Source organism: Hyalella azteca, unplaced genomic scaffold (assembly GCF_000764305.2).
Source record: "Hyalella azteca isolate HAZT.00-mixed unplaced genomic scaffold, Hazt_2.0.2 contig6852, whole genome shotgun sequence".
In the NCBI taxonomy this organism is placed as follows: Eukaryota; Metazoa; Arthropoda; class Malacostraca; order Amphipoda; family Hyalellidae; genus Hyalella; species Hyalella azteca.
In genome coordinates this window covers 170,133-242,221 of record NW_025936994.1, presented here as the reverse complement: position 1 = coordinate 242,221, position 72,089 = coordinate 170,133, and the positions used below count along the sequence as shown (strand labels likewise).

The following is a 72,089-nucleotide window of genomic DNA, read 5'->3' as shown; positions in this document are numbered from 1 at the left end:
AAGCGGCTTTTTTTCTGACAATATAATATGCATAAGCCGATAATGGAAATCCCACCTATGCAGGAGCCCACTGATATAATCAGTAGTACAGTTTTATCATTGATGAAACTTCTCGTAGCATTCTCCGTCGCTCTTGATTCCTCTTGATTCCTTGTAGCATCCTCCGTCGCTCTTGATTTCTCTTGTTTCCTCGTAGCATCTTCAATCGCTCTTGATTCCTCTTCATTTCTCGTAGCATCCTCCGTCGCTCTTGATTCCTCTTGACTTCTCGTAGCATCCTCCGTCTTAAAAATACCAGATATGTCCGTCCCAATTTTCGCGTCATTCGTGTAAGCCTGCTTGGTAAATTGGCTGGTTAGTTTTCATGATATGGAATTAGCGAGGAAATTCATCTGCTAGTATATTATATTGGAATTTTTTTTATACATTTCCTAAATAGCCAGTATATAGGAAATTCTGGCCAGCATATTCTTCTGGAATGAACGTTTTGAATGTAAATTCAATCAAGATCCTGGAACTAGTACTTTCTAATGATGCTTGCTCGTAAAAACATTTTCGTTTGAGAAATAACAGAAAATCATTTGATGTGAGAATTTAGAAAAATTATGGATACCTTAAAATATCAACAAGGATTCAAGGAAGCACATCTATATATATACAATGATCCCGCACAATGGTTCACCAGGTTTAACTTCATTCATATCTATATACGGTGAGTGCATTAATATCACATACAATTCACTTAGCAATTATTTCAGTTCAATGAGTGAAAGTGACGGAGAATAACAGTATTTACAGTAACCACGACGCGATAGTCTTGACCGGGTTGAAGATTGTGTATGTTGAAGACGCATCGGCTGCTGGTGTTCCGACCAGCAACATGTGATACTCCCGGCTGCTGGTCGAAACAGTCAGAAGAATTCATGAAGGCGATGTTGCTGGCATTTTGTGGTGCATTACGAAGCGTAGCATTGATACCGTAGCGTGTTACGCGATCTGGACACTCAATAGGAGGAGTCCAACTGATTGAGAGCGAGTTTTGGCCAGCTGTTATCTTCTCTAGTTCATGCGAAGCAGTGAATCCTACTCAGAAAAATTCGAAATTTTGAGTCAATTTGAGTCTTATACAAAAGCCTATACATATGTTATAGCGTAAGTTGCAAGCATTATACTGCATAATGCAATTTACATAAAATTGAAGGTGTAGAATTCATGTATTCTACGTTCATTAAAGCTAAAATTCTCCTCCCAAATGCTACCAGAATTTTTAGTAAGTCTTAGACTTACCGAGAAATAATTTGAGTTAATTTTTCTCACCTAAATTACCCGTGGTAGTTTGGATACAAGTCGAGGTACTGAACCCTGAAGTATATTCGGCCACAACACAAACATTGTAAACGCTGAGGCTGTGGGTGTCACTAATGGTGTAGCTATGACTGGATGGGTCAATGCTGATGTTTCGCTGCACATCTTGCAGCGGTGAGTGTCCTCCTTGTGCCAGGTGAGTGGAGTAATAAGATAGGAGGTATCGCGTCACCTTGCAGAGGGGCACCGGCCGTGTTTTCCAGTTCAATGTTATTCCGTGACAGTCAAGAGACTTCATGATCAGCGACTGTAACGGAAGGCGCAACGGCATTCGTCCAAAACGTTTTTCTGAAAATTCACGGGAAATTATTTTTAAGTTACAATTTAATTTTCTCACAGATACGAGTTGATCGCAATTTACTCAGCCTAAACAGCTGTAAATCTGAACTGTGCAAAAGTAACATCAACATTTTTAGCGCATTTTCTCATTTATGAAAGAAAGGAGCTATTCACGCCTTTTTTTCCGTGACTTCACGTTTTCGTCGATGAGAAAATGCGCTCTCTGTCACTCACTGCAGTGAGTACTGAGTTATATTTTTTAGAATTATTCTTCTCTTCACTCTAGTGTTATACCTTTCATGACTGACATCTCTTTTTGGGCTCAATTGAATTTATTCCATTAGTGTGATAAGAATGTAGGAAGATTTATTCCAAATCGCTGTTATAAATAGACAGAAGAAGCACACGTATTCCACTCACCCACGGGATTGAATAACAATTCCAGACAACTTTCGTTTCCGTAAGAAGAGTTGAAAGCTGGTGCAATGCAAATACTGACGTTTTTCAAGTAAACATTTTCATATACTGTGACTGTGTAATTTTCATACAATGTTTTAACTGTGACGTTGTCATGCAAGGTATTATTGTTAGCCGCAAAGACGGAGTATCGCACTCCGTATCCTTCGAATACTTCGTTTGATTTTGGCTTGTTCCACGTGACAGTCACTGACGAGTCGGACATATTCAGAATTTTCAAATCATCCACGCTCACAAATTTTGAATCTGTCATCAAGAAAATGGAAAAATTGTACTTGACGCTCAGGCTTATATGGGTTTTCTTGAATAACCTATGCACAACTAACTAGGTGTAACATCAGAGTGATCTCAGTAAGAGGTCATAAAAACAGGCTTTACCTTAATACATCTTAGTTTACTTTTGGAATCTAATAAAAACCTGAGAAAGTTTCATGGATATTCGATGTATTTTTACTGCACACTCTATTTAATGTATTCCCTTGCTACTGTTCCGAAAAGCAAAGAGTATGAAATGTGCAATTTTAAACCCACCTGTTCTGTTCCCATATTTGAATGTTGTCAGAAATTTCATGAGCTTAAAAGAATATGCAACACAGGGAGGCAGAGAATTTTCCACACACTCGAGTTCACTCAGAGTGCTGGAAAATATTTCGAAATATTTCAGAGTGCTGGATATTTCGTTTTCGGTTGAAGTCCCATTTCTTTTGCGCAGGAAATATCCGCACCATTGCCTGTTCTTGTCCATGAACACCATGTGTTGGAATAAATTCGTGAATGGGGCTAATTCTGAAAATGGTCATTGTGAGTGAATAAGCCATCATCTAAATCTGACTAAATTTCAATGACACTTTATCAATATTTCTTGATAAAAGGTGAAATCATACATCAGTTTCACTAGTTTTACGAACAAATATCAAATGGTGTTAAGCGTTTCTATATATCAATATCAAATTCGATCCAGTTAATACAATGGGATCACTGTATACTATAAGTATGTTTTCCGTTACAACATTTTTTTATAAATGTATTAAAATGTATGATTATGGTGAGCAATGCAAATTTCAATGCATATTTTCATCAAATGTGACAACAACAAATGTGAAGAAATAACGAACCAAGAAATAAATTATTTGAATCTTAACCTTGTTTGTATTATAATTAATTGAATCACACATCACATTACCTGGAATCCCCCAATTGGCGCAGGAAAGAGATGTATCAACTAAGCAATGCGATGTGAGGTTTGTGATGAATTCTTGTCTCTGAGCTTCCGTCTTGTCAGCCTGGCAGCTCTGTGAAAATTTTTAATATGTTCGTGTACAAAGAACTAGTTAACATCAACCTGATACATATTTATTTTCAGTTTTTTTCGTAACATTTACTGTTTTTATACAGAACTTAACTAGTAAGTATTTTAACACGTGCTTCACGAGTCCTCATACAATATAATTTATTATTTAATCGACCTTTTAGAACAGAGTTTTCATATTAAAAGTTCTCAAACACCTTCCTTTATTATTTTTCCATGCTGCTGATGGAATGCGATGTCAAATTTAACCAAATTCGAGTGGTTAAACCTTGCAATTTTTCTCCCAATATTCTCTGCGCAACGGTCGAAATTATTTCCGCCATAACAGTCCTTCAGCATTCACAGGTTACTATTCAGCGCAAAAATATTAACATTTGAAATGAAATATTGAACACAAATCAACTAGGTCCTGGCTGATTCTAGCCCTGTTATCAGTTAATGAATGTACATAGTCTTTTATCTATGATTAAATGCAGACAAGGTAATTTAAAGTGTTGCTATGCTAGGTCATTGTTTAAATAAACGATGCAATAAGATCAAAAGCGTTTAAGTAATGCGATACGCATCAAGGTACTCACCGTTAATAGAAAAAATATTGTGCAACTCAAAATTAAAAACAGGGAACCTGCTTCAGGCATGTTGAAAAGGTAAAAAATATATTCTTTTTTGACTTCGAGTGCGCTAAACAAACTACGTGATTTTTGGACGAGAGCTCATCACGTGCAACGCTTTCACGAACACTGTATACTGACAGCGAGGCTCAAAGTGATTTTTTCACAGAGATTTAGATTACAGAGGTCATTCCTGACCGTTGGAGCCTCTGTACACAGATAACGCTAATTCAGCAGGATAACCATTATACGTGTTAAAGCTCACTGATAAAAAAATGGCCTTTAGGTCATGATGAACTCAATTTTCAATTATTATCATTCGGAAAAGAACGTAAGTTGAATATACATTATAATTATATCATAAGATTGTCACTCACGGCATTAGGCAAATTTTATTGAGAAGGTGCAGAAATTGAGGGCAATATTGAAATATAATTTGGTACATGCAAATTTAATTGTGATTGCATTTCATTGCTCAAGATAATAAGGGGTTAGCATTCAAAGCTACCACACAGTTAAAATTTTAGGCCGTGGCGCGCGTGTTTATCGGCGTGGAGGGCGATTATAAGCGCAGAGCGGCAGATTGGCCGTTTTTCCCATATCTCGGCTACATAGCGCTCGTGGGCTGCGAGGTGATGGACGGGCCGCACGGCGACCATCGGCGACAATTCGCGTGGTACTTCAAGGTTGTTTACAAACGAGGGGCCGCCTGCTACCCACAACCATATTTCGGCTGCTATATATATATAATCGATTCCTCAATCGATCACGTGCGTGCGTAAGTTGGTGATCGAACCTAAACCTAAAATTTGACATACACTCCTATTGAACAAAAGACAGTTGCTGATATCGTATACCGATATTTACACAGAGATATTGCATTTTTACGCATCTCAGAACACTGACACTTACTCGTTAAATGGAATACTTCTATCTTACAAAAATAATGTGAGCTCAGTTCATAATCAATTTAAATGATTTGACTGCTTACAGTTTGACAAAAAGCTCGTTCTATGTATGATTATTTTATAGAGGTTCGCTCTGAAACAGTTAGCTGTAATCTGAGATTCATTTAGAAATAACTTTCTCATAATTTGATTCGAGAATATTCTTAAAGTTTGATGAAATTATATGTATAAAAAATTAATGTCTTTAGAATTTAATCAGATTTTAGATGCTTTAAACTCCAAATACAACTCCATTTAGCAGTCAAATCATTCAAAGTAATAACTTTTGCTGATTTAATTTATTGGAAAGTATGTCTTCACCGAGAAAATCCCCATTTCGATTTTTATAAAAGTTTTACATTTAATTTTCGCTAGTATGGGTGCTAGTATGTTCCTTTCTCCATCATGCATTGCTCAAACTATCCTGCCGGGATGCACGTTGAATAGCTAAATGCTCATATATTCTGGAATTTTTCATTATATTCACCTTTTCCTTATATTAAATTTCATTATAAACGGATGTTGTTTACACATTTTGAGCACGAGCGTGCTTATTATCAAACTTTATGTTCTTATTCAGTATCTGGCTGGGATGTGCTTTTATACAACAAATATTTGAACCAATTACAAGAATAGAAACGTAATCAGTTTATTATGGCAACATTCCTTGCATCGTTGGCTTCGTTGCGCATGTTACGGATAACGCTTCTTGTTCTTGCCATGTGAATCGGACAGTCTTGGTTGTTCAGAGTTTTTTAGACGTCACAGTGGACATGAGTGATTGCTGAACTATTATCTTCATCTATTAGAATTTGATCCTAGTATTTCCTTCATAATGTAATAAATTCAGCCTCTTTGTACCGACGTTCAAGTTACCGCTGCAACTTCACTTCTTGAGAGCCTGGAGCCGTAGCCTCGCCATTGGCATTACTCCTTAGTCCTTGCGTCGCAGAACTGCAACACCAGTGACCTATGGTCCGTGAACACTGGACAGTGCTAATGTGCATAGTAGCAATACAGAGTTAGTTAGGCTCATCCTCGAGTTCATTTTTGAATCCTATAAGTAGACCTGTAAAGTGTCATGGATACCAGCAGTCCAGCATTATTATACATAAAAAATAGTTGCTTACATATTGAGTAGATGAGGAACTTAAAAATTAGCTACTGATTCTAGAAAATCTGGTTTATCACTATGGGGCTGACCTGTGGTTATCTACTAGGCTACCAGGAATGGTAGATATTAAATTACAGAGTTCATACCTTATTTTAGTTTCAACCTGGTACCTAAATGTGAATGAGAATAATTGTTGATAATTGATAGGTAGCCTATAAATTTTTCTGTACTTTCATGAAAGCCAGACAAGTATATTTCAGAATATTTCATCTGGTGATCTGGCATCTGCTGGAAAAATAGTGAACTTGGGATTTAGGAATTTGCCTTGAGTACCTTGGTGGCGGGCCAAGATAGAATTGTAGTAATTGTGGATTTTACTCATGTACTATTTAAGATTAATCCAGCCTGGTTTCTTGGTCAGTTGTTCAGTTCCACTTTTCAAAAATATCTGCTGAGAGTCTAAGTAGGTATGAAATTGAAAAATTAGGTTTATTATTATTGGATCCAATGTCATATGTGCGCCTGTTCATTACTTAAGAAATATAAGTTATATGTTATGCCTCCTGATTCCTGAATCCACCTTGTTGAATAAATTAATAATAATTTTCATGTAGTAATTGATGATTTGATTATTGATATTATTGAGTTGTAACTTGTAACTGTAAGCAAAACAGGATTTTGCTTATTCAATATTCATTAGATTTTCATTAGAAATAATAACTAGGAACTTTGTTCTATCAACTTTATGAAGTACCAAATTCATTCATCTTCAGCATGTCAGACCGTCAGAATGTCAGATCACTCAGATGACCTACAAAATTTGATGTGATGATGACAAAACACCAAATTTTGACCTGTAGATACATGGCTGCAATAATACTGGAAAAAGCATTCATCAACTGGTTGTCTAATGTCTAGTATATCATTGCAGATGAATTAAAATGTAAAACTAAAAGGAAGTGATTTTGAAAATTTTAACTCCTTCATCTCCAAAGTGGAAAATTGCGCTAAAACTTCTCAAAATTTTTAAACTTCTTAAAATTTTTGATATCCTAGTATGAAATCTCATTAATGGCGATTTTTCACTAGTCACTTTTCTGAAAACTTTCCAATTAAATCAGAGTTCAAGCAAATTCCCCATTATGATACAGAATGTTGTCTATTCATGCAATTTTTCTAAAAATTTGATTTTAATAAGTAGCAATTACAGTATAGATATGAAACGCTGTTATTTTTTCCATTAGGCACCAACAAATTGTTGTTTTATTGATATTTTTAATGAACTTCATTGGATTTTTCTAATCCATTTAAACAATATAATAATTCACCTTTTCTCTTAGTAATATTTTTCTTATCTCTCAAATAAAATATAGTCACAGTTATAATAAAATATAGTCATGCTCTAGAGTCTAGCCAGATTGATGCATATATCTTCTAGTTATTGATGAATAGTTTGAATTATATATGAAAAGTAGCCTCCTGGTCACAATTTCTCAGTAAGTAAGCAGGTACAAATATGTGCTGCTTAGAAAAGGACATACCTGGCATGGCTTTGAAATGCCATGAAGAATTGTCTGCTCACATATATACATTATGACAGTTGCTACTCATTGGTGAATCATTCAAAATATGTTGGTCAACTTCCAAGATAACACCAATAATAATGACAGGTCCATAATATTTAAAGTCCATATTATTGAATTGTGATTTAAAATTACTTTCCTGTCCATACTTGATTGTATGATTCATTTTTAATTTGCTAGAATATGCACCTGTTTTCTCATTTATTTCTATTCCAGACTGCTTCTCAATGACAGATAATAACAGTAAGCCATATCCTGACATTAGAAGCGCTGTCGTCATGATGCCTTAATGTAAGCTGTAGCTCCTGTTGCTGCTACTTTAGGGTCTGTTTATTTTTCATCTGTTAATGGTGATACTTCAGCACCTTATAGCACCTTATATTCTGCAGCTCATGATATGGGCGTTAGAGCTCAGCTGCTCCTGTTATTGAAGGTGACAGTTCTTCAGTTATGCCACGAGCCTCAAACTCAAGCTCACTCATGGGGACAGAAGATTTGTCAGACGAGGATGGCAAGACTCCATGACAATTGACAAGAGACAGCCAACCGAGATCAAATTCGAGAACTTGCCTGCGTGCTCCTTGATAGAGCGTGAGTAATGAAAGAACTTAATTGCAATGAGTTTACTGTATTACGTCAGTCTGTCACTGAAATATTAGCAATATTTGATACCCTTATTGAAAAGAAAGCATTAACGTAAATTCTTTCCTCTCAATCAACCTGCCCGAAAAACATGCAAGTATGGTTTGTGAAAAAATTTTGTTAATTGATTATAAATAATTGATCATGATTAGCAAGCCAGAAAGCTTTAAGAGGTACTTGATGCATCAATATATAATTTCTATTTGAGTCGTGCATATAAAGTTACTAGCGCGGTAAAACGCAAAATTATAGCAAAATTTCCACTTAATGCTTTTTTGAATGATTATTGTCTCTGGGGTATGCATAAAATTAAGTACTTTGTCCAATTCGTTACATTACCCAAAATTTTCCTTAGATGAGCTTGGTCTAATTTGTGACATTCCTTAAAAGTTATCAGCCGTTAGCTCAGCAATGAATTGCCAGATGTTGCTCATCACAGGTCACTTGATGCCAACTAATCGTGTAGGTTTTCCACTATCTGATACAAGTGAGAATAGTCTTCTAACATTGTTCCTTACAACAGGTGCTACAGATTGAGAGGGTCTACGTGGCAGAAAGCTAACTGCAGATCTCGGGGGGTTTCATCTAATTTGCTCGCTGCCACTCTTGTCTGCACGCTACAACTCCTGTCTGCACGCTACAACTCCTGTCTGCACGCTACAACTCTTGTCTGCACGCTACAACTCTTGTCTGCACGCTACAACTCCTGTCTGCACGCTACAACTCCTGTCTGCACGCTACAACTCCTGTCTGCACGCTACAACTCCTGTCGGTACGCTACCACTCCTGTCGGTACGCTACCACTCCTGTCGGTACGCTACCACTCCTGTCGGTACGCTACCACTCCTTTCGGTACGCTACCACTCTTGTCGGTACGCTAACACTCCTGTCGGTATGCTACCACTCTTGTCGGTACGCTAACACTCCTGTCGGTACGCTACCACTCATGTCTGCATATTCCTCTTTGTCATCAAGTTCCCTCACTTGTCGCAATGTGCAGTCACCTTCAACACCGCACCTATCACCATTTGACACGTTCACACACCCGACAACATTACTTGATGGTCAATTCCCGCCAAGTGTTGATTAGTCCCCGTAAATCTGAGACCTGAGAGCTAGTTTAAATAAAACTTTGGCATGGCGGTTACCACTTAGATGCTGTGACCTTCATTAAATGTTTTTTTTTCAATATATTTTTCCAGTTGCCAATCGTTTCATTGTATTCAAAACCTTAATATTGTTGATTTTCTAGGAGAATTAGTATTCGATAATTGTAATACGTCCTCGGCTGTATATCCCGAGATTCTTTGCTTGTACTGTCATGCTGGAAATGCATGCACGTTCACATGAATGTGTATGCATATCCAGTATGGTAGTGCAGAGGCAATAATCTCGGCGATATACCGCCGAGGTTTTTTTTTTAAATAAATAGTTGGAGGCGGCCATGTAAGTTGCGCCGGAGTTTCATGCACGTTGCGCCTATGATAGAGGCGCTGCCGCGCTCGGTCAGTCTATGAAACGCGCCGCGGCCGCGTGCCGTTTAAGAACGAACCGTCACGCATAAAAAGTGGACATTTCACCGATGATGCGGAGATGTTACTCGGGCGCCCCAACCGAGCGTCTCCACCTTAATCTACCCAAACACGCCGGCGATACGCCTTGGATTTTTAACTGGGGCATGACTCATTTATTGAACTATAGATAAGATATAACTCAATCTTTTTTGTATGAACATTGTATAAATTACTATGAGTATATAATCGGTTATCATATTTCTTACACGCATTAATGAAACATAAAATCGTCGGTATATTTTTTTGATAATCATTTCAAAATTTAATCATGGGAGCAAAGAAAACTGAGCTACGAGCTCGTAACTTCATTTTTCTTAAAAAATCACAAACGATTTACCACGAGTTTGCTCCTAACCTTAAAACGAACCCACCTTATCTATTCATGATTGCGTGGTCATATGATTATCGGACACAAGGTGATGAATGAGATAGTTCAATAAAACGACTCGTGACGCATCAGATGAATTAATATCAGTGTAATGAAGTCTGATGCAAAATTCCACTACTTGCTGTGAGACCACACAGATTAAGTAGGACCGGCTCTGATGTGGACGCTGAATTTGTTACAGCCATCATATACGATACCGATCCCGACCTGCATACTGGTTCCTTTCTTACAGGATTTTGTCTCAGATGCCAGGGTGAGTTGAGTGCGATAGTGGTGAAATTTAAATATGATTACTTGGTGAAATATCGTGATTTGTGTGATTATATTGATTTGTTATTTGTAGGTATTTACTTTTGGTTTCTGTTGTAGGATCGTGCGTTATTCTCAGATCTCCATGCTCTAGCTCTCTCTTCGCATCGCACTTTAGCATCCTCCGCATTTAATTTGTTAGTTCGCTTAATCCATATGCCGCACCTCTGTAAAAATCGTTAGTTGTGATTTGCATAGTTTTTAATGTGCCGTTTATTTCTAATAATTTAAGAAATCTTGTTTGAGTTATCTATCCGCTCTGTCCAAACTGTTGTTTATCAGGACAATAGGGAAGTTGCATTTAATTTCCGGTCATTGATGGACGTGGCAATTAGACCATCCGAACTTTTGAGGTGACGCGTTTGGCTGTTCGGGGATTCAAGATCAGTTCGTCACAATCAGCTTGCGTTAATTGTTGCAGGAGAGCGCGTATCAATCAATTCTTTTTTAAAAAGCGGCCTAGTTATCCACTTATTGTCCGCAGGTGGAAAGGCGTCGTTATAATAATAGGATAAAGGGAATGAAATTAACGTTTATTTGGTCTATACCAATTGAATAATATTGATAAGTAAAAGATGAATATTAACGAAAAATGCCAGCACACGCAGAGTAACTTTGACTAACGCGATAAGTTTGGACCTACGGATGAACGGGGAAGGCAAACTAGCCCCAGCCGGCATTAGCGGTGGCTGATGGTCATCTGTTTAGGTCTAAGCACTTTCCAATCGAAATGCAGATTCTATTTGGGCCACGCCATTTTCGACATACTCGGCTTTGGGTCTTGGACCCTGTCTCTTTTAGAATACTTTTTAGATGCTGGATTAGGCCACTGCAATCGGTCTAGAGGTGAATCGGACGTGAATTTGTCAGCTAATGTCTTCAGCTGACTTAGATTCAGGGGTCATATCTTCAGATATGACCCTGGCCAGACGCTTGTATTGGAGCGAAGCATGATCATCTCCCGGCCATGAAATAGCATCGATGTATGTGCACGCGTACGATTGGAAGTCATACGATTTAACAAGACTTGAAATGACTCATCAAATTTTTTACCCAAAGTGGTAGTTAGATCGTTATTCATTACGTTTTAGTACAAAGATAGTCTTGATTTTTTAATTTACTCTTTGAAGAAGCAGCGGCTGCTTGAAGGCAGGGAAACATTATTATAGGATGCAATAGGAGAAAATACTTGATAAAGAGTACGTGAATGCAAACAAATCAATGTCTATAGGTCCATGTGATAATTTCAAATCCTCATCATGATATGATTGATCGATATGTAATTAAAATAAAGAGCAGCAGATGAACATTCTGTTTTGCATTCAGTGCTTACAAGATTCAATAAAATGTTCAATGGCACTGCTTGATATCGTTATGGCGGCACATGGCCTGATGATAGGCATTGTACAATGTACTTTCGGTTAAACAATCAAGGTCTATAAATTGAATACCTTCAGGTCAATGTGATATTGTGGTGAGGTTCACAAAATAAGTCTATAGTCAGACTTAAAATTATAAAATAACACGATGAATAACAATAACTCCGGCGCAACATGCATGGCCGCCTCTCAATATTTATTAAAAAAACCTCGGCCGTATATCGCCGAGATCATTGCCTTAGCACTCCATACTGGATATGCATACACATCCATGTGAACGTGCATGCATTTCCAGCATGACAGTACAAGCAAAGAATTTCGGGATATACAGCAGAGGACATATTAAAATGATCAAATACTAATTTACATAAAACATAAACATAAGTAGGTTTTGAATACAATGAAACGATTGGCAGCTGAAAAAATGTATTGAAAAAACATTTAAAGGTCACAGCATCGAAGTGATAACCGCCATGCCAACGCTTTATTTGAACTAGACTCTCAGGTCTCAGTTTAATGAAAGACTAATCAACACTTGGCGAGAATTGACCATCTAGTAACAAGTTGTCGGGAGTGTGAAACTGTGAACTTGTCAAATGGTGACAGGAGCGGTGTTGAAGATGACTGCACATTGCGACAAGTGGAGGAACTGGATGCCAAAAGAGGAACATTCAAACGTGAGTGGTAGCGTGCAGTTAATTATGCATGTGCGAAACATTCTAACACATTCAGCCGTACCAATTGGTCTATCGAACTGATTTCCAAGAGTCTATAAAATTCTTTCTATACAGTGGTTGTGAAGAATAGATCAAATGCTATCGTCGAAATTTTAGTAGGAACTTGTGACCTTCCTAACATTGCCATATTCAATGGAAAGTTCGGAAATTTATGCTCTAATAAAATGCAATTCTTCGAAAATCGCCCAATTCACATTACTTCGATTTCACTCTGGTACCAAACCCAACGATACAACGAAAAACAAGCAAACAATTACAATGAACCAGTAACTTGATTACTTACGGAGTTGAACTTGAGACTATAGGATTTCTATCTATTTTTGTACGTGTTTCTCTTGCAGCGACATGGTGACTGTTTGACTGGTGAAGACTAAGCCTAACCATGCAGTTGAACGTGAGTGACATGGCATTTCCACACATGGATCCAGCTTTCTCGATGAGATAGAAATTAAAACCTGAAGTATATGGACACGAGCAGCTAAAATAACATGATCATGTCAGCATATACCTGGAGTTAAAAATTTCATTTACTGACAGTTCCGGAATCTTCTAAGCGAAGTAGAATGCCGGCATTATGGCGACACTAGGTTCCCGTAATGCCGGTAGCGCTGGCGTGTTTCTCAATAAACTCCACTTGCAGAACCATTGTACAGAAAAACGAATACATTTCTAGTAAAGTTCAGCTTTTAAAATCTATAATTTTCAAGTCGAATACTTCACAAGTTCACTTTTCCCACTACTATTGCAGGATTGCAATGAGCAACGTTCGCCGTTCACGTGTGATCTGCACTAGTACAACTAGCGAACTAACGCCGGTGACGGTCCCGCCCACCGCGGGCAGCAGCGGAGCGGCAAGGCAAACGCGAACGAACGTGTCACGTCGTGTAAACTACTCACTGCCTCAAGCTGCATCATGTTAAACTGGAATAATATTGAAACATTTAAAGAGGCTAGCAACAAATTTTGCCCTGTGAACATGATAAAGTACCTATGAGGAATAAGAACCGAAAAGCACTGGCCAGGTTTTGTCATCGAGGTTGTTTAAACTAATGACTAAACTTTTTTTAATTCGTTCAAAAAGTAGTGAGATGCCTGGGCAGAGTTATGTACGCTATGTATGACACTCACGCCCAGTAACCGCCATTGAATAAAACGATCTTAATTCACTGAAAGAATTATTTGAACCGCAACACGATATGATACAATTGTGAACATCACCTGAAAATATTGAATTTTTTTAGACCTTGTTTGAATAACCGAAGGTTCATTGTTTAATTAATGCCTGTTATCAAGCAATGCACACTCATCACAATATCAAGCAATTTCATCCCAACTCATAGCGACCTGAACATTTAATAAAATGCTTATAGGCCTTGAATGCATAACCGAAAGTTCATCTCTTGCTTTTTCTGCCAATTAACAGCTTACGTATTAGTTATGTGTGTTATATGACATGAATTAGAAATTTATCCCATGGAGCTACAAGCATTACTTTTCTACTGCCACGTACTTATCAAGTATTTTTCTGCTCTTGCACCCCTTAATCATATTTCCATGCCTGCAAGCACCCTGAGGTTTTTGATTAAAATTATTATTATCTTTTTATTATTATTATTATTTGATTAAAATTACTAATTATTATCTTACAACACGTAAGCTTAAAAAATTGGTACAATCAATTCTCATTTCGCTCCATCATATGCCTTGACAAACGTACGCATGTACGTACATACATCAACGCACAACAGGCTTTTAGTCAAACTGTAAGCATTCAAATCATTTAAATTGATTATGAACTTAGCTCACATTCTTTTTGTCAGATAGAAGTATTCCATTTAACAAGAAAGTGACAGTGTTCTGAGATGTCTAAAAATGCAATGTGTCTGTGTAAACATCGGTATACGATATCATCAACGGTCTTTTGTTCAACAGGAGTGGATGTCAAAGTTTAAGTTTAGGTTCGAACACCAACTTACGCACGCACGTGTTCGATTGAGGAATCGATTATATATATAGCAGCCGAAACATTGTCGTAAGTAGCAGGCGGCCCCACGTTTGTAAACAACCTTAAAGTCTCGCGTAAATTATCGCCGATGGTCGCAGAGCAGCCCGTCCATCGCCTCCCGCCGACGAGCGCAATATCGCCGAAATTTGGGAGAAGAGGCCAATCTGCCGTTGCGCGCTCATAATCGCCCTCCACGCCGATAAACAACGGCGCCACGGCCTTAAATTTTAACTGGGAATAATCAGATTTCAATGTTCTCCAAAAACATTTACAAGCAACGGCCTAGTGTGCCAACAACCCTTACCTAGCTTAACCTTAATTCTCTGTGCGCCAAAAGGCGCAAAAGGCATGCACATAACTCATGTGAAGGCATGCTGTTCCGTTCCACTACCACCATTCGTTTTTGATGTTTTTGGACGGCCTCACCCCTTCTGAGGCCCACAGAAGGTGTCATCGAAAGCCACAGTACAGTCACTTGCTCTGTTTTTCCTCGGCACTTGTTCCACCCTGTTTCGTCTTCTTCTCTTCACCTCCTGAAGTCTCAAGAACTAACTTGCTTGTGACGTATTACTTCCATCGAATCTTGAAGATCTTCCGTAAGCTACTAACACCTACTTAATTTCTAGGCCTGACATCGATATAACAGAATTGAAAGGCCCAAGCTCTTGATAAGGGTGGTTTTGGTCTTCTTGCTGATGTTGCTGACATGTCTTCTGAACTGCTCGCTTGCCAGGGTCAATCTTGTTCTGCACATCCGTTGTGACTCATCCATCCTTAGTGACATTCACACCGAGATATATGAAGCTCTCCTCCTCCACTTCGCCCACTCCAACTCTCAGCCCACTGCCGCTTGCAGTACTTTTATCATATTTTACTTCTTGGCATCTAGTTTCAACCCCAACTTTGGCTGCATTGTCCTCCACCTGGTTGTTTTGTGCTGCAGGTGATCCATTGTTGAAGATAAAAGCAATGTCATCGGCAAATTCAAGGTCCTCTTGCATGGTAGTGAAGTTCCAATAGATTTCAGTGCTTTTGCCCTCCACACTTCTGCGCATTACCCAGTCGATCACTAGAACGTAAAACAACATGCAGCATCCCTGCTTCACTCCTGTCGTCAATGGAAACCATTTAGTTAGTTGCCTCGCTCTCATCGAATCGATTACGGAGCTTTGAAAGTCCTTACAGAGGTTCATGCATCTGGATCTGCTTCCTATAGGGATTACATATTGACTCATGATGTCGACAGTTCCTCTGGCCGTCCAGATGCCGGCTTTTTTGTATCATGTTGATGCGAATCTTGTTGAGCACCTTACTGGCCAAAGGCATTAAAGTATCTCCCCTCCAGTTTCCGTAATCCTGAAGATTTCCACGCTTTGGTTTTTTTCAAATGATTTCTTTGACCCATAGTGCTGAAACTGCCTCTTGGTCCCAAATCAGGTCAAAACTCCACTTTAGTTCAAGCTAGTCCGTTCAGTGTCTGCTTTAAACATTTCAGGTGAAATTTAATCCGCTCCAGGGGCCCTTCTATTATTGAGCGCCTTTTGTGAGGTCTTGATTCGCCTTCGGGTACGGGGCCTCAAACGGGAGATCTATCTTTTGTCTTTCCTCTCTTTCCTCATGTGGTGGCTCCTCTGGTGCTTCTCTGTTCAGAAGCACCAGGAAATGTTCATTCCGCCTCACCAGTCTGGCCTCTTTGCTCTTCAGCAGCTCCCCGCTCTTGCTATTCACTGAAGTAAATTGTCTGGTGCTGATACTCTGTCCCGTTGGCTGTTTCACGATACTGTATAATTCTTTCTGTCTTCCGTTTTCCGCTGTGTTCTGTGCTCGCTCTGCTTTCCATCATATCCACTTTTTTGTCTACTCTCACACACCTCTTTAATTCCTTGTCCTTCTCACTGTTATCCTCTCTCATTCTGTCTTTAATTCTTTCTGATCGGGTACTTTCAATCTTTCGTATTGTAATTCTTCCCTCATCGATCAGCCTCCAAGTGTTCCTACGGATCCATGGTTTACTCTTCCCGGGACGCCAGTCGGACACCACTACTGCCGTGCTTCGAATGGACAAGCTATCATGATCCCTTCCCTCAAGAACGTAGCTTATAACACTTATTGAGTGTAACATAATCAGCCACAAGCCCCCAGAAAGATCACATTCATTGAATTAGATCAATCAGCCCACTGGAAATAAGCCTGACGTAGTATGGCCCAGCATCGTCTGCCAATACGCGAAAAAATTTTGCACCCCCCATCTGGACGGAGTGCTCCGGAGCCTTGCAGTGAATATGATACCCGCCACTGACACGTCCGTATCTGTCCTAAGTGTCGAATCAGCCTACGGTCGAACGGCCAATCGTCGTAGGACGATAAATTTTGGAACAAAACTATGCTATTTGAAACCTAACCCCCAGATGCTGCGAGCTAAAAGTTACGTAATTTAAGGGGACCGGCTACCCTAAAAATCGGAAATTTTGGCTTTACCGTTTTCTTGACTCATTTTGTAGCTGCTGAAAAGGCGCGTCTAACGCAGTTTACCGCATGTCTGTGCGTGCTATAGTTTTTGCGCAAGACAATTTAAAAAATATATATAAAGAACATTTTCTAACAATATGTAAAAAGATTTATTTAAATTAAATCTGTATATGTAGATCATTACTCTCGTAAATTACAAAGTGTTTGCACTCATTTTGAAGCTACAAACGATACGCGTTCAACAAAGTTACTACCATAGATGTACATGCAATACTTTTTGTGTAATGCAGTCTTGAACTTTTATAAAATGATCATTTTACAAATAAATGGTATTTATATGTCATTATTTAGGTTAATTGCAAAGTGTTTGCGCTCATTTGAAAGCTACAAACAAGACGCTTTCAACGAAGCTACTATCATGGATGTACATGCAATAGTTTTTGCGTAATGCAGTTGTAAAGTTATGTAAAATGAATATTTTATATATATATCTATAAATAAAAAGTCCTATTTATAGCCTATTATTCACGTTAAATTGACATAAATAGGTCTAAAGACGCGTGCTGGTACCCTGAATGCAAATAATTGGCAATGGGAAGCTTGGGCTACAATAGCAAGACTTTTTGGGCATATTCTTCTGCTTTCAATGAATTTTACTTTATTGGCTCTCCTGCACAATTAGAATTTTCGTTTTTTGTCTTTTTGAAAACCTATCTCCTCCTACAGTTTTCAAGCTACAGCAATGAGTCATATCATTCGATTCGTAAAGACCATATCTATCGACCTAGCTATCGCTTTTTTTGAATTTGTGCATGGTTCGTCTTATATATGAGGGAGAAGGGGGGGAGGGGGTGAAAAAAGTGAAAAATGGGAAAAACGCGCATAAAAAAATATGGGGAAAATGAAAAAAGCGATGGCCAGGTCGATAGATATAGTCTTTTCAAATCGAATGATATGTGTCTGGATGTTGTAGGACGATATTTGTAGGAGGAGATAGATTTTCTATAGTACCCGTTTTTGTCCGTTTTCTATGAATATCACGTTTTCTTTCAATTTGTCGAAAAATTCATAAGGGCACATTGTTATTTTTTTTACATTTTACGTGTGTATGTGAAGTTTTACCATGATCGGATAATAACTGTAGAAGATTTTCCGGAGGGTACCGGTCCCCTTAACGAAGCTGCGGCAGTCACTCGTTGAAGGACGATAGATTTTGGAACAGAATTATGCTATCTGAAACCTAACTCCAGAAGTTGTGAGCTAAAATTGATCGTCTTTTGATGCACGGCAGGATTCATGCAGTTCCAGAGGCGAGCTAGGCTGATTGGTCCGCAGTCCGTTGTCCGCTAGTTCGAGCTAAAGTAAGTGACGAATCGTTGTAACGCTCATCGGTGGACGATCATTACACTCTGGGCTATTCGCTTCAGAATGTGGTGGCGTAAAGCTGCTAATATTTAAAGCATGATGATGTCATGGGCTGTTTGCTTACGGATGGCATAATCCGCGTCTGATTGGTGGTCATCTGGAAATATGCTCGGCGCTCTTTTCGGGGCTGATTGGTGCTCGAAGTTGGTGGTGCACGGCTGCGTTCCCCTCTACGCATTCTTGCAGCCTAGCAGAGCACCTCTTCCGCCGATTTTATGCGAGCATTTCTCTGCTGTTCTCATACCTCCTCTTTGTCGTCGCTCTCGTGCATGGCAAAGTCCAGCTTGTTCATGAATGCCCCGCAGTACGTCTTGCTCGCCTCATCTCTCAGTCTTTCCACACCTATCCTCGGTTTCAACTATTTCATGTTTCACCTACAATGCTCCCTTTTAACGCATGTATTCGGAGGTATTAATCAGTTCTTGATGGGGCAGTTCACATTTGGTAGATAATTCCTCTATTTCCTGGGATGGGATTACTAATAATACTATAAATTGTTGGCGGTAATGCAATTTGTGGCGAGACCCGCTTGCATTATTATTTCCTTCCTCATGCGCACGTAACATCCAGTATGATTTACTGAAGACTTCTCATTCCACTAGTAAGTTCTGTTCAGTGGATTGTTTTGCAAAGAGCTATAAAGTTCTGCCTACAGCGGTAGTAAAGTAGAATGGGACTGTTGATTTATTCGAAATTATAGTTGGAATTTGTGACCTTTCTGACAAGGCCATGCTGCATGGCAAATTTCAGAACTTTATTTATTAATATCATATTAGAATTCGAAAATATCCAAATTCATAACGACACTTTGTTTGCACTCCGGTAAAAAAAACGATAAAACAACGGATCAAAGCCCATAATCACGGAAAAACGAGCAGCTTAGCAAGTTATTTACCCACAAGTACGCTTTACATCAGTGGTTCCCAAAGTGGGCGATATCGCCCCCCTAGGGGCGGTGGAAAGATTTTGTGGGATGTGTGTGTTTTGGGGGATGTGAATTTGGGGGATGATAAGGAAGAAGAGGGCGTTTGGGGGGCGGTAGGGGGGCGATAGGGGGGCGGTAGTCCGAAGTCAATGTCAGAAGTTCGAACGTTAGTTTGACGATTTGTACACAACACGTGCAGCACATGACTCCAAGCGATGTTTTTTTTCACCCAGATCTGTTTTTTTAACCTCTCCTGGTTTACGTCTCAGACAAATTAACGGCTTGACTCGCGGCCGGTCTCACGGCCAATTTCCGAATTCAATGATCAAGGAATATCTCTTAAACTAATGAACTTAACTCGATGAAACTTGGTACACGTATTCATTCGGATCTAACGGTAATGTTTTGCTCGTTAAAATTGTTTGAATTCTGCCATGGTTTGTTTTTGCCATAGTTATATGGCAATACGGGCCGATATTCACAGTGATCAAGTAATTTCTTCCAAACTACTGAACAGATTCGAACGAAATTTCGAATTTAAAGTCATAACTACCGAAGCTCGTGAACATTTTTTCCGATTGTGCCTTTCTTCGCGAGTTTTTTTTTCCAATTCACCTTCATTCTTGATTTAAACAGCAATTCGTGCTTAAATTCGCAGCAATCAAGAAACGTTTTCCAAGCTACTGAACAGATTTGAACGAAACTTAGTATTTAAATACATAACCTCAGCAACGGTGATGTTTACAAGTTTTTCTTTTTGCCTTCGTTTGCGAGTTATACGGCTATACGTATACGGCTCTTGGTTAAACCGGCCGGTAGAAAAGCCGGTCGTTCCTACTTTATCTGCATAACTCGCAAACGAAAGCAAAATAGAAAAATTGTCGCGAGCTAAACATCGCCGTTGAGTGGTTATGTATTTATATACAAAGTTTCGTTGAAATCTGTTCTGTAGTTTAGAAGAAATTTCTTGGTCGCCGCGAATTTAAGTGACAAATTACCCGGCGATACGGGCCGAATATAAGGAAGTGTGAAATCAAGAATGACGGTGAAATGAAAAAAATCGCAAACGAAGGTAAAATCGAAAATATTTTATAAGCTAAAAAATCACCGCTTGGTAGTTAGCAATGGAATGGAGTGTTGGGAATGTAATTTTCGTTCAAATCTGTTCAATAGTTTGGAAGAAATTCTTTGATCAATGCGAATTTCGGCCTGTTTCGCAATATACGCGCAACTCACGAATGAAGGTGAAATTTAAAAAATTTACGATCTAAACATCACCGTTAGGTTCTGATGAATACGTGTTCCAAGTTTCATTGAGCTGCGTTCATTAGTTTGGGAGATATTACTTGCTAATTGAATTTGGAGATTGGTCGTGAGACCGGCCACGATCGAGTCCGGCCGTAAATTCGCCCGCGACGTCCTTGGCTTCTAGTGCTGAAACAGTTCAAACAGCTGAAAAACATATTGGTTCACTAAATGGGGTTCTATTTGTGAAATACACATTTGTGTTTAACCTTTATCTTTTAAAATTGCAGCGTACTAAATTTCAAGAAAGTGGCGTATGTCTGTGGGTGGCGCTAGAAATTCACAAGGGAGCTAAAGGGGGCGCCAGCCAGAAAAAGTATGGGAACCACTGCTTTACATCCATGTTTGAACGCGTTTCGCTAGCAGACGATCCTCCGAAGGGTGATGACTGCCAGGTGAACCTAAACACGCAGTCGACTGTGGATTTCACCTACTATAAGTAATTTACTGGCGAAATTTAAAGCAGGCTAGCTAAACAACAACTATAATAGTAAAAACATTTAGATAACTTTCGGTTCCACAAATCAATATAGCTATAGAGATGAATTAGAAATTGATACCTAGAGCATATGAAAACGAGCAGCAAAAATAACACATTCATGACACCTATAACTCATGTTAACAATTCCTATTACTGTCAGAATCTTGAACGCTTGAATGGTCAGACTGTGGTCAAACTGCCTCGTAATGGCTCCGGTCAGACTCTAGTCTGGCTTCCCATGATTACTCTGGCCAGACTCTGGTCAGGTTGACTCATGATAGTCTTGGTCAGACGTTGGTCAGGCTGCCCATGATGGCCCTGGTCAGGCGCTGGTTAAACTGCCTCATGATGGCCCTGATCAGACACCGGTATTTGAGCGAACCATGACCATTTCCCGCTCATGAAATATCGTCAACATATGTTATACTCATGTATGCTGTCAAGTCAAACGATGGAATGGGAATTAACTTTAAAATTTTGATAAGCTTTTTTTACTCAGGTGGTAACTTCATTACGTATAAGACAAACATAGATTTCTGACATAAAAAGTTTCGACTTGTCAAATAACTCTATTTTAAGACCAGAGTCTTCTTGGAGGCATGGAAGTATGATTGAAGGGTGAATGAAAAAAAATATTCGATAAAGAGTATCTGAAAGCAAGAAAAAAAACTTCAATGCCTGTATATAGTCCGCTTGCGTAGTTCTGCCAGAGGAGACAAGTCATTCATTTTACTCGCAATTTCGAACTATAAACGCGACTGCATTATTGCGTAGGACGTACTTCATGAGGCTGATTTCAATTATTAATTCAAAATACAAGAGTACTCTCTTAAGATTAACTACCCTAAAGCCGCAAATTGAATGAAGGCAATGCTGAAAAAAAACATTCATTGCGACTTATTTTCATAAAATTTAGTTTTGAATAGAACGAGATTATATATATTTTAACTGCGTTTGCTTAGGATTGGAATGTTTTTTTCGCTGTCATAAAATTTGTCTATACAACGAATGGAGAAAACATAACTTGTAATGAGTTACGGCATGATATTATCCATCATAAGAACATTTAATTTGAACTAATCGAACTGGCAATTTGTGGCACAATTCAGTTCAACAATCTGCATTTTAACGAAATGAGTGCCACTATTACAATTACTCTTTTTTTTGTAAAGGCCATTTCCTTCATTCAGGTGTATATTTGTGAGTTTTTACTGGAAGAAATTAAATGATTTCAAAAAAGATAAATCCAGATTTGCATTTTGTTTCGTTTTAATTATTATTCGACAATGATATGAAGCGAGACAGAACGAAAACATAATTCTCCTAAAAAAAGTTAACACTACGTTTCACTGCAACTTGTAAAATTTCTTATACCAAAAAGCCAGAGAGCATATTTTTTGCTTTGACTCAATGCAATTTTGTGATATGAATGAAACGAATAGTAAATGTACGAGTCATTTATTTGGAATGTGTTCATGTTTCTGTTCGCATTTAGGTACTCACCAGAAATAAGAAGCCAATCGTATAAATAAACAAAATAACGTGAGATATTTTAACAACCATTTTGATTCTATTGAAAACTATGCAAGGTAGAGAATATAACGCATTATAAGAATAAAAATATAACCTCAAGAAACACCTATCATGTGCTGCACGTTCACTGAATACACTGCCAACGTGTATACTGAACCTCAGGCTGCATGGAGATAAGAAGTTTTAATTTGTTCGTAGACTTACACCTTCGGATTCTTCGAGTCATGATAAGGATGATATGATAACCAGTTAAATAATTAGACTTACTTATGCACTCAATTTACTGAGACGCAACATATCTCAGCTGAATGACTGATACTTCAGTTTTCCGGCTTAACAGTAGACAGAAACTTATGGCTATTTTGTAATGTAATACTGAAGCAAGAATACGTTCTTGAAATTGTAGTAGTATGTTCTTCTGTTCACAAGCCCATCAAACGTTCTCCATTTCATAAATGTTATCACAGATATCTGGTTGCGCTGCGTAGCTCGTTTTCTAGGTGCAAGCGGATTTTCTTGAGGGTCTATCCAGTTTGTATTTTTTCCGAATTTAATGTACGTGTAGTCCATATTTTGTAAAATATCAATAACCGTCCTAAATAGTAAAGAATTAATGCTAAAGCGGAGCATTGAGTTTATCTCACGTCTATACCACGTATTAGCTCGTTCTGTGTTGTCGCACTCTTACAAGAACATTTAAAATAGCTAGTGTGACCGGAAACACCGCCGCGAAGTCGAAATAGTTATGGGTAGCGTGCCGACTTGACGGTGACTTGCTTATTGGTTTTAACACAAGGGCTAAAGAGTCGCTCTTTGGTCCGGCTCTAAATTCCCTTGCGTTTGGAGAGAGGAGGAATAAACACGAGGAACTTTTCTTAATGTATTGGTGATCTTCGGGCGATACACAATTCCTTTATACAAGGCACACAATTTATCAGGTCCAAAAGCTCCGGGAAACAGAGTCTCAGCCTCAGGAATACAACGTCGAAGAATCCTAATAAACCACTGAGGACCACAAAAGCGGACAGCAAGGATACGGGTACGAGCCGCACCACAAAACTGACAACCTTACAGGCGTGGACAGCAAGGATACGGGTACGAGCCGTATCACAAAACTGACGACCTTACAGGGGTGGACAGCGAGGATACGGGTACGAGCCGTATCACAAAACTGACGACCTTACAGGAGTGGACAGCAAGGATACGGGTACGAGCCGTATCACAAAACTGACGACCTTACAGGGGTGGACAGCAAGGGTACGGGTACGAGCCGCACCACAAAACTGGTGACCTTACAGGAGTGGACAGCAAGGATACGGGTNAAGTTTCCATGTTACGGTCACGAAATACATATTCGTTTACACATTGTTTAGTCATAAATTAAACCCTTTAGTTAACAAAATAATAATATCACAGTTAAATGAAGTTCCTTATTTCAGTCACAAAATAAATGTTACATCAATTGACTGGTCACTAACCTAGCACAGGATTAATAGAACGTACAAATAAAAAAAAATATACCACGAAATGAGCATCCCGTCATACTAGTATGAACCCGCATGAATGCGATGTTCTTTTGGACTTATCTAATCTATGTATTTTGAAAGCATTCGTCGGTTTTCTTCATATTTTTATAAAATAATGTATCTTAAACCAACTCATTTTTTATTAGAGCGAAGATAAGATAAAGCACTATTCGTACTCTTGAGATTACGTACAGTGGTGATAAATATAGCTGCTGATTCGGGTATCAATGGTGAGAGTCTGGGACGGACTCATTGTAAATTAGTTGGACGAGCAACGGAAATCGAAGTTCTCTGCAACGAATTGTTCGCCACAGGCAACTCATTAAGATTACGTAGAATATTTTTATATAATTGAACCTTTCGTTTCTGGGGTTCACGAAGATGAAGTTCTTTAGGTTCTCCGAATAGTCATTGGGCCTGCACGATATCCAATATCAATAAATAAGAGAAAATATCTGTATAGTTTTTGTTCAGCGATACAAAAATGTTGACGTTCTATATGCTAATCGTTGATGAAAACTAATTTGTTGTAACGACGACGCATGCCAAATGTGTTTGCATATCACTCAGAGGCTGAAATATTCTTAGGGTACGTACACAGTGAAAGCAGGTTTGCCCGCGCGGGTAACCTGCTCCAATCTGCCACAAGAATGAACATAGGATAATAATGTAAGTGTTCGCAGTGAAAACCTGTACGAATAGGCTTCTGCCGACAACTTGCTTATACCTATTTACCGGAATGTACATCACATTCTTATCTGCTAAACCTGCTTGGCATATGGTCATTTTTGAATTAGTTGTACCTTTAAACCCTCCGTTTTCTTTATTTCATATGAATTATTTCGTACCTCAGATGAGCCTATTGTGAAATCATGGATACACTAATATAATACACTAATAAAAATACACCAACAAAAAGCACTAGTAAAATACACTAATAAAATATACTAATAAAATACACTTATAAAGTACACCAATTAAGTTCACTATAAAGTACAATAATAAAATACACTAATAATACACTTCCTCACCCAGAGCACTGATTAGGTCGCAGCTGGTTTTCTGCTTCCCCTGTGAACACCCTCTCGCGCTTGTTTCAGGAGCCTGCCGCAGCAGGTAACCAGCACGCTGGCAACCTGCTTTCACTGTGTACGTACCCTAAGTCTGGCTGTATTTGCCGTCAGCCGGTGGCACTTATGTGTTATACCGCTACGAACAGGATCCGAATGATAGCATCTGATGCAACTGCAGCGGAAGGCGCTATTCCGACAATGACAACTCTAAACGGTGCTGAAGTTAGCGGTAATTTTTACTCGGCTGACGATGACGATGCTGTCCGCTTCTAACTAGAAGATTGCACGCCTAGGTTCTCCATCTGCTCTCGGAATCGCCATCAGAATAAAGAGACGATTCTAGAATCATTACTGTATATCATTTTGTATAGAAAGTACTGAACGAGAGTTACGAGAATTTCGTGAGCAAAAATACTATGAATATATTTCTTTATGTAGCGCTCCTGTGTTTGAGTGTTGAGCTACCACTCGTAGGGTTATTACGAAATCAATCATTTCATAATCAGTATTTTATTATGAAATCATCGGTGTGAATGTAAATGCAACCAATTTAGCATTAGCTAACTTCTCAGTCGCATATTGCCACCACGAAACAAATATAGCAATATCTAATCAAATATCTAAATAAGGAACAATATCTAAATGCAATCAATTTAAAATTAGCTCGCTTCTCAGTCACACATTGCCACAGCTGAACAGATCAAACATAACAGTCCTTAGTTGACGATCCTACGTCCTTGGCTGTTGATATATCCAGAGTTTTTTTACATGTTTGATCTCCGAAAAGACACTCATCGCGTTTGAATGTCTTTTGAATCACGTTCAATCTTCCAATCCTCTCAGATACATATGCTCACATATTTTTCATTCAGAGTGGGACTCAAATTTTGCCTTTTTTGGGTTCAATATTTTAAGAAACAGGGAATTTGTTCCATGTTATGTGCTAATTCTAATCCTTCATATGAAACAATGTTTCAGCTAATCTGTTGCAAAATTATAGGATTAACTAACAACAATAAATATTTTAATTCAAGCAATTGCGATGTAAACTGCGTGAAAAGTAATAAATTTTTCATTCAATAGGCGCAATTGTTCAAGTCCCTTTCACATTTTCCCTAATTGTTATATGACATGTCATTGGCCGTTAGGATATTAGTTATAGGATTATTTTCTGTTAATACGTGGTAGTGGTCGCTTCTTCATGGATGGAGGTAATTGAGACCTCTGGAGTCCCCTTGTTTGACCAGTTGTAATTATTACAGAGGAAGATGAGTGGGGAACCTCTGCAATCGCTGGGTGCGCAGCTTCTTCGCGGATGGATTCATTGGTGCTGCATTCATTGTTTTGGCCGACAGTTTGTTGAAATGTAGAAGTAACTGGGGACATCTCATAACAATCTACCTCTGCGTTAGATGGTTCGGTGACGACCATCGCATTATGTTCAGCAATAGATGTTATCACTTGCGCCGACGCACGGCAAGGGCGACTCTGAACTGAAATAGAATTTTGCGTTTGTACAGGTTCACATTTCCCAGACGTAATATTGTCACCAGGTTTGTCTTGAATTTTCGGGCCACATGGTTTTCGGTCAGGCAGATTTGCTGCTTGAATGGGTTCAGTGTGTGGAGGATTCACCGGCTCATAAATTACAGCAGACAAGCGGCTCTGTGAAATGAGACGACGCGATGCTGGCAAATGGGCAAGTGGTTCTTGATTCATTAGTGGGCTTGCCTCATCAATGGTGTCCCCAGTTCTGCTACTGGCAATCAGTTCCCCGGTGTACGTGTTTTGATATCCATCATCAATGGAAGCCATACTGAGCTGTGATAGGAGGTCATCATTCCCTGCCAGGTCGAACGTGATTCCTGAGATGATGAGAAATGTAAATTTTACTGCTTTGTACTTCGAAATTAATTAAAAATATCGATCAAATGTTTATATTGAATAAGTTACTAGGAGTGCAAGATTATCACAACATCTTTCTATTGGTCTCGATATTTTGCACAAAATTTACAAAATAGTTCCCCGACTCAAAATATCGTTTAGAAATTACCCGAATCTTCACACGGTGATGAAACTATTTAAATTCCCTCTTATTCGTGCGAAACAAATTAATGAGTGGGTATTGAAAAAACAAGTATTGAGTCACCCACCTCCAGTTGTATTGACTACAAGCTTGAGATAATAAATGAAAGCCATGACCAGACTTTCCGCCTTTTCCTGTGAAGGATGCGCAAAATTTAAGGTATAAGAATTTGACATAACTACGAATCAAAATTTACGAATTGAAACTATTTATCTTCGGATTTTCATTCAATTTTTCGTATAAGTAAGTCAAATTTTTTCAGAACCTTAAGACTCGAGTAAGAAGTTCAGCTAAAACATTTTTAATATCATACCACTTTCATTGAAAGATATTTCGAGAAAAAAATTAGAGCTGTGAATGTTGATTTACATCTAAATCATCATGTTGATTCACATTTGATTTACATCATCTACTCACGAGTGAATCCACCATGTGTGCTCTGTTCCTGCGCAGGTTTAAAATCACTTCCATAACATAAACTTCTGCAGAGGAAAACTCTGCAGGTTCCTTTGCCTTCAGTTGCAGGTTCCACAGCCCGAATAAAACTCCTGTACGTCCACTACCGTTACTGCTCACAGACATCAGTATCCCCGATTTAATTGGATTTAATTTTTATGATTTTCAATTTCTCCTATTGACTGACGAATCAAATGAAGAGCGAAAGCCTAGCTCAAGCCTGACACATTAATTGAACACTATTTTAATTGTATAATCATTTCAATTAAAGAAGATGTCTAAAAATAACAACTAATTGGTAAGCTATTGGTTCTGGTGCAAGGGTTTCGTGAATTCTATTGCACGTTACCCACCTGCAGTGGGCAACCACATTACTTGGTCCTTCTGGCAGGCTTTGGCGAATTTTATGAAGAAAACCAACGAGGTCAGAAGGCCTGAAGCTTGAGTCATCTGTCCATTTGGTGAGCTGAATTTGTCGCACGTCGTGCTTGCTTTCGCCCTGGGGTTGAAATTAAAAACGTTGTCAATGAGCGATTAACTTCGCCAACATTCCATTGAATTTTGGGTACTCATGACGACCAATACCCAGGAAATTATGTAAACAAATTGAAGTTGTACTAAAAAATTTGTTTACCTGTATTTACAAGTCCTCCCTTTGAATCAGCTGTATTTATCTTCAATGACTATCATTCAAGTAACTAAAGGAAAAACTAAGACTGAGATAGCAAATAATGAAATTATTGATTTCAAGAAAGTTTGGTAATATAAGAAAATACTAATTTAGATAGCTATTGCTTTTGTTCCTACATTATTTCGTAAATCTAGTAAAATATGATATTGTGGTAATACTTGAATTTCGTAAAGATTTCCCTAAATAACAGCCAATTTTTCGTCTTTATCATATAGTTAAACAATGAAATTAATTCATTAGAAGAATGAGAATATATCTAATGTTAATCATTTAAAATTTCAAAATCCCCAACGATTGATGATAGAAATGCTTTACGTTGAGAAACACACTATACGTTTGATTATGCATTTATGTCAGTCACAGGCACTTACATTTTTGTCGTATTTGCTTGCATGTCTTTCACTAGTACATACATCTGAAATATTCACTCAAATCTTCTCGTGCTGCCGATGACTTGCTCTCTCTATGTTCTATGTTCTTTATATTTATCATAGTTATCTATGGCGAGTCAATTCATGGAATTATTTTCAGTTTTACTCATATTTTCAAAGATCGGCTATGAAGATTGAACATTTGCGAAGAGTTTTTTTGTTGTCTTCGCACTCTGGTTTTAAGAAAACGTATGATAAAAACCTAAATCTGTTTTCAACCATACGCGCGGAAATATAAAAAAATGTAAATTGACTAAATTCATTGTAGGTAGTGCTTTGGCAAATGTTTACAATTAGTACTGCTCCCAAAAAGTACCGTTGATCGATGGAATACCATAAGCATCCCATCGCGAACTCACATCTGAGAGCTCCAAGTCCCGGGAGATGAAGAACTCTGCCCGCAGTCTCCTGATGAGCTTCACTTGAATGGGAGGGCAGTACACGGACTTGGTTTTGGACCGTGGCCAGTAGGGGCGCCATTCCTTGGGGAAATAAGCAAAGAGAATCGGTCAGTCAATGGTCAGTCAATGCTGTTCAATGACTTTGTCCATTACTTGACTGAGGGCGACGCTCTCGAGCAGGACGCATAATTGAATAAATCGATTTACTTGAGAAAATTGCTGCTAAAAAGACCACATGGTTATCTTGTACTCTAGTGATTCAAAATTCCATTTATTGATTCTGGAAACGTGAAACCAAGTTTCTTTATAGCTAATACTATAACGTTAACTGATGCATACTTTGTAATATATATCAAGTGTCATCAGCATTGTCATCGATACAAATACAAGTGATTTTCTCTGCTTTTTCAGTCACTATTACCTATATCACTTCCTCGATGTTGAATAATCGGAAAGGAACTTGTTAGTCTTTAATGATGTTTTGATATAAATTTCCTTTGATCAGACTGACAGTAGTATAGAGACCGAGCCTACCACAACACTTTCCATAAACAGCTTAAATTATAGTTTACCAATCATTTACCCCGAATATTACCCAACAAAATTAACCAATTACTCCCGAATAAAACCTTCTTCAATATTATTACGAACAATTACCCCCGAATTTGTATAAACAGCTTAACAGTCTACCGATCATGAATCTTACCCAACAAAATTAATCAATTACTCCCGAATCATGAATTAACGATCATTTACCCCGATTGAGTCATTTGAGTCATTTACCAGGTTTGAGTCATTTGGGTCAAACCAGATTGAAACCTTGAGTCAGTTTTTTTCCATGGCGCGCCCCCAGCTGCTAGCTGAGTGAGCTATCAAATTAGCTTCCACAAAAACTCGCTCCAGAACCAGGACCGGTCTGGCAGAGGTAGGATGCATCGCGTGCTAATATCGAGAGTGTTCTAAAAAAATACTGTATTTACCCTCGACCGCTAGCTGATCTGTTATACATTAAGCACTGAATTCCCGTCGAGTGAGGATATTTCAGAAGGCAATCTCTACCTATTGATCTCGTACGGAAGAATCTACAGAGCAAATAAGAACCTCAGTTTAACATAGTTACTCTACTTAATTCAGAAGGTCACTTCATTTTCTTTTGATACAGCTCATTGAAAAACTGGATTTTCAGCTATGACTCACTCATTTCTCATAGTAATACCACGTTTCTCTCTCTCTCCTGCAACGACAGTCTCATACCCATTAATACCTTTGTATGTGCTATCGAACTAATATAGTTTGTATATAATATCTGAAAATTCTATGCTACCAAACTATAGGTAATAGAAAAGCTAGATTTTGCTTTGAGTCGCTATCACCACGATGGTCAAGTGGCTAGCGATGCGTCTTGGTAGTCGCTAGCCCAGGGTTCGATCCCAAGCACCTCCTGAGGTTTTTGCAGGTCTCAAGTCAGTGAGCGGAGACATGGAAGGAGCTGTGAGGTGGTGATTAACGCGGCGCACGGCGTGCGCCACTTAGAAAACGGTCAAAGAAAGGGATACTATAGAAATCTATCTCCCCCTAAGATTTTCAAGCTACTACATCGAGACGCATGTCATTCGAAGGGGAGCGTCTGAGGTAAAATTTATCTCGGCTATTTACAAATGGATCGCTCTAAAACTTGGTACACATATGTAAAACAGAAATCTAAGACTTTATTGTTCATGTGAATTTTTCGAAAAAAATGAAAGAAAACGTAAAATTTTTAGAAAACGGTCAAAAAAGGGGGTACCGTAGAAATCTATCTCCTCCTAGGATTTTCAAGGTACAACATCGAGACACATATCATTCGATGCGTAAAGACCATATCTAAAAGTTGTTGAAGGCTTTTCTTTAAATTCTCATTTTTGTAGGTATGGGAGCATTTTTCATGAATTTTTCGGATTTTTTTCATTTTACCCCCACCAATTGGTATCACCATTACTTGTTTATACCGTTGGATTCGTCAATGTCAGCTTTAATATGAACATAAAAATCGAAAAAGCCAAAATCGAAAGATTTTGAACAGATGCTCCCTTTAACTTCTGCACAATTGGTGCATGCATTACCTCGTTGAACCAGTTAAATAATTCTTATTTATTTAATGTTAATATATTAAGAGCAAATAAATGTATTAAAATAAAAGAATTTTTTCAATGTGCTTCTAATTTTTTTCTATATAAAATGAGAGCTAACGAATCATCTAATGTATGTCATGTGAAAAAACATACCGTAAGTAGCAAAACCCTTTGGATAAATTTTCTATATAAAATGAGAGCTAACGAATCATCTGATGTAAATCATGTGAAAAAACACGTATTGAATACGAAATTTCTTTGGATAAATTTCTTAAGTAAAATGGAAGCAAATATTGTCAGCATGAATCATTGTGAAATTTGTAACACAGTAGTTAAGAACCTAAAGAAACATATAGAAACCTGATCCGATAAAGGAAATTTATTTGGTTAAGAAGCTGTTTCTGTAACAAATCGAAAAGGATGGATTATTAACTTACGTAGCATACGAAATGTTGTTTCAATTTACCTAGTATATCGACATAAAATAGAGGACACTAATGGATCATTTAAATTAGCCGCGTACCGAATCATCGGAAAAACTAGGTTACTTCGAGAAGAAAAAAGTACGCGAGAAATTCGTTGGTCGTGGTGCTACTGCAAACGTGATATAATAAGATTGAAGGCGACGAGATTGACATCGCTTCGTACTGGAAAATTAAAGGTCGAACCTATTTGCCATCGAGAGGCCACAACAAATAAAATGTCTATTACCAGTTTCTGAATACATATTCCATATTGCGCACCGCTGTGCAATGACTGGCAAGGCACGAACCATACGCCGCATCGCAGTGACTGGCAAGGCGCTAACTAATCACCGTAGCGCTATGATTGGCAAGGCTCGAACCTCGCGCCGCAGCGCAGTGACTGGCAAGCTAACCACACTCAACGCGTCACTTTGCAACAGTGCTATCGACGTACGTCAATTGAAGACTGCAGCAACCGCTTTATTAACCAATTCCAGAGCACTAAAGAGTAAAAGAGACTACGCAAATCAAGGCTTGATTATTCGAAAAATTTATTCCATCCATGCATGTCTTACGTATCCACACGTATGCGATTTGTGGTGCACTATATTTGGTATAAACTGTGACAGATCTCGAGAAAGTTGCTCGCCGAAATTCACATCTTAAATGAAGTGGCAAGGCCACAGAATATCCCAAGAATTTACAATGGTCACTTGGCTTAATTACGTTACATAACCGAAATAAAATGTATGAATTTGTGCAGGAACCCTTCAACGATATTAACGATATAAGTGCGAATGTGTGGCTAAATAGACGCTAATTCTTACACGAACTATTCATTAAGATATGAAGTATTCATAACAGGATTAATCCCTTTTATATCAAGAATACTTCTTGCCGGGATATTGCCAGAGCATACAATTTAATTTTTTAAGATGTAATCATGAGACATTGAACAATGAATGCGAAAAATAAATTTAAAATAGTAATAGTAGTATAGATAAGGGGTGTATCGTCACACTTTCCATAAACAGCTTAAATCATAGGTTACCACAATCATTTACCCCCGAATCTTACCCAACAAAATTAACCAATTACCCCCGAATCTGCATAAACAGCTTAACAGGCTACCGATCATTTACCCTGAATCTTACCCAACAAAATTAAGCAATTACTCCCGAATCACGAGTTAACGATCATTTACCCCGATTGTATCATTCGAGTCATTTACCAGGCTTTAGTCATTTGAGTCAAACCAGCTTGAAACCTTGAGTCAGTCTTTTTTCATGGTGCACATCAGCTGGTAGTTAAAGGCGCTCTTAAATTATCCTCCACAAAAACTCGCTCCAGATCCGGGACCGGTCTGGCAGAGGTAGGATGCATCGCGCGCTAATATCGAGAGTGTTCTAAAAAATACTGTATTTACCCTCGACCGCTAGCTGATCTGTTATACATTAAGCACTGAACTCCCGTCGAGTGAGGATATTTCAGAAGGCAATCTCTACTTATTGATCTCGTACGGAAGAATCTACAGAGCAAATAAGAACCTCAGTTTAACATAGTTACGCTATTTAATTCAGAAGGCCACTTCATTTTCTTTTGATACAGCTCATTGAAAAACTGGATTTTTAGCTATGACTCTCATTTCTCATAGTATTACCACGGTTCTCTCTCTCCTGCAACAACAGTCTCATACCCATTAATACCTTTGTATGTGCTATCGAACTAATGTAGTTTGTATATAATATCTGAAAATTCTATGCTACCAAACTATAGGTAATAGAAAAGCTAGATTTTACTTTGAGTCGCTATCACCACGATGGTCAAGTGGCTAGCGATGCATCTTGGTAGTCGCTAGCCCAGGGTTCGATCCCAAGCACCTCCTGAGGTTTTTGCAGGTCTTACGTTACATCAATGGGTGGAGACATGGAAGGAGCTGTGAGGCGGTGATTAACGCGGCGCACGGCGTGCGCCACTTAGAAAACGGTCAAAGAAAGGGATACTATAGAAATCTATCTCCTCCTAGGATTTTCAAGCTACTACATCGAGACGCATGTCATTCGAAGGGGAGCGTCTGGGATAAAATTTATCTCGGCTATTTACAAACGGATCGCTCTAAAACTTGGTACACATATGTAAAACAGAAATCTAAGATTTCTTTGTTCATGTGAATTTTTCGAAAAAATGGAAGAAAACGTGAAATTTTTAGAAAACGGCCAAAAGAAGGGGGTACCGTAGAAATCTATCTCCTCCTAGGATTTTCAAGGTACAACATCGAGACACATATCATTTGATGCGTAAAGACCATATCTAAAACTGATGCAGACGGTTCTTCGGAATTCTTATTCTTGTGGGTGGGGTGAGCATTTTTCATGAATTTTCCGCAGATCAAAAATCGAAAATAACTCCCCTTGTCTGATGATTTCGGGGGTAATAAGATGATTTTGACAACGTTGAATTCGTCAATTTCAGCTTTATTATGAGCATAAAACCGGAGAAGTCAAAATCTTCGATTTTGAACAGATGCTTCCCTTGAGTTCTGCAAAGTCAGAGCATGCATTACCTCGTTTAACCAGTTAAATAATTCTTATTTATTCAATGTTAACATATTAAGAGCAAATAAATGTATTAGAATAAAAGAATTTTTCAATGTGCTTCTAATTTTTTTTATATAAAATGAGAGCTAACGAATCATCTAATGTATGTCACGCGAAAAAACACACCTTAAGTACCAAAACCCAAATTTTTTAAGTAAATTTTTTTCTATATAAAATGAGAGCTAACGAATCATCTAATGTATGTCACGCGAAAAAACACACCTTAAGTACCAAAACCCAAATTTTTTAAGTAAAATGGGAGTTGATAAATCATCTGATGTAAATCATGCGAAAAAATACACATTGAATACGAAATCTCTTTGGATAAATTTCTTAAGTAAAATGGAAGCAAATATTGTCAGCATGAGTCACTGTGAAGTTTGTAACACATTGGTTAAAAACTTAAAGAAACATATAGAAACTCAGAAGCATCGTAAAGCAATTAACAATTCGATCATATCAAATGCTTACTTCAATACAAAAACAAAGTGCGTTATATGTAATCGCAATTATCAAAACTTGAAAAGACATGAACAAACAAACGCTCATAGAAAACGTTTTAGCTGCACTGGGCCTCCATAGTTTCCCGTTAGATTATTGTGATCTCTAATCTCATAGTTTTCTTCAGTAAACATGACAGACATAACAAACTGCGGCATTTCAGCGTTCTTGGTATTTTTCAGCAAATAAAAATATCTTTTCTGGATGTTGATTTTATAATTCATATACAAGTTTTCTTTCTGCTTCTATATATTTTACAAATTTTTCAGATGCATCTTCACCATTATATAATTCACACTTTGATTACCTATCATATTCGCATTTGGTATAACAACAGAAACTTTTATAGGCTCATGCTTTTGAATATTTCGCGTTTAATTCGATTTTGGATCTGTTGACATGAATCAATACCTGCTATAAAAGCCGATTCAAAATCAGCATAAATTATAAAGAGATGTTTGAGAGTAATTTGGAAGGCCTTGAATTTTCGTTTTTCATCACTAGAAACATATATGGTGGGCGAATGAATTGAGCAATCGTCTTTATTTTTTTGTTAATATAGGTCCCCGCGTATGAACGCATACAAGCAGGATGGATAAACATATATAGTAATATGACTCGCTTTGTAAATAAATGGACTTAAAGACTTCATCAGGACATGATGACTTTCGTTCTCATTTGTTCTATACAATACTGAAATTACACCGTTACTTCTAATTTATATTTTTTATTTGTATTTTTTTTTGTAATTTGAATTGAGCACAGCCCCAAACAATAATTTAAGCTTTATACATTTATAAACATATTATTTCATATATTCAAATTTATAGATGTCTTTAACTTTCATAGAGAATTCGACATTTGTAAAATCCAACTCTTCAGCTTTCTTCTTTAATATTTTAGGTATTCTATTACTATTTTTTTCATTTCTGCAGAAATGGTGCGCAACCGTTCACGTGAAGCACATATATTATCTTGGGTTTTAATGTTTATTATCTTATAAGGATGTCTCATTTCTTCTGGTAATTCAATATAGATAGAACCTCTTAAAAGTTTGTAATGAACAATTTAAATTGTGAAGTACATATAGCAACTTTTCTAATATTCATTAAGATAAAAATGACAGTCAACATTAAAAACATTCAGTTGTTTGTAAATCCTTCAATTCTTTGCATCAAATTATTAAACAGTCCTTTAATTGTATTTCAATTATTGTGAATCCTAGAAACATCAATGAATTCGTTATAGTTGAAACAAGCAGTATTATGCTTATCTCACTGCCTAATTACCTATAATTTATAGAACTCGACTTGTAAATTCAACCGTAATTTAATATTATATTTTTTTGCTTAATTACTTGAATTATTTCGGATGTTATATTCCTGATAAAAATTTCGGATCGTTCGTTGTTATATCGTGATAAATGTTTTCTAAGAAATTCGATGGACTTGCATCGAGTCTTTTAAAAGTATTTTGTAAAATAATGTAATAAAAATGACAGTCCACAATAAAAAGCATGCATTAATAAACTATCCTCAGCTACTATCAACCGATAATAGTGAATATTTAAACCAGCTGAAATCATTTCTTCAAAATGAAAAAACTGGGAGCGGTATTTTTAACACAATGTTGAGGAAATTACCACTGCCAGAAATGCATTTAAAATTACCATTCAACATTAAATCTGAGAAGGTTCCCAACGGTTTTTTAATGATAAGCACACCTACTCCTTCTGTGGCCCTGGCAAAAAAGTACAAAAAAGATTGAATGAAGGTTATATAAGGGAGTTATTTCATTGGATAGAGCTTGCAGATGTATTTTATAATATGCATACAAGAACTAAAAACAGAAACAAGTCTGATGATATCCTAGCGAAGACAGCGGCTGAAATTGCGATAGTTCCAAATGAGTCTGAACATATTGGAACTGACTTAAAATTAGTTAATGGCAAAGTGACTGGAAAAATATGTAGGTCTTAGAGTATCAAAAAACGTAGAAGCCCACTCAGAGAAGTGAGTGGTGCAATTTTGAATGAAATTTATTACAATCCTAAACCGGCTACATGAGTATAAATGAACATGTTCGCAACAGTTCTTTTCAAGAACAAGTCATGAATTCGTTGTAGTCACTGGAAACATGCACTCTACATAAACCTATAAAACATAATTCTAACACACTTAGAATCGAAGTAGCAAAGTTTGATGATCAATAGCAGGCAAATTTAGTTGACATGCAGAAGTATTCTGATCAAGTTAATAACTACATTCTAACTGTGATTGATATCTTTAGCAAACGTGCAGTGCCTATACAGGGTGTCCCCAAAAAAAAACGATACCCAACTTTGAATGTCTGTAACTCGAAAAGTAATAGAGTTAAAAATTTTGGAAGGTCAGGATTTGTTCCCTATGTTTTTCTCCATTTCTCCACCAAAAATCAGACAGATCGATGAAGCCATAAGCGTTTGATAGAACTTTCAGTGACATGTGCTAAAATCGTGCTTGCGCAAAGTTTTAGTAAGATCGTTTTGCATAATCATTACGTTGTCTTGACATGTTTTCTTTTCGCTGTTTGATTTTTATCGCATTTTCTCATTTATGAAAAAAATGCACTATTGTGCTCGTCATGTCCGTCTGCAATGTCTCGTTATGAACCATGCAATACGTACCAGGTTATGACCGATGCAATGCCTGGTCGCGACCCACGCAATACTCCTGAGTTGTCTACTAATATTATTCTCGGCGCCTCACCGAGTGCGGTCGTAGGCGGCGTTCAAAGTCTTCTCAGGAGCCTGCCAGATGGTGGACGAGGGCCCGCAGCGCCGTATGACATCCTTGGAGCTCAGCATGAACTCGGTCACCATCTTCAGATACTGACGCGCGCCTTCCATTGTGTTGCTACATGGGAAATAACTAATGTTAGTGACACCAATAATGGTAGATATGGAGAAAAAATTATCAATGCGACAGTAATGGTCGTGAAGGAAGTAGTGTTAAGGCATTGGGCGCTGACGTTATTTAATTCGAGCAATGGCATAGGTTTTAAAGGAAAAATAACTACAAGTAATGCTACAATGAATGATCTGCCTTTAAGTGAATTGAAGTCAATTTTCGTTTTCTAATACTGAGGATCTTTGACACTTCTTTAACAAGTTTTACTAGATACAGTTTGTAACGCTCACTATTTGTTTTTCACTTAGTGTAAAAATTATCATTCTATCTGACCTGCTATAGTCGAGCGTGTCCTTCCAGTGGTGCAGTAGAAAGGCTACGCGCAGCTGCGACGCCGAGTGCTGCTTCAGAGCATCGCCAATCGTGATGAAATTTTTCAGGCTTTTGCTCATCTTGCAGCCATCGATGTGCAGGTGACCAGTGTGCAGAAAGTACGTGATCTGAAACCGATCAAAGCCTTTATGCTACAGTACGAACAGCATACCTACTCTTTTGGAGGAGTTCACCAGTAGTCATATGCTAAGTTTAAAATGTTTATCAGGGCTTAAAAAATCTTAAGAAAACTGTTTGTATTGTAACAGTTCTGTTTATTATTTACATTATTCAATATCGACGTAATAATAAAAAAATTACAGATTGTGGACCAATCACTCGAATATCAATGCACATGATCAAATGTTTAATAAAAAGGGCGTACACAGGACGTAGTTAGGTGTTGTGCAGTAACTAACAATATTGTCTTAATTTGCTTCAGACCAGTGTCCAGCTTTATAGAGGCTTGGTTGTTTGCAGAGGGGTACAAATTAATTAAATGGACATTACTGATCTCCAGGTATCAACATCTTTAAAAATCTCCAGATAGTCCCTTGATTCGCTATAAAGGTGGGTCACACTCACCCACTGAGAGCACTTGTAGTGAGCTTCACTCTGTGCCAGTTCGTTGTCGTGGTGTGGGAACTTCAGATCGACGCCCCCGCTGTGGATGTCAACTTGTGACCCAAGAACCTGAAATCAACAGATACCAGTAAATCAAAAGATGATGTTCATTACAATTTACCTAGTTAAGGAGGGATATCCAAGAGCACTGGAAATTATGAGCAACTAAGATCACCAATGAGATTTTTAACAATCAACAGTAGGTAGGGAAAATCATAGTTGACAAATACTTTGAGTGACGTCCAAGACTAATTTTGATAGATAGTAATTAAAAAACTGAATAATTTGCTCACTTCTCCAGCCATGGCGGAGCACTCAATGTGCCACCCAGGACGTCCATTCCCCCAAGGCGATGGCCATGCAGGCTCCCCAGGCTTAGAGTTCTTCCAGAGGGCAAAGTCGTTAGGACTTCGCTTCTCCGAGAGTCTGTCTGCCCCGACAGAGAGGTCTCCCTCACCTTCTTGGAGAGCAGCCTGGTTGCCGTAAGCCTCTGGCACCAACTGATAACACAAGGGATAACATCATTGTTGAGTCAAATACAAAATTAATCAGTAAAAGTGGTTAGTTGAAGGAACCAACTGGTTTTAGATTTCCTAATCAATTAAAAGCTTGAGAATTCAGGTTACAGATTTGCTACAACTCAAAGAAGGCAAAAATCATTTTAAAAAGAGTTACCTTGGCATAATACTGGTTCGGCTCAGCATCAAATTTCGCCACATCAAAGTAAACAGAACCATTGGATGCATAGGCAAAGCCATTCTCAATGATCTTCTCAACAAAAGCAATAATTTCAGGCACATATTCTGACACTCGAGTGACCACGTCTGGAGGCAACACCTGAAAAGATTTAAAAGTATCAATAACAAATGAAAACTTCATGTCAAGGGTTCAATCTCTGTAATAAAAGGTTCATCTCATAATGATACATATAAAAAAAAATTCGTTTCTAGTTTAGTAAACATAGAATAAAATGAATAAATTAATAGTTTAAGTCAAAGAAAATATATAGGTATAGACATACAACTATATGATACCTTATTTTTGATATGAAGTATGATGTATTATGTGGCAAAGAAGAAAAAAAATTCTTGGCAATTTACAGATAAATATTATAACATCCTTCTAAGGTAAATCAAACATGAGCTTTTGAGCAAGTCAAGTGCAATACCGAAGCCTTTAAAAAAATGTAACTCACATTTAGTTTTTCCATGTCCTGATTGTACTCCTTTTCAAAGTGTCTAGGTAGATTGAGAAAGAGAGAATTATCAGTGACAGTGGAGCCCTTCTCTTTATCGAGCCATTCTCCCAAGACAGGCTCGGCAGCAACCACGAGCTCGAGAGCAGCATCCTGCAGCTGCTCAGGAGTGCTGCTGCTGTTCTGCCTGATGCTCTGCAGGGCGCTCGCGAAGATGTTCACCTGAGAACATCCAAGCATTTATTGAGACATCAAATTACTGTGTCATGCAGCTTGAACAACAAAACTGGAAGCTACGGCAAGATTATGAGGAATAATCAGAAAAATAAAACATTCCTCAAAACAATACAGTATACCGAGTACCTTAAAATGATGGTTTCCAACTTACATGGAATTAGAACTGCAGTACATTAGAAGTACCTAGATATAGTAATATAATAAAAATGAGGAAAAAATTTACCTAAGCATAAGGCCTAACAACTGATGAAAATACATCATCATTTACATATTCTTACTTCAGTCATATTTATACTTTCTAAAAATAGGATCAATCAGGTGACATGATAACAAAAACTTTGCAGTAACGCAGAGCCCAAATAAGGCAAAATGAATAGGATTAACATTAATGGACTAATATGTAGCTGTGGAGTGAATAATAAATCTTGTGAATTATTACAATAATTTTAAATTTTTCACAAGAAGAAAATATGATGGAACTACAATATCACATGTCCCTAAAGCTCACTTTGTTGAGCTGATCCATGAGCATGCGGTGCTTGTCAGGATCTGACGCAGCCAGTCTTATTTGATGTAACTTCAAGGCTTCTATAACATCCCCAGCTATAGTGTCAGGAGAACGTTGTTCCCTGAAACCAAAAACCATTTATAAATTTGGTGCTGGACAATAAATTCATAGGCTGAATACCAAAATTCTTAAAAATCTTTTGCAAGTGGCTAATAATTACAAAAAAAAACTGTACATGAATAAGTTAAACATCATTATCATGTCATTGGTTAAGGCAGAATCCATTTTGTTTGAAATGTTTTCATTTCTAAATTTATTTCTAAACAGTGAAACTAATGATAAATAAGTTTTAAAAAAATCATTAACCTCTGGATTAAATAAAAAATATCCAAATTAGTTGGATATTGACCATTCTGAAACAAATTTACAAACATAATATTAAAAAATAATAACTGAAATTTCAGAAAAGACAGAATTACAAATTCAGTTGCTGTCTCACTGTATAGCATAGGTTTTGAGCCAATATTGTTTGTTATCAAAGAGAGAATTTCAGTACATAGGTATAATAGGTATACAAGTATACTACAAGTTACATAAGAATTACAAAATTCTTGTCATTCGGGTGTGTGGCACATACATCCAAGCTCATTATAAGCTCACACAGCCAGGCTTTCTAATTGTGATAATGATGTATTTTCAGCTATTCCATCAGCCATTTCAATCATACATAGACATCCACATATAATTGCAGGCAAAAACTGGACAATCAATGATTGAAAAAAATTAAGTAATTCCCCAGATTGAAAAAGCAAGTTTATCACTGAAATATTGAAGCTCTAAAGTAAAAAATTTTTGGCAAAATTACAAATATGGCTTTTATAAACAATTATAAACAACATAATTAGGTAAATTGTAATAAAGCTTCAAGGATGCATTCATGGCTCCATTTGTGGTTGTAATGTGGATATCTTTTCAACAGGTTTATCACCCAGCCAAAGAGATGCTAAATCTATGTAGTCATTTTATGAATGACAGGAGTCTAATATTTGTTAATCCCATACTTACTTTTTATATTCACCATATAAATAGTTTATCCGGGCTCTTTTGATGATTTTATCATCAATGTCAGTAACATTTTGAACAAAAAATATGGGGTAGTTGAAGTAATCTTGCATCACTCTTCTCAGGATGTCAAAACTGATGTAGGATCTGGGAGAAGATAAAAGGAAAAAATTACCATATAATAACCATTGTACCTAAAAATTGATCAGATTATAGCTAAAATTTCTCATTTAAATGTCACAATTCACAAATAAATTCTGGCTGACAAATTTGCAGCAATTGTTTTTGAACATCAGAAAATTTTTGCCATTCCTGCTGACATGCCTAATTTGAAGAGATCATTGCTAGGTGGCTATAGGGCTCAGGTAGTTACAAATCTAGCCATATAATTGCTAGAATAAACATGAAGCTCAGTTAAATATTCTTTAGCCATATAATTGCCAGCCTAAACTTAAAGCTTGGTTAGAAGTTCAGGTCCACATTTCTATATACAACTTTTTTTCTGTTTTAGACCTCTTGGAGTGTAATGTCTTCTACTTTTTTGCCACTTGTGGATAAAAACCAAATAATGTGTACTGGTGAGAACAATTTTTAGGGCTCAATTACTGATATAACTACAAAGCAGTTTGTATTTTGTTATTAACTTGTTGTTTAATTTTATTTATAATAAAGATGGTTTCTATCAAAGGCTGGCAACATTACAGTGGTGCGGTGACTTAGTGGCATTGATGTCAGCAAAAATTTAGTAGTGCTAAAAATGGCCATTAGTTCTAAATTGGAACGCTCTAGTTCAGTGGTTCCCAAACTTTTTCAGCCTGTTGCCTCCTTTGGCTCCCTAGTGAATTTCTAGCGCCCCTCACAGACATACCTACACCTCTTTCTTGAAATTTAGTACGCTGCAATTTTGAAAGAGAAAGGTTGAACACAAATGTAGGTATATTTCACAAATAGGACCCCATTTAGTGAACCAATATGCTTTTCAGCTGTTTTAACTGTTTCAGCACTAGAAACCTAGGATGTCTCGGGGCGAATTTACGGCCGGACTCGTGGCCGGTCTCACGACCAATCTCCAAATTCAATTATCAAGTAATATCTCCCAAACTAATGAACGCAGGTCAATGAAACTTAGAACATGTATTCATCAGAACCTAACGGTGATGTTTAGCTTGTAATTTTTTTCAATTCCACCTTCATTTGTGAGTTACGCTTATATTGTGAAACAGGTCGAAATTCGCAGTGCTGTGTGAATCACGAATGAAGGTGAAATGAAAAAAAAATAAACTCGCGAACGAAGGCACAAAAAAAATTTCACAAGCTAAACATTACCTTTCAGTATTTAGGACTGCAAATTCAAAATTTCATACGAATCTGTTTTGTGGTTTGGAAGAAATTACTTGATTACTGTGAATTTCAGCCCTTATTGTCATATAACTATGGCAAAAAACAAAGATGGCACAATTCAAACAATTTTTACAAACTAAACATTATTGTTACGTCCTAATGAATACGTGTACAAAGTTTCATCGAGTCAAGTTCATTAGTTTGAGAGATATTCCTTGATTACCGGTATTGAATTTGGAAATTGGCAGTGAGGCCAGCCGGAATTTTGTCCGAGACGTAAACCCAGGAGAGGTTAAAAAAATAGATCTGGGTGACAAAACCAATTGCTGGGAGTCATGTGCTGCACATGTTGTATACAAATCGTCGAACAAACAAATCATCGTTTGAATTTCTGACTTTGACTTTGGACTACCACCCACCTATATTGCATCCCCACCGCTCTCTTCCTTACTGCCCCCCCAAAATCTTTCCACAGCCCCTAAGGGGGCGGTATTGCCCACTTTGGGAACCACTGCTCTAGTTGCAGTCTAGTGTTGAAAGGATCTCCTCTCTGAGCCAAGAATTTTTTTTTATTGTGATTCAACAAATTGGTGGCCCTGAGTTCAGTTTTCAAGCCATAAACCTATTTTCTAAATCATCAAACTCAATGTTGAAAACATAGCAAATTTTGTATAATAGCTACAATCTTACCCTAAAAATTACAAGAGAAACATTTTGTGTCATCTCAGAGGCAATTTAGCATCTTATGAAGCATTTTTTTTTTTTTTTGTTTTAATCAATGATGCATTATAGTTTCATTGCTGCTGGCAACCTGTCTGACATGACCTACTATAAGACCACTAACAAAACCTTTTGCAAGTTTAAAATTTGAGCAAGAGTCGGGTAGCATGAATGCAACAATTAAATTCTTGAATGAAAGCATTCACATAAAAGTTGGTGGAAGGAGAATGGAACTACACTGCAGGACATCAAATTTCATTGGTGAGATATGAAATTTTTGATAAAATAAAAGTATATGACTAACAAGCACTGAGATTTGGGATTCATTAAAAAAAGGTCTAGCTTTGGTCTTTGGCCTATGGTGTCTGATTTTTTAAAGAAATAGAATTTTTCCGATCCTATTTGTGGATGTGCTAGTAGATAATTTGCAATTATGGGTTGTAGTGTCCATTTGCGCTGTTAATTCAAGATGATATGAATAAGTACCGTCAACCGGGGCTACTCGGGACAGATTTGATTGTTTTTTTTGTTAATAACTGTTAATAACTTCTTACGATGAAACATTTCATAAACAAATTTAGGCTCATTTTATAGCTCTTTGCGAGGGCAATCGAATGGCATTGTCAAAAAAATTCCATATGCTATTCGTAAGGTGCCTGACACAAAATAAAGATTGTCCCGAGTAGCCCTGTCGGTCAGGGCTACTCGGGACAATGGGAATAAAACTTCATTTCAAAACATTTGAAGCAGGCAGAGCGTACTCATCCATTACTAACAGTACTTTGAAGTCCTCCTCTTTCATTGTAGATGATGTAGAGGTAGAATAAACGACATTTTCTGTGATTTTTACTCGTTTTTCCTTTATTGATATTTGCCATATACATTAATTACCGTCATATTATTGATGCAATATTACCATATCCATGAACTTGCCATTGAGCATTTACAACAACCTTGTCCACTGCAAGCTTCACATCAGCAGCCTTATGGCATTTTTTTTGTATCTGTAAGCTTACAGGACGGCTCGTAATTTCACATCATTTTAATTGGGTTAAGTGAATTTACTATGGTAAAAAAGATTGTGAAAAACATACCTGAAACAGAAAGGAATGTTTCAGTGACAACCAACGTATCTTTTGGAGAAATAAATCATAGTTTAGGTCAATTACTTTTCATTCTATGATGCCTGGTGCACAATTCTATACATGACATGCTATGCACAATTTTGTGATGACAGATGATGCACTAATTTTTCAATAAGTGAATTTTTTTTTGCTGAGCAAGGAAAATGTGATCAATATTCTTTGTTTTTAATCAATTTTTTTTTGTAATTGGAGCCTTTGCTAACTGAGGTTCTACCGTAAATGCGTTTTTGGGGGTGTCCCAAATAGTCCCGGGGGGGTGTCCCGAGTAGCCCCGCTGTGCGGAAATGGCTGCCATTTCTTTTTGGAATGAGATAGGCAAATTCTGTCAATTACGTTTTCAAGCCGACACCTGGGTGCAACTTTTATGTAAGTAAAATTTTTTAATACGGCAAATATTTTTTTGCTACATACCTTAGCAGTTATAACTTTACAAAATATAGTTTTTCACCATTTTTTTCAGGAATTTTTCAAATCAAGTAAATGTAGTATTTTTCGACTTCCTTTATACTACATAGATAGGAAAAATGTTGACGTTTATGCCACTATTTTTAGTTTAGCAATATTCCAATTAGTTTTGCTACTACAACAGTTTTATGCCGTGTCGGAGGCCTGTCCCGAGTAGCCCCGGTTGACGGTACCACATAGCATTAAGATTTTTAAAAACGTAACTCAGTAGGTACTCACTCCAGTGAGTGACCTAGAGCGCATTTTTTCATCAACAAAAACGTGATGGCACGGACGCACAGACAGACAGATGAACAGACGGATGGACATGGCAAGCACAATAGTGCATTTTTTCCATAAATGAGAAAATACGCTAAAAAAGGTAATGATAATATTGAAATTTGTTTTCATATTGAAATTATTTAACTATGGTTTTGACTTCAGGATAAACTTAAAACAGTCATGTGAAACTTTGAATGTTAGAAAATTAAAAATTTAAATGTAAATCTTAAATATTACATAAATGTGAGACTATTGAGCTAATATTTTTTCAAACATCTGACTTCTTGACAGGGTTGGTGACTTTTTTGATTTTTGAAAAAAAATATAAAAATAAAAAATCAATGATTTTTTCATTTTTTCAGCTTTTTTATCTTTTTGAAAGGTTATTTTTTATGTTGCAATTAGCCTACTAACAATAACAGTATATGGATCATAATGGATGGCTAAAAAGGGCACTTATTGCCTTCAATAATGGCCACTTAGGGATTTTTGGGTAAACAATTATTGATAAGCCTATTCATTAGCTTTGTAAAATTTGTATGGAGCAAGGTAACAAGCTAAATATTGTCCATTTAACTGGCTTCAATATGCAAAAACACTGCAGAAATGCAGATCTTCTAAACATTGAAGAGTCACATGACAGATAGGTACTAGCTATTAGCACAGTGCACAGCACTATCAATAGACCTACTAGTTTTATGTCTTATATATCTAAGTAGTATAGACAATAGGCCTACCGTAACACTTTTCATAAACAGCTTAAATCATAGGTTACCACAATCATTTACCCCGAATCTTACCCAACAAAATTAACCAATTACCCCTTAGTAAAACCTCATACAAAATCATTTCAAATCTTTCCAGGGGTCGAACTGTTGAGTTTAGACCATTACAACTTGCAAGAGGGCCCAAGGGCCAAGGGCATGGGGCCTTGCGAAGGGTTAAGACCGACGCACGGCGGTGGACCGATAAGTACTCACAATAATTCCCTGCCACCATGTGTGCAATGTCACAGCCACTGGAATCCAATCAGCATTAGAAAGCTAGAATGGACTGCCCCAAATGCATACAATGTTAATGCACTGATGCTTATTTAATGCATAATGCTACACTTCTTATTTCAAGTGCATAATACAATACCGTAATGTAGTTATGTCACTAATGATGGAAATCACAAAGAATAACATCTTCACTATATGTACATTCACTCATAAATACATGAAAAACTGCCTATGATTCAATCCACGAATACAAAACTGACCACTGATGCAATAAGCTGAGACATGGAAACTCCTTCCTTTTCGATCAGGAATACCAAACACCAATATACTCATGTGAAAAATGATAGATACAAATTCTTTTATATTACAAATTTATCAGTAACTGACACTCAACAGAATGGTTCGATAACCTTCATAAATTGTAAATGTTATACATGCAGAATCAATCATGTGCAACAGCCAAGGCAGTGGGAATCTAATGATGGTTAGCATTTACTTGTTAGTTCTTGTGATGCAATCAGTGGGCGAGGTAGTATATATAACTATTAACTACAGTGCATTAACTGCAGATAAAGCTCCCAAACTTAGAGATGATAATTGAGTGAAAACTTTACGTGATATATTGTGAGCCTTCTAAAGTTTTAATAATGAAGAAATCATAAGGCTCACAGAATCTAAGGTTTGATTGCTAAATTTTTTAATGGTACTCTTGTCTAATCAGTCAACTGATTGACTGAGTCAAGTGTCATGTTGTGCATTGCCTTTCTTAAAGAAGTTTTTCCGATTGCCGATGACTATGAGTTTATCCTCAATTTGAAAGCTGACATAGAGAATAGGTGCAATAAATGTTTTATTAATATTTAATTTGAAACCATTATATTAAGAGTAGATAGTATATCTTCTGTAGATCCCTCTTGCTTATCCGTGAGTGACGTGCAGTCATGCACAATTAACAATCTTGGGACCTTCACTGTGTTGCCTGATGTAACATTCATGCTGATTGCCAAGGCTGATTTCTGACAGCCTACAAACCTGTTTCTAGTTGCCTGGAACATTTTTTTCAAGGCAGAACACTTTTTTTAATTGAACCACTAATTTTACAATTCTACCCTGTAATGTTGTGATAAGAATAACATAGTTTTTGTTTATGATCTACAAGTTAACTGCCAATTTGGGATATCAGGCCAAAGTTTCCTAATATTGCAGCCTTGCAGGTAAAAATGATATACCCAGTTTAACAAGTACTTTTTGAAAGTCAAAAATAAAAAAGGCTATTTCTCTTACTTTTCACTGAACTTGACTGAAGAATAAGGAAAAAGTCTATAGGGAGGGGCAAAAATGTACAAAATTACCAGATCCACTGGCATTTTTGTCTGAGTTACATACAGGTGGCTAACTCACTAGTAAACACTGTAAAAACTTACTATGATTGATCTCACATCTCCAAATGAATATAGAAATAAACTGATTCGACAAATAGTATTACAATTACTCTCATGAAATGTATTATATTAAATTATGTAATAAATAAGTTATGTTAGAAACTAGCACACGGGCGCCAGCCTCCTAAGCAAACTTACCTAGCATGGCCCATATGGGCATGATCATAAACAGTTGGTCCACAACTGTACCATGAAACTACTCGTTTGGCCGGAATGAACTCTTCTTTTCTTCTCGTCATTGAATTGTACAAATGAAGCTTCCATTTTTTGTCCTCGATTAATTTCGGAGCTTGCCATGGAGGCGTTTGACGAGTAGCCGACATTTTTTCCACTCCCAGGACTGACACGACACAGCCAGACTACCTACTACAAGTTGACGACCTCTACTCGCACTGAAGCGCTACGCGAGTGCAACGTGTTAGGTATTCTGACTGAGATGGAGCGAAATGTAAGAAATAGAAATGACGTAATGCCGCTTGTTTGTATGACAAATTCCCTCATAACGAGGAAATGTTCAAAAAAATAAAGTGGTATTGTTGGCGAAATAGTTTTTCTAATTTTGAAGCCATAAGTGATTAAATTATAGGCTGTCGCGAGTGTAAATTCATAATGACATTTTATCACACTGGCCCGGCTGTTGCGTCATAAACGCACATCCATGTTTCGTCATATGAATAATAGCGCGTGGGTAGACAGGGTAGTTATTGGCAATTTTTAAACAAAATCAATGCCAAAATCATTAAAAATATTACGGGTCAAATAGAATAATTTTTGACAGATTGGGATCAAAATTTAACAAAATGAGACGTCTATGTAAAGAACCGTTAATTCAGACAATTATCACAGACTAATTAAAATTAAATTCGGTTTAGTTAGGTCTTTTCAATTTTTTACCATAATTGAAGTTTTGCGTTCGTCGATTCAGGTGCATTCGTATATGCTAGAATTTTTTTAGGTTTAGGTCATCGGCGAAATTTTCACAGAAAATAACGTCAAATCAAGTAATTTTCGCTTGCAAAACCTTTCCTGTACAAGCGCCGCATTCACAGAGCATTTGCAAATGGATAATATTATAATGTTTCATTTACAGAATGATGACGATTTTCACTGCCAATACAACTCACCTGGGTAGGTGCTTATATAATAATAAGATATTACTTAAATGCCACGCTCTTGCCTGTTTTTGAAGTGATTTCTCGGAGAGGGAGGTATGATTTCAATTATATAAGAGTATAGCATCCAATGTCATTTTCTTCGCGGCCGCTCTCTCAAGAAGAAAATTTAAATTTTTATCATAAACCTATCTATTTTAGCTAACATGCATGAAAATTCGAAATATATAAATTCATTCTGAGCGAATTTTGCAAACTACAACAATTATCAGTTTTAGGAACAAAATGTGCGAGAGTGTCGATGGCTCACGTAAATTCCGCGAGAAAAATTTGAAATAACACTATTTTGTTAATAAATTATTCCATTGTGAGTGATTATTCTTCAAAATTGATGTGCGACGAAAATTTATTCGAATGGATAACTGTTGTAATATTCATTAAAGTTTGAATATTCATTAGAGTTTTAATATAGAGTCTCAGCCGACGTCTCACCTGCCACCTTCAGTCCGGAGGACCAAGGAATCACTTGAAGGAGGCCCACAACGAGACCATCACTCGCCCGATATTGGAAGAATGCACCAGTATCGTTATGCGATGCCCCGATCCTATACGACTGGCTAACGTCGTTAAATATTAAAAATGTCTATCGGTAATTTAATTTTCAATCTTCCAACACCTACGAAGAATTTAGTACGACTTATTGAAAAAACTAACAAGAAGTTGGTAAATAAAACTAATTCTCTGGTCTTTAACAAAACTTGTTTAAGAGAAGAAATTCTGCCAGCCTACACTAATATAGAGTTTAGAGTATTCATTAGAGTTTTAATATAATTCAATCATAGAAGGCAATCGTCAGTCTGATTGAAGCTTACCAAGTTAATTTGATCATATCAAGAAATAGTATATAATAGATGCTGCTAAACAATTTGCTCTCGGTAAGTAAAGAATAGATGCCGCGAATATTCTTTATCTCGGTATTTAATTTAACTGCATCGACCTTTTGCGGACACGCCTGCAAACTCGCCTGCGGACTCGCGCAACTGAACCACTCATAAGGCCTTCAATACTGAATAGATTTGCTTGAATTTTGAAAACTGGCTACCGGTAGTAAATGGGTAAATGACAGTGGATGCTCAGTCCGTGATAAGATTTATAATATTCAGCGCATCATAGTAATTGTCATGAAGAATGGATTATGGTTCGCGTTCTCATATACATGTGTCACGAATTTTGCGAGGAAGGTGGAGTGTCTCCATAACCACCATCGTACTGCTGCGACAACTCTCTCAAAATTCAAAGATATATATACTCTTGGTAATAAATTTGATATAAAACTGATAAAACCTAAACATGAAATGTAATAAAACTAAATTGGTTAACCTTGCTTGTTAAAACCTTACAAGGGTGTGTTAAGCCAGAGCGCTCATGTTGACTGTCCCATGAAAGTGATATGTAGGCCTATATATGGAAAAAAACAATTAATATAATAATAACAGTGAACTCAATTACTAATAATTACAGGACACACTGGCGATCATTATTGCGCCTTATAATAGTTTTTATCACTTGCAACTGAATGCAATTCTTATATATTGCAATTAAAAGTGGTTGTCACACTGTTCAGATAAATATTATCTATGTCTGAGATGAATATAGTTGCCTCAACATTTTTTCAAAAGTAAAATGACTTTCTCGTCGATTTCGCGGTTGTCGCAATGTAGGTACTTGACCGTTCATCTCGTTACACCTCACTTCTGACGTTTACTGTTGTCGGTCAGACAAGAATAAAATAGTTATAAATAACAATATTAATGTGCGCAGTGATTGCAATAACATTAATAATATACGCAGTGATGTGCTCAGTTGAGGACGAGTGCTTCACTGCCGCTGTTCCTCATCATGTGCCCGCCGGTGTTCCTGGAGGCCTCCAGACACCGCCTCTTCACCTCCATTAGCCTGAGCAAGATAAGCGTAAACATAACTGGTCATCATTATCTATCACCATCATTATCTATCACCATCATTATCTATCACCATCATTATCTATCACCATCATTATCTATCACCATCATTATCTATCGCTATCGTTATCTACCGCCATCATTATCATGATACGCGCCCTTGACGAACCTTCACAACTGCCGCCTCATAAACACTACCAGTTCATTCCGTCTCTAATCGCGCTCACACACGAACCAAAAAAATTAATGTGATAAACGACTCAGGCTTTTTAATTTAGTTAAAAAAATGCGATGCAATTTTCCAGCTTGTCAAGTTGGTAGCATCACTGAAATTTATCATAAAAAAGCCATGAAGAAACTGCAAGGAGCGATCAATATTTTTTGAAGAACTCTTAGCGTCACACCTTGTTTAATTTTAGCACTCACAATATACGATTTTTATCAATCATTACATGATAGTGTCGATAGTCATACGTAAATTCATACTATGTAGATGCCAAGATGGGATCAAAACAGTATGAAGATTGCCAATATAGGCTCTAGAAATCCAGTAATATGTAATATAGTATATATATATCATATGTAATATATTATATGTTATATAGTATATATTTATTTAATATATTATGATGAGGCAAGTTAGATAACTGAATATTAAATGAGGGGCAGCAAGCAGGCTGACAAGAAACAAGTCCGGATAGTTCAGCAGCATACACGCTAATCCGGGCGCTGCCACAATTTTATTTCCACATTTATGTACATGCAAAGCTTTCAGGAGGAAGAAACTTCAAATTACGGTAGTTGACTTTTAATTTGAGTTATATATAACCGCTGTTTGTTCCTGGAAATTGAGGCAGCCACTTACCTGATGACATCTTGCCACATCATGAGCTGCTTGCCGGAGTCGGCGACCTGATCTTTAATGTTCTTCTGGAGCTCGCGCAATTGTTTTCCCTGCTTCTCCTTTTCGGCGATCAGAGACGCTAGCTGCTCCCTGAAACACGTAAGTGTCCACTTTTACTGTATAGAAAATGAACAGAAATTTTGGCAAGGAAAAAATTGTAAAATATTTACAGGTAAAAGTTATTGTTTTATGTAAAGCAATTGGAAAATATTCAAGTAAGTTGAAACAAAAGATGGAAAAGGCGATAGAAAAGAAGACACTGAGCATCACTGTCGAAGCAAGGTGAAACTGTTGATATTCATGGAGAAATCATGCAAGTTTGAATTGAAAATTTTAATAATTATCAATAAATTTTCAGTATATTTAGGTGTGCTAGACCGCAATAACCAGTGCAAAATCTCACATTTCATCATACAACTTTTATTACTAATTTCTCACTCAGACATTAATTATTTTTCAGTAAATTTAGGCTCGTTAGACCGTACTAACCTGCACGCCTTCTTCTTATCCTGAGCATCACTGGAGAGGTAGAGCTTGATCTCGTTCTCTGCCTGCTGCAGCCTGTACTCCATCACCTCCTTCTGCGTGGCCAGCAGGTGGTACTGCGTTTCTTTCTTGATGATGTCGTCGTACAAGGTCTGCCAGAGTGAGCGAATGACTTATGACATTTGTATCAAATATGTGTATTCTCATAGTTTGGTGTAAAGAAAACGGGAAGAAGATAAGGTTCGAAGAAATATTGGCGCTATAATTGTGATACGTTTTTGCTGGAAAAAGTTTGGAATTGTTCTTCATCACAAGCTTTTATGAACGAAAAATTTCATTGTCTTGCTTTTTACTTCCTATTGTTCTCGCCTCAGACGTTTAAAATATGTTCAACTCTGTGACCGACACTAAAATAGTTCCAAATAATGATCAAAACAGCATAATTATCACGCAGAGAACATGTCGATTTTCTACTAACGTTCACGTCTCTTTCAAGCTTGCCAACTGTGGAGTCCAGCCCGACAGCGACCGAGTCATAAGACTGCTTCTTCTCTGCATGCTCCACGGCCAACTCCTGCTGCCTCTGGCGCAGCGGCCGCAGCTCTACACACACAAACACAAGTAATGCATGCATTATCTGCAAACTTAATACATTCATGGACAATTAACACGCTGTGTAGCTACGTGTTTGTAAGTATCAGATGAGAACAATATGTCTCCCAAATTTTTCATACAGCTGTATCACTTGCGAGGGAACGTCATGGCTTAATAGGTAACCGCTTAACATCCCACGTCTCATGATACGTCAGGCAGAAATTTATTCAAATTTTAAGATAACTTAGGCCTAAAGCTATGATAGGATAATTATCAACTTTTATCATTCAATTCAGTTCAGTGGAAATTCACCATTCCTCGACAATTAAACTCTGAATGCACGTCTATGAGCAAGAAATATTCTATCTAGAATACGTTTACCACTGATGAAGCTACCTTTGATGATGGGCGCGAGCCTGGATTTGCGGTCGCCGATCTTGTTGTTAAGTTCGATGACCATGGCGCTCATTTGCTCCAGGGTCTCGCCCTTCTCCTGGTCGAGGTCGCCCTTCTGGGACGACACGGACTCCAGGTTGTCGCGTGCTGCCCTGAATCCGCTCACGCCGTGCTCCGCCTCCATGGCGCTCTGCAGCACACGTACAAGTATACTCTTGGAAAACTGAGTCTGTAGTCCAAATAGTTACTCACTTTCTGCACGTAGCACTGACATGCGTCTTGCTAGGTCTAACTGAGTCAGGTTGACCCACTTATGTGCAAAAAGTGCATTGGTATTTAGACAATGTCTCACGCAATCCTCTAAGACCAAGTGATATAATAAATCGACTCGTAGCAAGTTCTCGCCTTGATTTTTTGTTTTCGAATTTGTTGTATGACTATTAATTTATAATTTACCAAATTTATTGACTGTGTTACATATTCATTCAATTGGTTCGTGCTCTGTTATATTTTCTAGTAGAATATTATATGTATGTATTTAATTAAAAATGTGACGAGAAGACTTATTGATCTATTTATCGGTATAGATGCAAATGAGAACTTGATTGAAACTCGTGGTACGAAATAAAAAATTCTCTCAATAAATAAAAATGAACCGGTGATAAAAAAAGTGAAACGTGCAGCCAAAATTGTCATGAGAGTAATCCGTCCGACTGCGTAAGGTAACATGGCTCGGCAGTAAACAAAAGTAATTCAATTTATCGCATGCCCTGACGAAAGAGAAGTAATTCAATAGTAGTCAAAAGGTCAAAAATACATTTCTCCAAAATGAAATGACAGCTCTCGAAAAGATCAAAAGCATTCCCTACTTTGTGCAACAAACTGAGAAACAAACGAATTTTATCTTTGGATATTGCAGCACGACGCTGAGCGCAAAACTGCACATGACGTAGCGAAATTATTACGATATGAGTTGCATGCAATACGATTCTGCGATCGTGAAAATCGAATTTTAACCTTTTGAACATTGTGTTTGAACTCAAATTTATTTGTAAGAATGTTAAAGGTAATACAAATTAATTGTGGGACTTAAAGCTGATTGGAGAATGCTGAGGAGTGTTATGTAGCATGAATCTTTTGTATTGCAGTCGGTGAAAATATCTCCAAAGAAGCTTTCAAACAATTGATCGCGTATTATCTATTCCGCATATGCATCACTGAATAGAATGGATGTTATTGACGACGATTTTAGATTGAGATGCTATTCAGACTGAAATTGAATTTGTATTCGGATTTAATAAATATTTAATTGAATATTGTGGCATCATTGTGCAAGTGCCCATAGTAATTTGCTTTCTCGAAATTATCATTCTTTCTGATTATTGTAAAGGGATTTTATTTAATATTTTTCAACGAACTGTTTGATCACAATAAATTATTTTGCATAACTTACCAACTGTTCGTTCATTTGTGCCTCCCTGGCCTTGAGTATCTCGTGAGTACGACTGAGTACCCCGTACTCAGCTTTGAGGTCACTGAGTTCAGCCTTCTTGAGTTTGTAGTGCGAGCTCTTGCCGCGGAGGTCGTTGATGTAGCGTTTGAACTCATCACCGCGCAGCACCTCTTGACCTGAGAACTGCTGCAACTCGTCTTGTTTATCCTGGTAACATGCAAAGATTATTATTAAAAATCAATTGATCAACAATTGTTAAGCATTGTACGAAGTGTCGAGCGTATTTAATTACCTTGAGTTCTTCGTAGGCAGAGTTGAGTTCGCCCCGCAGCTCGGTGAGGCGGTCGGCGGTCTGCTGCTTGCGTCGCGCTATCATGGCGGCGTTCTGCCGGAAGAACGAAAGCTTCCCCATCTGTTGGGGGAGGGAATTCTGAGTAGTATCTAGGATTTTGAGTAGTAGTAATTGTTAAAAGGTTAATAATAACTGCATTATTAGTAAAAGGACATTCGCGATAGTTTGTTCGACGTAGACTTGGTCCATTACCTAAAAATACCAACAAAATTTTTAGAACAAATAAAATGTAACGAAAATTCATCATATGTTTATATAAAACGTTTTAGAGTCAAGTTCCACTGTCAGTTAGAAAATTGCAAATGAGACGAAACGCTCAGATGAATATGGATATAAAGAAACTCTGGAATCGATTTCAGTTATTGGATTAATAATAATACTAATATTAGCGGTTCCATCGTTTAGTAGGCAGTAGGCCTGTCGCTGATTCTTAACATCGCAGAACATTCACGGCATTTTGCGGTCTCGAAATGCAGTACGCAAATAACTTATTTCCATAAAAGTGTATGTAGATTTTCTCAAGGAATAAAATTCCTCTTCATTTCATAACCAGGTAAAAAAATTCTTGACAGAATGGAAATCATAAGGTGAAATAGGGGAACGTAGAAAATGGCACTCTGAAAAGTGACTGCCTTATAATACTTATTTGCTATTAATTTCTTACTTATTTAAATATCAGGCTTACTGTGTTCTCATGCACACAACCACGCACCTCTTGTTCTCATGCACACAACCATCACACAACCATGCACCTTGTTCTCATGCACACAACCACGCATCTTTTGTTCTCATGCACACAACCACGCACCTCTTGTTCTCATGCACACAACCACGCACCTCTTGTTCTCATGCACACAACCATGCACCTTGTTCTCATGCACACAACCACGCATCTTTTGTTCTCATGCACACAACCACGCACCTCTTGTTCTCATGCACACAACCACGCACCTCTTGTTCTCATGCACACAACCACGCACCTCTTGTTCTCATGCACACAACTACGCACCTCTTGTTCTCATGCACACAACCATGCACCTTGTTCTCATCGCCCGCCACTTCTTCGACCTCCTTCAGCCGCTGGTCGTTCAGGGAGTTGATCTCGGCTACCGTCGCTTCAATCTGACCGAAGATTGCGGGTCGCAATACACGAGCGAGTTAAAATTTTGCTTCTATATTTTTAACTATAAAACTAAATGGAATAAATATGAAACGAAATAGTATACCTGTAAAATTAAATTGTATATCTATAAACTGAATGGCATAACTATAAAACTTAATAGTATAACTATAAACCTAAATGGAATAAATATTAAACAAAACAGTAAATAATATTTGGTATTCTAAAAAATACCGCTGTGAACATAATGTTTGCACTATTGGGTCCTTGTAAATGAACGATGCACACAAGTTTATATTTAAATTAAGAACAGTATTTATATTGTTCGATGGGTCAAACAGTAAACGGTTCAGGCTAAATTATGAATGATTTAGGTTAAAATAATATATATACGAACCATTGATTTAAGAATATTTATTTCAATTCACGAACATGGGCAGGAGTTATTCCAACTTCATTTGAATGCGCGAATAATTTATTCATATACGCTATGAATTTGAGCAAAAAAGAAGGAATTTGACCCAATCAGATAAGTATATAAAATTGTTCATTCGAGTGATGCAAAATATATTTTATTAGACAAAAAATAATAGTACTCAAGACAATAGAAGTTTGGTATTTCTAATCTCTCCCGTCAAAACATCTAAATTTAGTATGCAGGTTTCAAGCAGGCATTATTTTATATAATTATCTTATACTTCATTTGCAAGGTTCGACTAAACTACATTACTATAATATATTAGTTTTGCCGAACATTTTTTTAATAAATATTCAACGACACCGACGGAACATAAATAAAGCCTGCCTCAATTCCTGATGGAGCAGTTAATCACACACTATCCAGACTTCCATGATTGGAAAAGCAATTGACCCGAGACGAGCTTTGATTGGCCTTAGTTTTACTGAAAACATTTTACGAATTGAAACTTTGGTGCGCGCGATCCGAGGAAAAATATGAAAAAATTTAAAGTTCACCTTTACCAGAAAACAAAAATGTTACCAAGGAGGCTTAATTTCAATGCAGCTGTAATATTTAATTTAGAAATTACTAAAGAATATAAGCACCAAAAAAAGCTAGAATTTACAATTAGGATTCAAGGAGAATTGGCAGAAAATCTGGCAAAGGTCGGAGCTTTCAAGCGAGTCCACCAAATGAAAAGAAGGCTAAAAAGAAGAAGCTCGTTCCCTGTGAACGGGTCATTTGCTGCTACGACTTTTACAATAATGGCCTCCCGGTGGGCGTGAAGCGACGGCAAACATCACCAATAGCTTCTGTAGTGCAATATTGCCAGAATTTACCTCTATTGTCGGTCGACCAGAAATCCCACTAGATTTTTGCCTGGGCATTTCTTCTTCAGATTTTAGTTTTTTCCGTCCGGAACTAACCATATAATATGGAGTGATGCTTAACTTCTATAATAAATTAATTAGTGAATTATTACTACGTAATAAATAGATTAAAAAAATTAAATAGTTCAAAAATTAGTCATAATGATAAATAAAATTTCTAGGGCTTAACAATTGGTGAAGAAAGGGAAATTTATTTGCAAGCAGGTGAGTGTTAACCGATAAATAATATAGCTATTAATCGATTTCTGAATTTAAATATATATATATTGAAGTAAAAACGTTTTTTCTGTTAATAACAGCCCACTCATGATAATAATATAAATATTTAATTACAATAAAGTAGTTTAGTCGCGCTCTTCACTTACTTTAGCGTTGATGGCATCGATGTCGTCCTGCCCCATGGCGGGCATGTGCGAGATGCGCGTCAGGGTCGCGACCTGTTCCTCCAAGCTCTTAAGGTCCCGGGGCAGCTTCTCGTTCACCATGTAGTCGTTCACGTTCAGATCCTCCTCCAAGCGACGTATTATCGCTGAACGAATTAAAAGTGAATAAATTGAATAACCAGTACATTAATATTCAAATTTATGTAGAAATTGTAAGCAAAATAATTTGACTAAACCAATGCTTGGATGAGAGAGACAGTAATTGGTCTGCATACAAATCTTTGGTAGGTAATGGTTAACATGATGAATACAGCGATAATAACTAGAGCAGATGTTTTGGAGCATAAAATATATCTCAGTATATAGACGATGTAATAACAGCGTTTTTGTTGCATTTAAATAACTGTTTAAAACATTTTATTCTGACTTTTTTTCAGCGATACACTGGGAGCAATAGATTGTCTTCGACAAAAATTCTTTGGATGCTGCTGCTCCCCCCACAAATGCATTACAAGTTAGAGGGCAGAAAATTGCCTCGATTTGGAAACGTCCTTTCATGTGCAAAACGGGTCAAAAGTGATCACCATATCAGAGAGAGAAAATATAAATTAGGAAAACGGTCAAAATTGTAGTCGCCCTGTACATGTGTTTTGAAATAATGGGTGAATTAGAAATAAAATTTGGATGGTAATGAGTGTTTTTGAACATAATTGAAAACCAAATCATTGAAATTAGACCACCTTATGCTAAATTAAGTAAAGTCATCAAAATTTTCTCGTTATTTCTGTCATAAAAATGTTCAAAAAGCATAACGTATTTCACATCTAAAAGCGCGGTACATTCAAATATAAGTACAGCAGAGCAACAGTTCACCATGTATAGCAACTCACCGTCAGCAGTTGTGCCGATGCTTGACTTGCGCAGATCCTTGATCTGTCCCTCAATCCTCCTGAGGCGCTGCCGGGCCGCTTCGTTGGCAGCGATGAGACTCGCTCGCTGCGCTGCGATCTCCTTCTGCGCCTCCTTCTGCAGCCTCAGATTACGTGCTGACTCAAGGGCCTGTAGAGGTGCGGGATGAACAGCTAAATGCATAACTGATTAATTGTTGCATTTTATTTTACTCTCTGTACTGTCTAAGACAACTGAAGTTGGTATGGCAGAAAGTTTACCCAAACAGAAGAGGCTAATATTTTAAATTTGAAATCATTCAATGGCCAGGGATGTACAAGGATATTTAATCACTAGGTATGTGATAAAATCTATAGATTATTGAACGTCTACGACCCAGGCGGACCTCTTGGGTGGACGATGTCAAATCGATTCGCAGGGCTAATTTGAGAGTTCCTAACCACTTTGAGTGCCTACTCAGAGAGTTTCTATCTACTTTTAGTGCCTACTCAGAGAGTCTATGTAAACACTTTGAGTAGTAACTTAGAAATTTTTTGCCCACTCTGATTGCTCACTTAAAGAGAATCTACCCACTTTGATTGCTCACTTAGAGAGATTCTACCCACTTTAAGCCCCCACTCAGTGCATGTCTCACCTGTTCATACCCAGGGTTGGACTGCACACGCTGCTTGCTCTTGGCGATGCGCTGCGTCAACAAGTCCCTCTCCTCCTCCATGGCCGTCATATCCTTGCGCAGCTCTGCGGTGGAGTACCCGCTGTTCTGCAACGCCTCGTGCGTGCGGTGTACCTCCTTGAACTGCTCCACCAGCATTTCGTACTGCCGGGAAATAGTTCTCATGAAAACTGCTGTGTTCAGTGATTGAATGACCCATTGGCGAGATATAAATGGCATTCAGTTCATTTGTTATAAAATTCATTAATTATATTGAGGTCCAGTATATAAGTGAGGGAAACTTGTGCAAAAATTCTACACTAAAATCCCACGATTCATTATTTTGTCTGGTATCTTGAAGTTTTTCTGTTCTGCGAGATATGAGAACAAAATGAAAGAGGTAAATTATACCTAACAGTTCTTTGATTTGATCTATTCAGTAGTATAACAACAGAATGAAGGCAATTACGAAATTTTATTTTGATTTGATACAATTTTTTTCCATCAATTTGAAATACCGAATATTGAAACCAAATTTACTATAAAAACCCGAAGGTAAGATTAGTGATTTTATCATATGAACGCAGCGCATTGCAAGCAAGTCAATGTGGACAACCAGAATAAATTTATTTCCGAAGTTTTCTTATAAGCTGACTGGTAGAAGAGTTACGGATGTAATAACTGAGTCACACATGTTTTAAAGGGAAATTTGTTCCAAAATTCGAAAGAACTGAATTATTAAGAGCCTTGACAGAGTTGGAATATTTCACCTAGAAGACGGTAACCATTCGCACTGCGTTCACCTTCGAACGCCTTACCTTGCCGTATACTTCGCTGATGTCAGCGTCGCCCAAAAACTCCTGCGGAATGTCAACTTTTATGAGGAATTTAGCGAGATAAGCTCTCTTCTTGAGCTCCTCAGGCCTCTGCAGCAGCCACGCCAGGATCGGCTGCACCACGTGCTTGTCTCCGGCCACCAGACCTGCTCTGAAGTCCTGCCTGCAATACGATTATCTAAGATGAAATTTCAACTAACAACGATTATAGCTGATTAAATTTCAACCAAACAAAGATTATATCCGAATAAATTTCAACCAACAACGATTATAGCTGATTAAATTTCAACCGACAACTATTATCTCCGATTAAATTTCAACCAAACAACGATTATCGCTGATTAAATTCCAACAAAACAACGATTATATCCGATTAAATTTTAATCGACAACGATTATCTTCGATTAAATTTCAACCAACTGCGCTTATCTCCGATTAAATTTCAACCAAACAACGATTATATCCGATTAAATTTCAACCAACAACGATTATCGCTTATTAAATTTCAACCAACAACGATTATCATTGATCAAAAATTCAACTAACAACTATTATCGCCGATTAAAGAAGACAATTGCATTGAAAAATCATGTAGTCGCAATGAGTCGCTAAAGCGTGAAACTAAATGGATGTCTCTATGCTTGATTTTTTTATTTTACGCAGTACAATTAATCTGAAAGTTGCAGCGAGTCGACCTATATATACAGCGCCATTCGTTTGACACGCTTATATATAGCAATCAAAATGAATAAATTTATAAGCTTTAAACACATGCAGCACGATAAAAAGAATTTTTGGCGTACAAGCTGCTGTTGTAATAAAATATGTTGTACAGTTCCGTGCAACAACTGAAATAAAATTAAACTGACTTGCTCGGGTGAAAATAAACGTTTACACACTCACCCGAGTCTATACCGTGCTGTATTCTTAGCGGACACTCAAAATGGCATGACATGACAACATTATGGTATGGCGCAAGTTGCATGGTCGGGAGGTAGGTACTGGATAGGATATCACACGAAATTGCCATTCCATGCCATGAGTCACACGGTATAGAGTGTCTCTACGTGACTTGTATTATATGTAATATAACACTTTTACTGGGATAACATATAAGGCCGCGACTCACATGGCGTGGTCTGGAGGTCGGTATACTGCATTACACGGCAAGGCTTTTCCATGCCATGAGTCACACGGCATAGAGTGTCTCAACGTGACTTGTATTATATGAAATATAACACTTTTACTGGGATAACATGTAAAACCGAGACTCACATGGCGTGGTCAGGTGGTCGGTACTGCAGGACGCGTAGGAAGCCTAACATGCGCACCGCCATGTCTTCCGGGTCCTCATGGCGGATGTCGAGCCGATGCTTCGGATCGATCTCAGCGAACACATCATTAAGGACCTGAACACAATTGTAATTAAATTTATATCAAGGTTTCAGGCTAAGTCTTATAATATATGTGTTCTGTGAAGATGAACAGATTTAGTTATTTATGGTTACTTTCGTCGAAAAAGCGAATGTGATGGACACAAATCTTGAAACATGTTTAGATTCGTTTTATGATTCGTAAGATTAGTTATCGTTTATTTGCACAGTCAGCGCTGCCTAAATTTCAAAGATAAACTGATGGACATGTCGAAGGTAAATTTGGAAAACTACTGTATTTTATAGCATTCACTTCAAGGAATTGACTTTTGAATGATTTTAAAACAAACGTTCGAATTAACCAAAAATCAGCGAACTTAAATAATAATTGTGAAAACTCCAGGATAAAACATGCCTGCAGCAGGTTCTCTGGCTCTAGGGCATCGAAGGTGATGATGTTGAGGTTCTTCTTGTAGGGCTCCTTGTTGAGCTCACGTACCACGAACTTGATCTCGTCGCTCATCTTGCTTTATATGAAACTTCCCACCGGTTCTATGTAGAGCGGATGTTGGAATTATATTGCGCCTAAAATCCACGTCTCATTTACAAGACCTCTGAAAATATATATTACTAAATTTTTTATATCGATGATGCACTTGTGTTAGGAATCTGAAGACTCGTGAGAAGCAACTGTAATTTTTAATGTGGTAAATAATGAAAAGTTACGCCCTTTCCCTGTATTGAATGAATGACGACGGTTCAATTTTTCATTGACACTATGACTTTGTTTCTATAGGAGTTGATTCTAATTTTAGGACTCCTCGTAAGTAGAAAAAATTGCAAGTGCAGTAGATTAGACGATGACCTAAACTGGCTTAAAATCTGGAATTTGCGTATCTATGAATTAAATTACTCTTTTAATACTGTGACACTAAGCTATACCTACATTAATTTCTTTTATGGTTAGTAATGTTTTAATGATGAGTAAATACTTTTAGATTTAACAGCGCTAGTCTGAAACTTAGTTATTTTGGATATTGAAAGTGAATAACTGAACGGACCTGGGGCCGAGTGAGGTTCTGCTTTGTTGACAGTCCAGTCGTCAAGGTAACGCGGAAATCACGGAGGAGCGCGCGACCCAGAGTAAAACATATTCTGCGGACGGAACCGACACTCGGTGCGGACCGATCGGTATGGATTCACTCTGTGACATGAACTATAGGACCGAAAAGAATTAATCACTTAAAATTCATTGAGTGCTGGAATAAAATTCACAACACTAATCCGTAAGATATTCTCTGTTTTGAATTTAGCAATTAATTTCGAAGTTGGAGCTAGTGTGCCATTGAGGAGGCTGGGGGTGAAATACTTATAAGTATCTAGAATATCTTGGATTATCCTTTTATTATGGTGTTCAACTGTACAAAGTGTCGCCTTACTTTGAAAATTCAGCTCCTGATAATGAACATGCAGATTGGCAAAGAGGGTTTTTTTTTGAACAGTTGTTATTTTCCGAGTTAAGATGACATTTTTGTTATGTTACAATAATATTTTCAATGAACACGCTCACGAATCAAGCAGTTAAGCTCGCGTTCGTTGCCACGAGTTTCATTTCATTCAAGGCCGCGTTAAAAGCTGATAGAAATTTAGGAGCTTTAATTAAGACTCAAACTTTCTAACAGTTGAGGTGCAAATCGTCCTCGTGCGAGCGCGCTCAAAGTTTATATAATTGATGAACTAAGGAGCTAAATTACTTTGTTTTAAGAAATAACAATAGATTTCTACTAGAGCTTTGGGAATCCTTTAATTAAGTTGGGTGAAACTACGTATATAATTCATATACTTCAGAACAATTAGCGCACCTATTTTACTTTTAACTGCTTTATTTGAGTCAAATAATTTGACTCTTGTTAAGATGTTAGAGTCAAAGGCTGGTACAGTTAAGAGAATACTGGAGTTGAGATCTTCGGTCAATGAATTTGCAGATACAGGTTCATGTTTCAAAGAAAAAGCAAAACTAAGACTCGATAGTGTTAATTAAAGCGCCGCTCTGGGAGTTAAAAGTCTGGTGATGCCTGGCACTTCACAGCCGCTGCTGACCGAACTAAGAAACGTACGGAGAAGAGAGATATACCATTCGAAGCGGGAGATTTTGCTCTTTAATATGAAACAAAAATACAAAAACCGAAAAATTTTCGATTTTAGGGTATACCTCTCCTTAAGTCAGAAAAAAATGCGAAAAACCAGAGCGTTCAGCATAAATAAACAATTCAGTCAAGTGCCACTCTGTCATTATTAGTGGGACGCAAGAACTCAGCGCTCTAAGATTATGATCTAACAAGCTCTTACTTTTTAGATTTCATATTCACTAATTTTTATACGACAGTAGTTACATTCGAATAGTAGCATTTATCTGATATATTATAAAATTATGTACGAATGACGTCATTTACTTTAAATATTCGTCCACTCTGTCGCTATGACATTATTTAGTGAGAATATTATATATTGCAAGTGGCTTCGAAACAAGGTTTATTTGAAGAAATTTCTGTTCGCGGCTTCAGAGTAATGACATTACGCAGTAACACTTGTGAGCGTTTTTTTAAACTACAATATTCAGTAAAAATAGTCACAAGAGCAGTTTAAACTACATAATTTAGTACTATAAAATAACTGTTTACGCTTCAATACAAGCGATGTTAATTGACATTTTCATGCCGCATAATTGACAAATAATTCGAGAACACAATATATTTAAACTCTTTTCAGGTGCCGAGGATTTTTCAGGACCCCGCGGGTCAAATGAAACTCGTAATGGGCTTCCTTTGCAAGCCCAGGGCAGGGAATTCAAATAATTCGAGAGCAGATCCAAGTGGGCAGCTCGGGGCAAGTTTTGCAGCGTCTTTGTTTGGGCAACATTGCCGGACACTTCGGAGATTTGCAGCGAGCTCACCAAAGTGAACAAAACTGTGAAGCTTTTATTGAACTGCTAGACCAGTCGACGAGTGCAGAGTACATGAAGAAATTTATCGATATAAATGACCTTAATTCTTTAATTCCTTTAGGGCGTGTTTCATACAAGATGATATTATTTATCATCGAGTTTAAATGTTATAAAAAATATTTTACTAAATAAAATTGAATTTACTTTGCAGTACACTTGTGACATTTTTTAATAAGTTAAGCTTAATTACGTTATATTTAATTTATTGAAGGACTCTTACTAATAAGAAGTAGTAAATTCTTGCAGTGTTCCCCCTCACCATAATAATTCGTTCATGCCGGTTTAGGCCTCAGATGAAAAAATTATAAGTATAGACTGCGGTATATTCTATATTCTGGTCCAAACATATAAAAGGACAAATTAGAAGCACCTCAGATTCCCGTAAAGGAAGGTTCTTGCGGCCGCCTTCTTTTTATCGGACTTAGAAGGATCCCGAGTTAAAAGTTTTGGCTTTCAAGTCAGGTTTTGTGCAAGCGTCTTAGAGACAGCTTCATCGCGGAGCCGTCCTTCCTTGAGGTAATGCCATGCAAATAGATCGTGCTCGAGTAAATGAAAATTTGCATAACCTAAAGAAAGGAAGAGGCTTAGAATCAGTGTGGAGCTTCACAAGGTGCGAGTGTTGCCATAGCTTCTTAACGTAGCAATTCCATGACAGTGTTCAGCGTTGCTGGTTTGACGTCTCCATTAGCGCCCTTCACGGTCTTCAACAGAGATTAAGTGAGTCGTCTGCTCCATTGTCTTCATGCTAATGTCGGGCCGCGTTACCGCTTTAGAAATCCATTCAAGTTGACGAGTACAGGGTGAGATTAAAGGCAGATTTATACATTACACTGTCGGTTCAAATAATAAGTCTTGTACCAAGCGATCAAATTAATTTGTTTCATAACGGTTCTGCTCACATGATACATTTCCATTTACTAGACATTAAATTTAAATAAAAATATAAATACAAAGTCCCGGATTGATGACAAGGATTCCAGAACACAATAGAGAACGGCGATACTAAAACTTGTTTGGTAATCAAGGTCGGGATAATTTCATTGTCTAATTAGCAGGCGCTTACCTGGGTAAATAATGAGTCGGTCATTATTCAAACCCAAAACTCCATCTTCTATTTCGCTGTAACACGACATGTCGGCAGAAATATCGACACTGTTTGATACGAGATATCGTCGTGTTTCAACCCCTTCGTATCAAAGAAGTAGCTAATGGTATTTCCTATCCATTGACCAGCAATCGTCGAAATACATTCTAAGGTCTTTGTGTCTGATCTGGACAACCAACTCGGAAAACTAGTGAACAGTTCTATCACGGCGACCGATATTACAGCAAAATAACATCAAAACGCTGGTCTCACTCGCGATTCACGTGTCCATGAAGATGGCTCGATTGCGGCGCATCCGCTTGGCGCGAGCATCCGAGTCTGGCCAGTATTTCTGATAAGTAATTGTAATTTGGCGATTTCATTGAATGCTTCTTCAAAGGAGTGCCCGGATTGATACATTCACTGTAGCAGTTCACTCTTGGATAGACCTCAGTTGTTGAGAGCTGTGAACTCCTTTATTGTAGCTCACGAGTTCCGTTCAAACCCACAATGAACAGTTATCAAATTCAGCTTTGTATAGGAGGAGCCAAGGATTGAGTGAAAATTTGTAGGAGTTAAACTAATACTAAGGCATAATTTATATAATTAAAAGAATACGCATAACGGTAAGGAATCAACGCATCTACGTCAGATTTTCAGTGTGCATCTATACATTGCAAGATGAAAATATTTCAAGCATCCTTACAACTGGATGCAGGGCGAGAAGGGATAGCCATAAAAATCAAAGAGGAAGATTAAAGGCATTCAGCGATCTCCAGTGAGGTACTTAATGGGACCATGGAGAGACGATTTCTTATTCTGTGTCTGAAACAAATAAAAGACGTGCCGGACTAAACAATAGAATTTCTCGAGCGGCCTTTTGCTGTAACTGCTAAAACCGGAACTCGCCGCTGCCAACTTGTACATCAAATGATACAACGCCTTAAGAATACAAGTGGAATTCCCCAGCCAATTTTCGCAGTAATAGCAAAGCTTTTATGCGAGTAGCGGGGTGCTGTCGGTGCGTGAAGACTTTATGCCAAATATTTTCATTGAATTTCCATTTACGTCAACGTTGGCACTGTGCGTGTGGTCTCACGCTCAACGCTAACTTCTCCCCCGAATACATTCACTATTTCAGGGCTAACTGCGACGACATCATTCTGCCATGAATACCGTATCGCGGATCAGCTGTATTTATTAGTGTTGATTGATATTTGAATCACGTCGTCAGCGGACAGCTGTTTTTGCGAGCTCCGTGAGAAATTTTAGCTCCATAACATGATGGGAGTTCTGGCAGTAGAGCTACGATATATAGTTTTAAAATATGATGTTTTCTATAATACAATGAACGTTATATGAAGCGTATCGTCAAAGCTTCCTTAGTAACAGATTGTCATGTTGATGGCTTGCCAAGCGTCTAATAAATGCTGAAAACATTTTTCTGCAAGACGTCATATAGAGGCCTCCTTTCATTAAGAAAACTGTCATCTACGAACTTAATTTTGGCAGAGAATATTATCTAACGCTCACTTTTCATCAGAAACCATCATCTGATGCAACATTGTTAACAGTGATCTTTGTCTCGCTCCTTTCATTGTAGTCGAAACCTTATCAGACGCTTTATATCAACAAATACCGTCATCTGAGACCCAAGTAAAAACAGTGACCATTCTCAAGTATCACCAAGTAAAAACAGTTAATGTTCTCAAGTATTACCAAGTAAAAACAGTGACCGTTCTCAGAGATCATAATCTAAGGTCCTTCTTTCTAGGGCAGTTACCGTCACATAATGACATCTATTAGCAGAGACTAATCCATGACCTGGTTTGAGCTGAAAACGTCATCCACGATCCGATTGTAGCAGATATCGGAATTTCACGACCCGGTTCCGAAGAGACCGCCATTTAAAGCGTCCTTTTATCAGAAACCACAATTTAACACATTTCAATTTCTAAGGCAGTCATCTAAGATCCTTGTTGATAGAAAAGACCTCACTTAGGTTATCAGAAACAGCGTCTTTGTTGCGTCAGAGGCTTCAATTAGAACTTGATTTCCAGAAGAACTCCACCTGAAGCCCCTTGTTTTATTAGAAATCATCATCCGTTACGATGTTTTAGCAGAGATTGCAGCAAACATGGCGGGGCAGGTCAACGGGTGCCACTCGTCACAGTTGTCGATGTTGTGGTGCAGGCTTTTGAGGAGCAGAGACTGGGGGGCAGCGCGCCCGATAATGAGCCGTCGCGACTGTTTGTTGCCACAACTGCCGTGATAGACGAGCGCTGGCTGCTCCCAAGACTTCTGCTCTTGATGATGTTGCCAGTGTTGGTGACGCTGCCCCTTGATGCGGCCTCTCCGTTGTTGCCCCTCCGATGCTGGTTCTATTATCATGCCCCCGTTATGCCCATTGATGATACCCTTCTGATGCTACGTTCCCACCTGATCCCCTTCAATAATGATCTTCCCTCTGTTGATGCTGCTTGATCATTAATCTACTAGTCCAACTTCATTAAATTTGATGTTTCGCTATTATAATCATACTGCACTATCTTAACTCTTGGCATGGTCTGACGCTGGCAACTTAACCCGACGCCGCCCAGAATCTGAACGTTCACAAGCGAGCATCGTAATTGAAATTCATCTAAATTCTGAAAATCTCATAGCAATATTTGCAATAAAAGAAGATTTCATATCGAAATAGTAACTCTTAAATTTACAGTAAAGTTGCGACTTCAAATACATCAAATCAAGAGAATTCATTAAGCTTTCTTCGGTACTCTGTCGCACGGCAATCTCATCCGAATTCTTCAACTACTCTTGAATTCAATTAGGATATTAAATGGACGCGGCTTATTTCTAACGCTACAAACGTAAGTGAACGTTTCGCGTTACCTTGCATCGCTTTAAATTCCGTTGCATGGCTGCGCGATGAATACTGAATGCATTGCGTCTTCTCAGCGCCAGCGAAAAAGTCAATCCGACAATTCAGCTCAGAACTGAAGTAAGAGTGCTTTGAAATTTATTTAAAATGCATCAGTCAATTATGTTTTGAATAACAAGTGACTTTGCTTTCAGCGCCAATAAAGTGCGTTAGTCGAGTTGCGGCAATGCAATTTTAGCTTGCCAACAGAACCGCGACAGGGCAATGAATTTTTGGCTTAGGATTGCGGTATTAACATTTTTGTCGACCTCAACATGGAACAAAAAACATCATTTATGCCGTTATGCAAAGTGTTCTGCCGATCTCAACGAAAAAAAGACTACCCACCTAGAAAAACAGTTAGAAGCAATTTCGCACAAGTTAAGGTGGAATGAAACTGGGAATAAAATTGATGTGTTTAATTCTGGACTTAGATTTTTGCAGCAATAATAGAACAGTAATTTGGGCAGCTCTAAGGTGCACCCGAAGTTAGCGAGCAAACTAAGCAGAAAACTCGTTTCGTACAACTATATAATTAATCTCAAATTTAATTAAAATTCGCTGAAAATTTACGCGAATTAAAGTTATATCTTGGAACTCCAAACTAGGCCAGAACAATCCTGACGTAGTGCGATGACATAATAAATATTTTAGGAAATTATTTTCTCCATCCAGTTAAGTTAATGTAAGAGAAGCATGAAAGTTTGCCAGAGCGCGAGCTACGCAGAGGGCATCATTGTAAGGGGGTGCTATAAGAGAGGGAGACTTCAGTTGTTATATTAAAGTTATACATATTTGATGCCCACGCTATATTTGTGTGGGCATCAGAAAAGACCTGGTAATTATTGATTACTGTGATTATGACGTAATTATCTCTCGTTATAGGACGAATTTAGTTAAACACTCAACACCAGTCACACATGACCGTTCTCTGTTTTATGTGCGCATGCTCGCACTTTCTTTTCATGAGGCGCATTCTGCATTCTGCGAAACATCCACCGCGCTTTTCCAACAACCAGCTTCGCGTTTTCCACGTAATTGAGCTCTGCTTTCATTTGTTTAAAATGTTTAACTCAGCAAGCTCGCCTCCAGCCTACAGATCCCTGTCTGCTCGAGGCGCCAATGTTCACGCGGTTGCGTTGAAAAGCAACAGAACATGTATTATCCTCGGGGACTCTGACAACGTCTTCGCCCTCATTGAGGGTGACCCAAAGCCCTGCAAATATCGCTGAAAGTCTCTAATCTAAAACTTCCGTGAGAATGGACGGGACGGCAAAACAGGAATACAGAAATAATTTAACGTGTGCTATATACGTGCAGAAAAGTTGGCCCTTTTGAAACTTTTTTACAGAGGAGTAAACGAAAATTTTCCAATCGTCAAAAATGGTATAAGTTATACATATATTCAAGAAAGAAGTTTTTTGATGTCGAATCATATAAAGGATATTTATTGAACACCTATAGCACTGTTCAATTGAGTTCACTCGAGATATTTCTTACGGTAGCATGAAAACTACAGTGGTACCTCGCTTCCAAACTCATCACACGCATAATAAATTAGTAGTCGTCCAAGAAATGTAAGAAAGTTTTGGCCAGGAAATTCTATCTAACTTTTGAAGCCAAATCCCCTTTCTTACAGAATACCGTTTTAAAAGCTGATGGTGTGGCCGTGCGTGCGTAGCGCATGCCTATCGATCAGTACGCGTCAATTTGTGTTCGGAGGAAGATTTACGTTTGTTTCAACCCTTGACTAATGGAGCCTGCAGTGATGGTGCGCGACACAGTTTCAACTCATGATAGAAATCATTGTCAACAAATGAAAAATGCACTATGTCTTCTAATCTGATGTCCAGTATGCCATGTCCAAGCCAACGATCCTCTCGAATTCGATAAAACATAGAGATGTGATAAATTTAATTGAAATTGCGAAGACAGAACGAACTGATAAGAAAACAATGACCTCTGATAACGACCAAAATCAGATAATCCTTGTTATAGAAATTGGAAAATTAAAGTTACAAAACGAGAGTGTCAGTGAAGCGTTCGATTGTGGGAATGTGCTACAAATGTGTGATAATCTTGAAAATTAAATGCCCTGTCTAAGCAGCATAGATGCGTTCATAACTTACACAACTATGCATTAATACTTTCAATAAATATTTCTCTGGGCATAGAAGCGAATGAATGTTACTTCAATCCTTATGGATGGTTTTCGACAAGACACTTTCGAAACAGAATGAGTTGAAGAATCGAGATACCACCGTATTGCTATTATGATAATAATTGAGGCTTACATACTGTATATTCTGTATTAAAAATAAGTAAAATTCCCAAAACGTTTTTTCGTAAGAAAATTCGTTCGTGCTTAGTCGCATTCTAGATAACAGTTAAGAGGTTTTCGTGTGGGAACTGCCAATTGAATGGGCGAGTCTCATAAGGAAACTCGGCTGTGTCGTCTCGAGGAGAAAGTTAAGCAAGTCCCTTTAAGGTGTCGGAGATGCTACAGCAAAAGCACTCGAGTCTTGCAGCATTGGTCTTGACAGCCTCAGGCAAGTGACGGCCTACTGCTTATTAGGCCAGTCTTGTGGCAATAGGCGGCTACTTTGCGAGCCTGACAGCTGTAGATACACGTGAGCCTTGGTGCTAGAGTCAAGCTGTTTCTCGACAGTTTTGCTGCAATAGTCATGATAAATACGGGTCATCTTTGTGCAATACTACTGCTGATGCACGACCATCTTACCTTAA

General features: G+C 37.7%; 2 protein-coding genes and 1 long non-coding RNA gene across 3 annotated transcripts; all 3 read right to left on the bottom strand.

Moving 5' to 3' along the window:
* Window positions 1–27,156: 27,156 nt before the first annotated feature.
* On the bottom strand, window positions 27,157–28,101 carry LOC108677440. The gene is made up of 3 exons (XR_007156781.1): window positions 27,960–28,101; window positions 27,610–27,676; window positions 27,157–27,321 (listed from the first exon to the last, which is right to left on the bottom strand). It is a non-coding gene; the product is annotated as an uncharacterized LOC108677440 (long non-coding RNA).
* Window positions 28,102–37,922: 9,821 nt separating this feature from the next.
* On the bottom strand, window positions 37,923–48,885 carry LOC108677439 (cysteine--tRNA ligase, cytoplasmic). The gene is made up of 9 exons (XM_018165658.2): window positions 48,594–48,885; window positions 42,084–42,227; window positions 41,019–41,139; window positions 40,274–40,495; window positions 39,754–39,915; window positions 39,372–39,578; window positions 39,040–39,147; window positions 38,416–38,582; window positions 37,923–38,088 (listed from the first exon to the last, which is right to left on the bottom strand). Exons 1-9 carry the CDS (start codon window positions 48,776–48,778, stop codon window positions 37,938–37,940), a joined length of 1,467 nt encoding a protein of 488 aa, XP_018021147.1. The 5' UTR covers window positions 48,779–48,885; the 3' UTR covers window positions 37,923–37,937.
* A 1,815-nt stretch (window positions 48,886–50,700) lies between these two features.
* LOC108677442 (intraflagellar transport protein 81 homolog) lies at window positions 50,701–63,271 on the bottom strand. The gene is made up of 14 exons (XM_018165662.2): window positions 62,752–63,271; window positions 62,239–62,372; window positions 60,946–61,126; window positions 60,110–60,292; window positions 59,457–59,625; window positions 58,549–58,712; window positions 56,752–56,835; window positions 55,654–55,773; window positions 55,362–55,568; window positions 53,909–54,098; window positions 53,397–53,521; window positions 52,922–53,070; window positions 52,394–52,522; window positions 50,701–51,523 (listed from the first exon to the last, which is right to left on the bottom strand). Exons 1-14 carry the CDS (start codon window positions 62,857–62,859, stop codon window positions 51,427–51,429), a joined length of 2,040 nt encoding a protein of 679 aa, XP_018021151.1. The 5' UTR covers window positions 62,860–63,271; the 3' UTR covers window positions 50,701–51,426.
* Between the last annotated feature and the right edge of the window lie 8,818 nt (window positions 63,272–72,089).

Bases quoted from the DNA above. Each gene is read 5' to 3' on its own strand.
- LOC108677439 (XM_018165658.2), bottom strand. From the start codon at position 48,778: ATGTCGGCTACTCGTCAAACGCCTCCATGGCAAGCTCCGAAATTAATC. The intron at 40,496-41,018 runs GTGAGCTTTAGG...GGATGTTCTCAG, and splicing joins TCATGGATCAGCTCAACAAA to GTGAACATCTTCGCGAGCGC. The intron at 39,916-40,273 runs GTGAGTTACATT...AAATCTTTTCAG, and splicing joins AGGACATGGAAAAACTAAAT to GTGTTGCCTCCAGACGTGGT.
- LOC108677442 (XM_018165662.2), bottom strand. From the start codon at position 62,859: ATGAGCGACGAGATCAAGTTCGTGGTACGTGAGCTCAACAAGGAGCCC. The intron at 56,836-58,548 runs GTAAGTGAAGAG...ATCTTCGGTCAG, and splicing joins TCGATGCCATCAACGCTAAA to ATTGAAGCGACGGTAGCCGA. The intron at 53,522-53,908 runs GTAGCTTCATCA...TTGTGTGTGTAG, and splicing joins GCTCGCGCCCATCATCAAAG to AGCTGCGGCCGCTGCGCCAG.